The 71002-nt window shown below is 46.1% G+C and overlaps 2 protein-coding genes across 2 annotated transcripts in view; both read left to right on the forward strand.

The window, feature by feature from the left end:
* The first annotated feature begins 10723 nt into the window (after nucleotides 1–10723).
* Nucleotides 10724–39734, forward strand: MTMR9 (myotubularin related protein 9). Its single transcript, XM_069850668.1, has 10 exons — nucleotides 10724–10935; nucleotides 14922–15030; nucleotides 16503–16628; nucleotides 23867–24040; nucleotides 26479–26696; nucleotides 28696–28857; nucleotides 31851–31992; nucleotides 32612–32832; nucleotides 34938–35089; nucleotides 35800–39734. The coding sequence occupies exons 1-10, from the start codon at nucleotides 10751–10753 to the stop codon at nucleotides 35961–35963; spliced, it is 1653 nt and encodes a 550-aa protein (XP_069706769.1). The 5' UTR covers nucleotides 10724–10750; the 3' UTR covers nucleotides 35964–39734.
* A 26969-nt stretch (nucleotides 39735–66703) lies between these two features.
* The window catches only part of LOC138717257 (L-threonine 3-dehydrogenase, mitochondrial), a 13257-nt gene continuing 8958 nt past the window's right edge, over nucleotides 66704–71002 (forward strand). Inside the window, exons 1-2 of the mRNA XM_069850715.1 lie at nucleotides 66704–66821; nucleotides 70715–70916. Coding sequence (XP_069706816.1) covers nucleotides 70733–70916 — 184 coding nt within the window. The 5' untranslated portion in view covers nucleotides 66704–66821; nucleotides 70715–70732. The remainder of the gene's footprint in view (nucleotides 66822–70714; nucleotides 70917–71002) is intronic.

Below are 71002 nucleotides of genomic sequence, written 5' to 3' on the forward strand. Positions count from 1 at the left end.
CTCACAGGAAAACCTTTCTTTATAACATTCCATCTAAATCTCCCCTCTTTCAGCTTAAAACCATTATCCCTCATCCTATCACTCCATGCTCTGGCAAAGAGCCCCGCTTTAAGTCATGAGTTGAAAATCTCCTGGAAATAAAGACATCACAACTTCTATTATTAATTACTCTCATTCTGAAGAATTAAGCTTTCTTTCTAAGTTTAAATAAGAAGGTTATGCCTTCCTCTGTTCAGTCAAACAGCTTTTTTTTTTTTTTTTTTTTGGTATATTCTCCCTGTGAAGATACTTGTGCCCTGAACTGAGTCACTCCCCAGCACAAAGCTTTGATAAGCCACACTGCTTCAGCTCCTTATCTTCCCTCAAGGTGACATCTCCTCCATTGCAGTGTATAAGTCTACATCCGTTCCCCAAAACATTCAGTTCAATGTGTGTCAGCAGGGTGTCCTTGCAGCAGTGAAAACCAGAGTGTACTGGACTGTATCAGCAAAAGTACAGGCACTGGGTCAAGCAAAGTGATTATTTCCCTCTACTTGGCACTTATAGGACTGCATCTGGAGCTCTGTATCCAGTTTGGGGCTCCTCAGTACAAGAAAGATAGTAATAAATGCTCTGTTTCTATTTGCCTTCTCTGCAGCTACATCAAATTGTGGGCCCAGAGCTCTGTTGTGAGCAGATTAACACAGCTCTTCTTTTCACCTGCTCTGGTGATGAGGCATTTGCAAAAGCAGTGTTTTGTGTTTAATGTTCTGGTATACAAGCACCAAATGCACACCGTGAATGGTTTTTACACTATGAATCTCACAATTTTTACACAGTGAGTCTTGTCTTATTTCTATAACTCCAGTCCTTATAACCCAGTTCTTTCTGTGTGTTACCTTATTCTTTCTTTGTATTCACAGAATCATAGAATGGCTTGGGTTGGAGGGGGACCTTAAAGCTAAACTAGTTCCAATCCCCCTACTATGGGCAGAAACACTTTCCATTGGATCAAGTTACTCCTCATCCGACCTGGTCCTGAACACCTCCAAGGACAGGGCTTCCACGACTTCTCTGGGCAATCTGTCCCAGTGCCTCCCCACCCTCACTGGAAAACGTTTCTTCCTAATATCTAATCTATATCTCCCCTCTTTCAGCTTAAAACCATTCCACCTCCTCCTATCCCTGCACTCCCTGATGAAGAGCCCCTCCCTAGCTCACATTCTAGCTTTAGGTCCAGCATGTTCTTGAAATTTGAATTTTTCTTCTAAGAACGACCCTTGAGAAAATATCTCAGAAACCTTCCTCCTGCCTGACACTTTCCCCTTACAGGTTACAATTCAGCCAATTTACAGAGCCTTTAGTAATCCCCTCCACTTTATCTAAAGTAGTTTTTCATTTTTTACTAATGCTTTTCACTAAAGTGCATTTGATGAGATCTGATGCCTTCTCTTTATTAATAAACTGTATTTCATTAGGTTGGTATGTTGAAATCTGTTCAGCAGAGAATTCACAATTCATTTTCTTTTGTATTCTTACTCGCCTATTTGTTCTCAAAGCCTTGCAGGACACCTAGATCAGATCGTACTCCCCAGGATGACTTTTTTTTTTCCGTCTCGCTTTGAACTGTAGTTCTGTGTTTCCTGTTCTCAGATTTTACAGGGTCACAAACTGAAAAGACTCCTGAGAAGTTCTTGTTATTTAGCCCTGGTTTTATGTGCCATTTTTCTGAATTTGGGGAAGGACAGTATTAAATAATGCTCCCTCTTCTGTGGGACTGGCTTCCACTGAGGCCATTCCCAGTTATTCTTGATTTTCTGACTCTACTTATTCCCGGACTCCACAGCAAAATATTCGTCTGTGGGCTGTGCTGACACTCTTTGCAAAGCCAGCATACTGCAACAGCAGCTCCACTTTGTCTGTAATCTCGCAGCTAAAAAGACTTTTACTCTTCTACAGCACTGTTGGTGACTTACAGCACAGCTTGACTTTTATTCCAGTGCTCACTTTCTCTGTGTCCTTTTTGATTTCTGAAATGACAAGTCATTGCTCTAAATTTATCCTTGTAGGGAGTGGAACAAAAGGTATTTCAGCTTGTAGGAGCATGTCTGACACTACTGGGCTACCCTATCTCTAATCTCTTTGTCAAATATAAGCATGGGTACTCTGACTATTTGTTCTTTATTAACTGGAACCATTAACTGGATTCTGAAGGAAAAGGTTTTCACTTCCGATCATCCAACAGAGAGAACATTTACTCCCACACTGAGCATCCTTTTTTCCCCGACAAGTAATGCTTCAAACATAGCCTTAAATTACTCAAGACACTCAGCTTAGTGAACCCTAATTCAGGGTATTCATGTTTGATCTTAAATACTCAGCACAACCTAAGCAGTCACTGATGAACTGACAACACTGGTGTGCTGTTCCAGTTTCTGATGTTTAAAACCATTTTCCCTGGTTGTGAAGTTCATGAGACCTGTAGACACACAGTGAAATGTGCAGAGGTTCTTACTATAACCCAGTATGCGCCAATCTATGCCTATTTGTAGGAAAATGCAGCTGTGGGACGTACAGCTGATGCATAAGGATATTCCCTCAGGCTGACTTGGTGGCCAGGGAGGGTCCATAGAGGAAGAAGATGGTCAGCTGCTGCTGATCCCCTACTGTTCCCCTAAACAAATTGGTCTCTGCTCTTTCTGAATTGCACCTGAGCTGGCTTTGCTGTCTTTGTCCTCTCTTTTCAGGGAGGTCCACACTGTGTCTGTAAAACCTCTAGAACCTGAAGTCCCCTTGCATAATCAAGTAAAGAAAGTAAAACTTTCTATGCATTTGACTTAGATTTCCTTGCTGGTGGGTTTGAGCATCAAAAGGGCATCCTGGAGCTGGTGAAATGGTTCCTCAGGTCCTGTTGGTGCTACCTGTTTAACCCACTGTGAAATGTGGTCTTCAGAAAATACATCGGTTGGAGACTTTCCTCCCTGTCCATCAAGGTTGTGATGAAGGACCACAGCCATATCAGATGCATTTGTGGCATAAACACAGCATTTGGATACACAGAGAATACAAAGGGGTAATTCTTGAGTCCCTTAACACAACCATGACAAGTCTCTTCACTTTATAAGGAAGAACTAATAGTTATACAGGCTGCAATGTCTTGTAGGGCAATTTGTCAGGTTTCACCAGTTTTGATCTTCCTGAACAAAAGCCTTTGAGGTCTTTTTTTCAGCAGAAGCCCTCATAATGCCTGTAGGTATGGAATAATTAAGAATTACTCCAATGTATATGCACTTCCTAGGACACAGACAACCCAACACATACCCCATGGGAAAGCACCCAGAACTATGTTTTTCCCTCCTCCCAGTTGTCAAGAGGATGAACTCAGATTGTGGGAAATGGCAGTTTTTATGAAGTGTTGCCCTCATGAATCAGCTTCAGCCAACTCTCACGCTGTTATAGAGAATCATACAATCACAGAATGGTTTAGGTCAGAAGGAACCTTAAAGCCCATCCAGATCCAACCACCCTGCCATGGCCAGGAACACCTTCCACTGGATCAGGTTGCTCAAAGCTGCATCTATATCCAACCTGGCCTTGAACACTTCCAGGGATGGGGCAGCCACAACCTCTCTTGACAACGTGTGCCAGTGCATCAGCACCCTCACAGGAAACAATTTATTCCTAATATCTCATCTTAATCTCCCCTCTCAGCTTAAAACCCGTCCCCCTCATCCTATCCTTGTATTCCCTGATAAAGAGTCCCTCCTCAGCCTTCCTGTAGTCCCCCTTTAAGTACTGCAGGGCTGCTATAAGGACTCCCTAGAAATTTTGTATAAACAGAATAATCTATATGCTTCTTTACAGGAGGGTTTTGCTGTCTGCTTCTTTCTATTCCAGACCCGCTGGCTATTTCCACACCAGTAAATGAAGCAGTGCCACGCTAAGACATAAAATTTAGCACAGCCCCAGCACACTTTCTGTCTGGGCAAACTGGCTCCTAGGCAGAGCTCAAGAGTTAGCACAGGGACTAATACCCAGCAAGGTGCCCACTGTGGATCCCTTTTTGGAAAGCCAGGAGACCGTAATATCCTGTATACGGCTTGGCCATGCCAGATGGCTTCACGACTGCCTTGGTTTTGCCACTAGGGATGTGGTCACTGCAATCACAGATGATGTTCAGCCACAAATATCCTTTATCCTGTGTTTGCTGCTCTTTCACTTCCCTTTGTAGGAAAACATCAGCAGGTAAAGCAGCTGAGTGTTTGGATAATATATATTTCAGGAATCAAATCAAGCAAATAGAGATTCCTAAGAAAAACCTAGCACTCATCCAAGAGGCAAATGGTCATGGGATTGCAACATATGGAGGGTGATTCTCTGCTATTCTGCAGCCAATTACTTCTTGGATTTCACAGGCGAAACCCTGCTGGTGCAAGCACATGCAGTGGAGGAGAACTCGCTTGCTGGAAAGCCTAAAATCCTCATAATTGCCTCTGATACAGGAGATGTGGTCTTGCTGGTAAATCCAGATCAACTATGTGCAACCAGGGAAAGGAATCTGCACTCCCTGGGGTCTGCCCTAAGCCTTGGAGTCCTTCAAGGAGATGCAGGAAGAGCAGCCAGAGACCCAGATGGTTTCTGATCCTACTCTCCAAGGAGGACATGGAAAGAGCCCCTTCCCCTGCCAAGGCCAGACAAACCTCTTGGCAAAGCTCTTCAAGACATGTTACGAGGCAGAGGGAAGCAGACGACTGGGCATTTAGAGGTCTGGCAGGAGGAATCTCCAGGCATTTGGCAGAGTCTTGATTCAGCTGCATTTCCTTCTGCTCGGACACTTGCTGGATGTGCATGCTACTCCCGCTGGATGGGGATGCTGTTTCTTAGGAGACTTTAAGAGAAAGTAAGAACTTATGGTGCACAGCAGCTGGTGAGCCCTGACTAACCCATTTTCTGTTACTATGAAGAAATGCATCCCTATATACACCTGTAAAACTTCTCTCCCTCGCTCAGGGAAGTCTCTCCCCCCTTGTCATGAGATTACATTATAAATGTCAGTGTGCACAGCCCGGGTTGTAGGTTGAGTGATTTCTCCTTCTATGGGGAGCAGCATTTGTGGATTTGGGGATGCAGGACAGGATAATTTGTGCAGGAACAACAGAAAAAGTTGTCAAGCTGGTGGGGTTTTACTGCACAAGAGACATATTGTACTCCTCCCATACATCTTCCATTCTCCAGCAGACCGGAATAATGTTTACTGACTGATATCAGGGCTGTGTTGTGCCAGGCAGTGTTGAAATAAAGAAGGGAAGGAGTCTGCTACGACTGTTACTGATCTTTATTTTACAGGAGGAAAAACTGAGTCCAAAAAGGGCAGGATGACTCTTGCTGCAATATTCAGAGGTTCGCCTGGAAGGGCTGAGATTTGAGCCAAATTTTTTAGAGTATAGGTCTTCCAGTTTTGCCACATAGCAGCTCATTTTCCTTAAAGCACACTGAAAAATGTCAGGAAAAGGCAGACAGTGAAACCCACCTGTATGCCAGTCACTCCTCCTCTTAGGTGCATTTCTAGAGCACCTCTTGCTCCTTTTGTCAGGGTAATATCTGATATGCCCTCAATTTGGGAGCTATATTTAAAGCTTCTTTTTCCCTCTGTGCTGGGAGAGAGACAATCCACTTCCACACATCACTTGAGGTTTGCAGAGTCATCAGGACTAACATGGGGGAAGCACTGGGTTTATAATTAGCTCTGGGGTCTGCAGCCACTGCTAAGATTTTCCTTTTCCCTCCTTCACTGTGCTGTTTCCCTGCTGCCCAGGGGACTGAAGTCTTTGCTTTCCTTTGTGACCAGCCTTTAGCTGAGTATGTCCGGTCACTGGAAACATTCAAGGCCAAGTTGGATGGGGCTCTGAACAACCTGATCTGGTTGAAGTTGTCCCTGTCCATTGCAGGGGGGCTGGGCTGTATGGCCACTAAATGTCCCTTCCCACTCAAACCATCCTATGGTTCTAGGATTCTACTGAGGATGCTCTTAATGAAAAGACCCTTCAGTGAGGTGAAGGCCACCCCACTGAGAAATCAGCTGTCCCTTGGTCTGTGGGGTCCCATGGTGCTTCATGATGATGGGAGCTGTAAGGGACAGAGGGACATAAGAGATTAACACGTGAAAGTCCAGACAGTGCCTCCAAGGAGGTCCACGATGGTTAACTACTCATAAGTTGATCACAACAGAGCTGTATGGAGACCCTAGGCTCTTCTGCTGAAGCTGAGGTTATTCCCAAAGCACCAGCTCTCCCTATGCAACCACACAGGGATACGCAGTCCCACTGTGCATTGTGAGGGACAGTGAAGCAGCTTTTCAGCCAGGATAAATTGCATAGACGAGCAGCACTTTAACAGCCCAGCACATGCAGAAGCACACATCCCGTGTGGGAAAAGCTCTTTATCAGGGTTTGCAGGGACAGGATGAGGGGTAATGGTTTTAAGCTGAAAGAGGGGAGATTTAGATGAGATATTAGGAATAAATTGTTTCCTGTGAGGGTGCTGATGCACTGGCACATGTTGTCCAGAGAGGTTGTTGCTGCCCCATCCCTGGAGGTGTTCAAGGCCAGGTTGGATGGGTCTTTGAGCAATGTGATCCTGTAGAAGGTGTCCCTGGCCATAGCAGAGGGGATGGAACTGGTTGGGCTTTAAGGTTCCTTCCAACCCAAACCATTCTATCATTCTATGGTTCTATGCCCCAGAGGTGGGAGTTCGTGTTTAGCCCTGGATTCATACCAAAGGCTTCCCATTCTGTCCAGTAAAATGAAGAGAATTAGTCCTGTGCTGCCTCCAGGTCACCTCAGTGCTAGCCTGAACACAGCAGTGTAGACATGTTTAAGTTACACATTGGAATCCCATACCCTGGTAGCTCCAGACATAGAGAGACCCCTCTTCACTTTCAGAGGTATTGATGAAGTGGATCAGTGTGAACCACCGTAAGGTGAGAATTAATCTTCCTTAATAGCTTTGCATACATTTATGACAAGAAAATATATTGAAATCACCTATTAATAACAGTATTAATAGGATATGCAAGTAACAGCCTGGACAAACTCAGAATGAACTCACCACAACAACTGAGTATAAAAATTCAGGTCACTGTATCTAAACATCTATGGAATTCTTCTCATGTGCAATTGCCTAGAACAGGCTGTCATCAAAAGCTGCCTGTTTGCATCTGCACAGATAGTTCTAGGCTGTTTGCATGATGCAGGGACTGAACAACCTTGAACTTGCACCACAAAGTAATCATGTCCAGGGTGGTGGCAAACAGCTATTTATCTCCTCCAAAGAGAGCCCTAGAAATGTCTGATGACCTGATTTTCATGCTTGGTTCTTCTTCAGAGATAGAGCAGATGGAAACTAAAGAATCTGAATTTCTCCAGGTGACCGAGACCTGTGGTTCTGCATCACAGCTCACATCCACCTGCCCTCCTGGGAAGCTGCTGTGGCCAACGCAGCCAGCAGAGCCCCTCTTTGGGGATGTCTGTCAGTGTGAAGAGTCCTTCATCATCTTACCCCTACTAGAAGTTTGGTTTTGCTTGGAAGCACAGGGTTTGTAGTCAGCCCTTCTCAGTCTCACAAATACTCCTAGGGTAAATGCTGAATTTCAGCATTGCGCACCTCTAATTTGGGTTTGAATCTCGCTAACTTACTGGTTTGGGTGAAATCCAACTGCTAGTGAACCACCTCATGCCAAGACCTCTCCTCTGGAGCTCAGGTTTAGTCTGGCTGTGTTAAGACTTTCTTGGCCTCCAAACTGGAGTGGGAATACTTCTGGATTGCTCATCCTCTGAGCTGCTCCCTGACACTGTCTGGGACAACACTAGCTGCTGCAGATCACATCCCTGCCAACAAATTCAGGGTGGGCATTTGAGTTTCAACTGTGCCCATGCTCTCTGACTTTCCTAACAGAGAAAATCTTCACAGGAATAACCCAGGGAAAAGCACTTGAGCTTACGCAGACTTGACTCTGCATCCTCAGCACCAGCTGTAGGTTGTTGCCAGTGTCATGGGATGCACTGTGCTATAAAGGGGCAACTACAGTCCACAGCTGTCCCCTTTAACCAGAGAAAAGTTTGGGGATGATGCACAGGATGATGTAACTGGAGGGTTCTGCCCTGTCCAAAGAGTGTAAGCAGAAGGACGTGAGCTGGCAATGTGCACTCACAGCCTAGAAAGCAAACCGTACCCTGGGTTGCATCAAAAGCAGCGTGGCCAACAGGTCAAGAGAGGGGAGTCTGCCCCTGTGCTCCGCTCCTGCGAGACCCTACCTCGTGTCCTGCATCCAGCTTCAGGGACCGCAACATGAGAAGAACATAGACCTGTTGAGGTGAGTTCAGAGAACGTCCACAAAAATGATCAGAGAACTGGATCACCTCTGCTTTGAGGACAGGCTGGAACAGTTGGGCTTGTTCAGGCTGGAGAAGGTTCCATGGAGACCTTATTGTGGTCTTTATGTACTTAAAGGGGGCTGATGAGAAAGATCTGGACAGATTTTTTTAGTAGGACTTGGAGCAACAGGACATGGGGGAACGGTTTTAAACTAAAAGAGGGGAAATTCAGACTAGGTATAAGGCAGAAGTTGTTTACACTGAGGGTGTTGAGACAGTGGCATAGGTTGTCCAGAAAGGTGGTCAATGCCCCATCCTTGGAAGCATTCAAAGTCAGGTTGGACAAGGCTCTAAGCAACCTGATCTATTTGAAGATGTCCCTGCTCATTGCAGGGGGGTCGGACTAGATGGGCTTTAAAAGATCCCTTCCCACCCAAATCACTCTGTGATTCTATGGAACGCTCAGGTTGCAGCACAGGCTGGGACTCACATATGAAAGAAAAAGTGGTTGCAGACCAAAACAGGGGTTTGCATTGACACATTTGGTTCTGCCATGTGCTCCGAGCAGGCAACACAGCCTGAAACTCAAGAGCCCCGATCATCACAGAGGAGCAGCCAAAGCACTGGGGAACCTGCGAGGGGAAATAATAAAGCAGAAGAAAGGCGACAACTCAGCTGTGCTGGAGCTGATGGAGGGAGCTGGGAAAGCTCCTCTCAGGGCTTGGTAACAGGGATGTGCATGCTTGGAAACATCCAAAACTGACACATGATGCTGTGTAATGTAACATGACGCTGGTAGTGATGCATTCTGAGCATGTGGGAAGAAAGGGTAGAGGAGTTTGTGAGAGGAGCGTGGGGAAGATGCTGACCACAGGGCTACATCCTGCATGGACAGGGAGCTGCTCCAGTGGAAAGGGCAGTCGTGATTTGGATCATTGGTGCGGCGCGGAGCGTCCCTGGGAGCAGGGCTGCTCCTTCACCCTGCTTTCTCCAAACCCAAGGACACAGGGCGAGTGCACGGTGCATAGGGGGGTCTCCGGAGGTGGGGGGCTGACCGGAGAGGCTGCGCTTTGGGGTGCGGCACCGGCACAGTGGGAGATGACTCTTGTGGGATGCAGCCTCTAGTGTTGTCCTTTTCCTGGATAACTCCGCTCCCTGCCCAAAGTGGAAACCCCACGGGCTCCAAACTGGGGCTCCGCTCGCTGCCCAAAGTGGGGATCCCACTTGCTACAAACTGGGACACTCTCCCTGTCCAAAGTGGGGATCCCCCCACTCCAAACTGGGACCGTCTCCTTACTCAAAGTGGGGAACCCCCTGCTCCAAACTGGGACCCTTTCCCTGCCCAAAGCAAGGATCCCCCCTGCTCCAAACTGTGATCTGCTCCCTGCCCAAAGCTGCGATCCCCCCACTCCAAACTGGGACCCTCTCCCAGCCCAAAGTGGGGATCCCCCTGCTTCAAACTGGGACCCCCTCCTAGCCCAAAGTGGGGATCCCCCTGCTCCAAACTGGGACCCCCTGCCAGCCCAAAGTGGGGATCCCTCTGCTCCAAATTGGGATCCTCTCCCAGCCCAAAGTGGGGATCCCCCTGCTCCAAACTGGGACCCCCTCCCAGCCCAAAGCGGGGATCCCCCTGCTCCAAACTGGGAACCCCTTGCTCCAAACTGGGAACCCCTCCCTGCTCGGTCGCAGCCCGGAGCTCCGCCTCCCCGCCCCTAAGCCCCAAGCCCCGCCCCCTCCCCAAGCTCCGCCCCTTAACCCGAATCACCTTCTCTCATTGGCTCATTTCCGATAAGGCCCCGCCCCCTCCCTCTGGCCCCGCCCTCCCTTCTCAGCCCCCCGCTCTTGTTGAGGTCGCGTCGTTTCCGGTTGAGGGGGGTGGGGTGGGGAGCGCGGATTGGGCCTGGCGGATCACGTGAGCGCCCGACATCCGGCTCAGGGCCGAGCAGCTTCCGGTCGGCACCGCTGTGCCGGGTGCTTCCCGGGAGCGGCGGGGCCGGGGGCTGCGGGGCGGCTCGTTGCGGCCTCTCTGGGGATCCCCGCCCGCTCCGACGGGCCCTCGCTGCTCTGCAGGGCCCCCCCCGCGTCTCCGCAGGCCGCCGACCCCCCTGCGAGGGCTTCAGCCTTGCCTGAGCCGGGCTGCGGTGTCCCCCAGCTCTCCGTTCCCTCCTCCTTCGCCCGCCCAGCCCCGGGACCGAGCTAGCTTTCTCTGTCGCGCCGGGAAAGGAGGTTACCCCTCGGGTTATGCCCCTGCCAGCCCTCGGTAGCACCGGGCAGGGCTGCCCGCGGGTTGCAGGCCGTGCTGAGCTCCTCCAAGCTTCACCCTGTCCCTGTTGCTGTCGGTGAGGTCGGACCCCTGTAACGATTGGTGGAGGCAGAGACCCTCCCGAGCCCCAGCGAGGATGGAGTTTGCAGAGCTGATCAAAACCCCTCGCGCCGACAACGTTGTCCTTCACCGCCCGTTCTACCTGGCCGTGGAGGGGACGCTCTGCTTGACGGGCCATCACCTCATTTTTTCTTCACGGCGTCAAGATAATGCCGAGGAGCTGTGGCTGCTGCACTCCAACATCGATTCCATTGAGAAAAGGTACGCCTCCCAGTTTTCCTGCCTACCTGTACCTGATCGTTTGTGCCTCATTATGGGTTAGAAAGTGGTTCTCAAGGCCTGGGCCTTTTCAAATCCAGGTGTGGAGCAGAGAAAGGGCAGTCAGCAGCAGCACGGGGCGGAATATTGAAACAGGCAGGTTGATTGTTATTCTCTTTGGATGCTGGTATTGGACTGTTACACCTTAAGATTTTTTTTGTTATATATAGAGTATGAATTTTTCTGTTTAAGCACCTTTGTCAGCACCGTTCTCTGTTAATCGTTCTATGGATTTCATCAGTAGCTCCTCAAATGCCGCTGGTGAAGGGGCTGGAGAACAGGCCTTATGAGGAGCGGCTGAGAGAGCTGGGGGTGTTTAGCCTGGAGAAGAGGAGGCTGAGAGGAGACCTCATTGCTCTCTACAACTACCTGAAAGGAGGTTGTAGAGAGGAGGGTGCTGGGCTCTTCTCCCAAGTGACAGGGGACAGGACGAGAGGGAATGGCCTCAAGCTCTGCCAGGGGAGATTTAGGCTGGTCATTAGGAAAAAATATTTCACAGGAAGGGTCATTGGGCACTGGCAGAGGCTGCCCAGGGAGGGGGTTGAGTCACTTTCCCTGGAGGTGTTTAAGGGATGGGTGGACGAGGTGCTAAGGGGCATGGTTTAGTGTTTGATAGGAATGGTTGGATTGGATGATCCGGTGGGTCTCTTCCAACCTGGTGATTCTGTGATTCTATGATTTTATGATAAAAGCTGCATCTCTACCATCATTCAATAGAGAGGAAAGTCGAGGCACTGATGAAGCGATTTGTTTTGGTTCACCCAGCACAACTGATGGCAGAAGTGAACTCCAAACTCTCTCAGTCTTATCCAGTCTCCTACTGCTTGGCAGCATCACTCCCTGACTTCCCAAACTCCTCATGGCAATCAGATATCCTCTAGCAGAATATTGCTTATGGGAATGATGTGGTGAAGCTGAATTGTGGCTGCAGCAGTCCGATTTATTTTTGCCAACCCCTTTTTGTTGTAGGGAGTTTGGAGATGAATCTTTGCACCATCACTTCTTTCTGCTTTATGTATAATCATTACCCATCATGCTTCCCTTGCTGAGTGGCAGTCCCGTCTCATCTGGGCATTGTCTTCTGCTTCTTCACCTTGGTCCTTTTCCACTTGGCTTGTAATACTTTAATTTTTTTGTTAATTACAAAGTCAGCTCCATTTTTTTCCTCACCTTTTAAAGCAACACCGGAGGATACATTTCCTTTCAGCCAACAACACTAGGAAAATCAAACAGCAGCAGTTAAAAAAATAGGTTCTGTTAGAATCTGGGAATAGGTGAAGTATTGGATGCTGATTTTTGTTCCTGTGTTCCTGATTTCTCTGAGCATTTCTGAGATGCTGCGTCTTGGCCTGAGGGTGGAGAGGAACTGAGCAATGGGCACCTCAGGAAATCTGCTCCCGTCTTCTACTGCTCAGTCATCATGGCAGTTTGGCATCATTCTCCTTACTGCTTGTACTATACCAGCCGTATCTCTGTTCTGAAAATTATTATCTACAAGCTCTTCTTTCTTTATGAGCTTAGTTTCAGTCACAATGTAAATTAAAATGAAATGAGCAGGGGTCGTTATGGTGAGTGAGTGGTGTGTTGCTAGTTTAGTGCATGATTTATAGTGGAGATGGCCACGTCTGCAGATGCTCTCAGCCCATATTGTCAGCCCTGGCTTCTAGAAGGTTTCTAGAGTAGACATTTAGACATGAGGTGCTAAGGGGCATGGTTTAGTGTTTGATAGGAATGGTTGGACTCGATGATCCGGTGGGTCTCTTCCAACCTGGTTATTCTATGATTCTATGATTTCCCTCCCTGAGAGCAGCTTTCTGTGAATGTAACAGCAGTGAAACGTTGCTATAGGAAAGGATAAGAGTGTGCTCTTCTCAGGGCTGGAGAGAGTGGAATAACAAGGCTCCTAAACCACCAAAGGCTGTAAAACGGTCCAGTTTCACACTGCTTTGGGTTATTAGTGCACAACAACTGTGACATTGTGCCAGATTCATAAATTCATCCATGATATGTGTCTTTTTTTACAAAGCAGTGTTTTCCCTAATTATCAGATGGTCACCAAATTGCTGCTTAATTTCTTGTAGCTGTTGAAGCAACTTAACTCTGGCCTGTAGTTTTTGAGAAGTGGATCAGTTTCTAGTGATCTCTTGTGGTGTTTTTGCTTAAAGAAACGTGGAGAGGAAGTGTAGTGAGGCACTGTTACTACATTGGGATTGGTGAGATGACACTGCAACAAGGGCAAACGATGCACAGACTGTCTGCTGGAGCTGCAGAACTCTCCTGTCACAACGCCTATAGTTCTTCCTCCAGTGCTACGGAAATTAGAATTGGTTGGAATTGTAGAATGGTTTGGATCGGAAAGGACCTTAAAGAACATCCAGTTGCAACCCCTTCTGCCGCAGGCATGTTCATCTCCCACTAGATCAGGTTGCTCAAATTCAACCTGGCCTTGAACACGTCCAGTGATGGGGAATCTATAGCTTCTGTGGGCGAGCTGTGCCAGAGCCTCAAAGAATTTCTTCCCAATATCTAATCTAAATCTTCCCTTTTCCAATTTAAACCCATTCCGTCTTGTCCTATCACTACATGTCCTTGTAAAAAGCCCCTTCTCAGCTTTCCTGTAGGCCCCCTTCTGGTACTAGAAGGCAACTATAAGATCTCCCTGGAGCCTTCTCTTCTGTAGGTTGAACCCCAACTCTTGCAGCCTGTCCTCATTGCAGGGGTCCTCCAGGGCTCAGATCATCGTTGTGGCCCTCCTCTGGACCTGTTCCAACAGTTCCTTCTCCTTCTTGTGTTGCGAATTCCATAACTAGACACAGTACTCCAGGTGGGGTCTCATGAACGCATAGCAGGGAGAGGGAATCGCCTCCCTTGATGGGCTGACTCTGCTTCTTTTGATGCAACCCAGGATGTGGTTGGCCTTTTAGGTTCCAAGCACACATTACTGGCTCACGGTTCTGTGTGTTAACCTGTGCCTGCGCAGGAGGAATGGAAGATGACCTTTCAGCTGTAATAATAATTCTAAAAGGAATTAGCACAAGTGAAGCAAATCGGTTAGTGAAAGGTCTCCTGGAGCAGGTGCAGCTCTAGTCTAACTGCAAATTCAGCTGCGATGGGCTGAAGCTTGGTCCTCAGACCTTGCCTCCTGCTGTGTCTTGCATCCCCCTTTGTTGCTGCAAGTGCTGCCATGGTGTGTGTGGGGACGCAGTGGCTTTTCCTTAGTTCACTGATTTATGAATTAAAATCTGCAGCATTTCTGTGAATGCTGGAGGCGAGTTAACACAAAGGAAACGTTCAGCTTCTGTTTGGGCATCTTCCGTCTTTCAGATGCGTAAGGAAGACTGGAGAGGGCGTCTGTGTGCTGTGTTTGTGATGTTGAAAGTTTTTCTGAGTTGACCTGTGCTGTAGGAGCAGTGATGAGACCTTAACCTCTCTGAGGTCTGCAAAGCAAATGTCTATGTGGGATTGCAGGTATTGGAAAGCAATAAAATCCAAGGAGTATAATGTATCCAGACTGAAATGTCATTATGATAATTAAATCAACTCAAATGATTTTTGCAGTCCTCAAAGTTTCAACACGTTGCCCTAATGAAACTGGAAACTTGCAGCTGAAGCTTCCGGTACTGTCAGAATATACCTGAGCAAATACCTTTTCGTTCATGTTTTAAAGCAAAGTTGTGAGGAAAACTTTTCCTTTTCTATCTTGCAATACTTCCACTCACTGCTGTATCACAAGGATGGAATTAAAGAAGCGGAGCACAACTTACAAATATTAAATAGAGGGGAGCTTCTGTTATTTTGAAAGATACTGCAGACAAATCACTACTAAAGGAATTTTGTAGGCATATGTTGTGGGAAGAGCTGCCTTAGCAGCTCATCGTGCTGTAGCAGATCCTGTTCATAAGAGACTCTTTCTTCATGTCTTGCTGTAGGTTTGTGGGCTCGTTGGGCACCATCATTATAAAATGCAAAGATCTGCGAATTATCCAGCTGGACATACCTGGGATGGAGGAGTGTTTGAACATTGCTAGCTCTATTGAGGTAAGAATTCATAAAGATAAGTAACACATAAGTGCTCATGTGTTGATCAGACCTCAACCTCCACAGCTTTTTTCTAGTTATGCTTATGAAGGTTTTTGTTGTTGTTCAGGAAGGCAAATGAGGATTGACATATTTCCTTGCAATTGTTAAAATATTGATTGTAGGTGTCTATAAAATAAAAAAGGCCAATCACATCAGTTCTTGTTCCAATATCTTGTAATATAGCATTTAGGAAAATGAAGCTCAGCTTCATTATGCTGGAGCATGAGGAGGAAAAACTGAATCAGATTGCGTTTCCTGTGTATCACCCAGCATTAAATGACTGAGTTTAAGCTTTGTTGTTAGTAATTAAGTAAATGCTATGTGGGATGTGTCCCATTAATTAGACCTGTTTGCTGTGTGCCTTTCTCACCCCTAATGTGCTATTACATGGTGTAGCCTGCAGAAACGGTGCTGCGTGCAGGGGTTAGATGCAGTTTGTGCTACTGTATTTTATGTATGTTACCATACCCCCCAGCTAACTCAGTATTTCTAGCTTTGTAGCTGTATATTTTTGGGTGCCTTAAGTTGGCATCACCAATATAACAGCAAAACACTTTTTGCTGTATGTGAGAGGTGGGCCTGTGTGAACCTCATGAAGTTCAACAAGGCCAAGTGCAAGATCCTGCACCCTGCTCAGGGCAATCCCTAGTACAAATACAGGCTAGGTGGAGGATGGATTGAGAGAAGGACTTAGAGTGCTAGTGAATGAGGAGCTCGACAGGAGCCAGAAGTGTGCTCTTGCAGCCCAGAAAGCCAGCCATATCCTGGACTGCATCAACAGAAGTGTGAACAGCAGGACGAGCAAGGAGATTCTGCCCTTCTCTCTTCTTGTGAGACTCCACGTGGAGTCCTGCATTCACTTCTGGAGTCCTCAGCACACGAAAGACATGAAGCTGTTAGAGCAGTTCTGGAGGAGGCCATGAAGGTGATCTGAGGGCTGGTGCACCTCCCATACAAGGAAAGGCTGAGAGAGTTGGTGTTCTTCAGTCTAGAGAAGGGAAGGCTGCTGGGATACCTTATAGTAGTCTTCCAGTACTGAAAGGAGGCCTACAGAGAAGCTGAAGAGGGGCTTTTTATTGGGGAGTTCAGGGACAGGACAAGAGAGAATGGTTTTAAGGTGGAAGAGGGGAGATTTAGAATGAGATATGTGGAAGAAACTTTTTCCTGTTAGGGTGGTGAGGCACTGGCACAGGTTGCCCAGGGAAGCTGTGGATGCCTCATCCCTGCAGGTTTTCAAGGCCAGGTTCGATGAAGCTTTGAACAACCTGATTCAGTGGAAGATGTCCCCACCCATGGCAGGGTTTTTTTTGGAACTGGATTATCTTTGAAGCCCCTTCCACACCAAACCTTTTTATGTTTCTGTGATTGTTTTTTTTTTAATAAAACAGCAGTTTAAATTAAGTAGCTGTTTATTTCTCTCATCCACACAGGCGCTTTCCACCTTGGATTCTGTTACTCTCATGTATCCCTTCTTCTACCGGCCAATGTTTGAAATCATTGAAGATGGCTGGCGCTCTTTTCTGCCTGACCAAGAATTTGAGCTCCTTAGTTCGGTGGTAAGTTGCATCTTCAGGATTTGCAGACACTTGGATGTACTTGTGAGAGTATAATAGTTTGAAATATTTAATCCAGTAGCTTCTGGACTGGAAAGCCTGGATGGTAATAATAGTTGGGTGAAGAGTGCACAGTGTTCAAATATTCACTCCGTGAACGTCAGGCATTTCTGTTTATTTGCTGAAATATTTCCTGTGCAGCACTTGTGTTTTACCTTCTACAAATGGGGTTGTGAGGTCTGTTTAAAAGTTTTCTGGAAGCATGGGAATTTAGGAGATGCTTTTGTTCTTTCGATGGCCCTCCTCATTGTAAGAATGGATTTAAAATTGCTAAGGGTTTCTTAGCTCTCTAGGATGATGGCAGTAGATAAAGATGCCTGATTTAAAACCCTCTTCACCCTAGTCCATACTGGGGAGATATTGGGAATGTTCAGACAGCCGGGAATTTCTGGTCATGTTCTTCCAAGAGCAGTTAGCACACGTTGATGATATTTTGGTACCTGCAGGGTAGGAATCGTTCTTGTGGCATTGCCTGTTGTATCTGTTATCCTAACTTCATTTTAGGATGTTGAATGTGATGCAGTGGTAAGTGGCTTGGTTGCAGGAGCCTACCTAGTGCCTTGGGTTAGCGTCTTTGTGTTCCGTGTCTTTGTTTCACAGTGTAAATGTGCACTTGCTGCATCATCTTGGGGTTTTGAGACTACATCCATTAGTACAGAGTCAAGGAATATTGATTTTTTTTTCTTTGATCTGCAGCCCAGCTTCTTTGCAGCATCTGTTGCTTCCTGTTTATGACTAATAACTGGATGATACGATTAGCTTGACCAGATTAATATGATGAAATCACTAGGAGATTACAGGAATTCAGGGATCTTTCTATTTTTGTCTCTTAATTGGAGGACTCATACACGTCCAATCTTCATCTGCTGTCAAAAGACATACCAACTCACCTATACAATAACTAGCACCACAGTTTTGGTTTTAATTACAGCTGGAGAAGGCAAATGTGATCAAAGTGCTTTCCTGTTTGGAGGCAAAGCAGCAGATGCTTTCGTAGCTCAGCTGAGGAAACTTGCAGGCTTTTCAATGAGAATCAGAAGGGAAGAAGCTGAAGTGCTGTCTGGTAAGACGGGAGGAGTGTGGGAGCAGGATTGCAGGCAGCAGAAGGAAATTCCTCAGAGCTCAGTGAAAGATTGCAGGAGATGGTTGTGCTTCTGTTCATGTTTTGCTTTCTACGTGTAGCTGAAATTCTTTGTAGATGAAAGGAGTTGAATCATGGTGGTTGTACTATTTGCCACCACGCAGATGCAGGTGCTAACACAAATCCATTGATATGCTGTTTTTTTCTCTTTCAGAGGTTTAAAATTGCACTGATATCATATTTGGGGATCTCTTGGCTTTCTGAACATCTGCTCCTTGGAAGGTTTACATTTAAAAAACTTATTACGTTATAGCGCTACATTTCAAGGGCAATAATTAATCACTTTACAATAAGCTTCCCTGATAGCAGTTGATTTAATTGTTGGCTTTTAAACCAAAACTTCTGGTGTAACTCCTTTTTAATGAAATGGTAGCAAAAGCCACTTTCAAATGATTTGCATTTCCCAAAAAAAAAGATAAGTATCTCATTGACCAAATATTTCCTGTTCTGTAATTAACCTTCTTATCTGAAGGCTGACTTATATATTTTTTTTTTTTCCAAAAAGTCAGATGAGTGGAATTCAGAAGGTTACCTCCTTTTCCATTAAATTATCCACCTGGATCTGCTATGTTTTACCCTCCCCAGTATGGTGCCCAAAACCACACACAGTACTTATGTAAGAGTTAACCCTGCACTGAGTACTAAGAAAATACTTCTGACTAGTTTCTTTTTTCTTCAGAGTCCTCTCCTCCGTGTTCTGTTCATCCCCCAGTCCTTTGCTTTTTCCAGCCTTAACTGGAATTAGGTTTTTCTCTGATTCCCTATAGTACCGATCTCTTGCTGGGAGAAGTAAATGTTAACTTCTTGCTCTCTTGAGTGTCATGCAGCATATTTATCTGGTGATGCCTGAAGTTGAGGTCCACCTCTTCCCCTTCACTGCAGTCCTTGCTGCTTCCTCTGTCTATATCTGCTGCTGCACATGGGTGAATTGCTGCTACTTTGCTCTTCCAGTTACTAATGGCAATTTTTTCTTCCGAATTGAGGATGTATCCCAAGCAAAAGCCAAGGAGAGACTTGTGCTCTTGGGTTTTCTAATCATCTGATTCCTCTTGGAGTATCTTTTAGCAGTCCGAAGCTGGCATTGCAGAGGTTAACTGGATCTCTGCAGAAGTAGCTGTGCTACTGAAGACAAATGGTGCTAATTGCTCCTCCTCCTTCCCACATAGCAGTAAATTGTAACTGGATGACATAACAGTATCATCTGTCTCATGTTATAAACAGTGAGGAGAGGAGATTATGGGCAGAGTTAAATTACCAGAGCTGAGAGATAAATCAGGCCGATACTCTTCCATTCCTTTTCATGCCGGCAATATCAGAGACAGACGGTCTCTCAAAAAGCACAGCACAGTTCTGATTTTTGCCTTTTCTGCATTCTCTGTGGCCTTAAGGTATTTATCAGCTCCCTTCTTTATCCACGGGTCGTTGTTTCATTGTAAACAAATCACACGCAGTCATATGAAATCTGCTGTAATTTGACATAGACACCCCAAAAAGCTATAAAAAATCCCATTGTTAGTGCATTAAAAGCATGAGCTGTGACTAGCCAGCCTCCTTTATGTGATCCAGACCTGCTTTCATCCCTGCCTATGATGATATTGCTGGAGGCAAATTAACTTGGCATCTGGGAGAACCTCTGCTTTTTATAAAATGCAGATGTTCAGAGAGGCTGTTTTGAGGCTAATGAATAATGAAATAAGCTTACAACGGGGATGGTGCAAGACTCTGGATAGGCCACTGAACACAGGTAGCAGTTGCTGGTTTTGATGACTTCCCACAGCATCTTAGGGTGCCACCAAAAAGGACAATTTTGCTGTCTCTTATGCTTCACAGCCCATGCCTTGGATCTACTGATGAGGAAATAGTGTTCTGAATCAGATCGGCTTGTTCATCTGATGGAAAGACTTCAATTGCCAGAAAATCTTTCTAAATTGATTCTAGTTTTCCATTGGACCAATCTGATTATATAACCAGGTGCCAGTCAGAACGTGTAAGGCAAGAGGTACCAAGCCTCTGGAAGAAGGGAAAGAGTAAAAGAGATGTACTCCTAATCAGAGCTGGTTAATTAATACATGCTAAGCCAGCCTTCCTGAATTGATGTGAGTTCTGTGTATTCTGTTACTATATAATTTAATTGTGCTCTTCTCTTACTTCCTACGATTCCTACTTTATCCCTCTACGTTTTTGTCTAGGTGAAACTTCCCTTGAACACAAATGAGAAGAGTTTTTTATGGCATCTGTATAAGCTTCCTGCCTGCTGCAGTGGCATGTAAAGGCTTCCCAGTCTGTACCAAAAATGGTACTTAACAACTTTTTTGCCTCAGTCTTCACTGACGACTGCTCTCCTCACCCCTTCTGGGTCACAGGAAAACAGGATGGTGACCGGGGGGGTAAACCCCTTCCTGCTGTAGAGTAGTATCAGGTTTGTGACCACCTAAGGAATCTGAACATATATAAATCTATGGGACCTGATGAGATGCATCTCAGAGCCCTGAGGGAATTGGCAGATGTGGTTGCCAAACCACTCTCCATGATATTTGAAAAGTCATGGCAGTCAGAAGTCCCTGGTGACTGGAAGAAGGGTGGCATTGTGCCCATTTTTTAAAAAAGGGCAAAAAAGATGACCCTGCAAACTACCGACCTGTCAGCCTCACCTTTGTGCCTGGGAAGATCATGGAACAGATCCTCCTAGAAGCTATTGCTAAAGCGTGTGGAGGTGATTAATGGCAGCCAGTACGGCTTCACCAGGGGCAAACCCTGTATGACCAACTTAGTGGCTTTCTATGATGGGGTAACGGCAGCAGTGGACACAGGTAGACCAGCAGATGTGATCTATTTAGACTTCTTTAAAGCCTTTGACACAGTCGCCCATAACATCCTCCTCTCTAAACTGGAGAGATACGGATTTGATGGGTGGACGGTACAGTGGATGAGAAACTGGTTGGAGGGTCGTATTCAGAGAGTAGTGGTCAATGGCTCAAAGTCCAGATGGAGATCTGTGACAAGTGGTGTTTCCCAGTGGTCCGTACTGGGACCAGTGCTGTTTAATATCTTCATCAATGATATTGACAGTGAGATTGAGTGCACCCTCAGCAGGTTTGCAGATGACACCAAGCTGAGTGGTGTAGTTGCCGCACCGGAGGGACGGGATGTCATCCAGAGGAGCCTGGACAGGCTGGAGAAGTGGGGCTGTGAGAACCTCATGAGGTTCAACAGGGCCAAGTACAAGGTCCTACACCTGGATCGGGGCAATCCCCAATTTCAGTACAGGATGGGGATGACATGATTGAGAGCAGCCCTGCAGAGAAGGACTTAGGGGTGCTGGTTGATGAGAAGCTCGACATGAGTCAGTAATGTGCACTCACAGCCCAGCAGGCCAAGTGTGTCCTTGGCTGCTTCGAAGAAGCGTGACCAGCAGGTCAAGGGAGGTGATTCTTCCTCCCTGTTGCCTCTTGTGAGATGTCATCTGGAGTATTGTGTCCACTTCTGTAATCCTCAACATAAGAAGAATGTGGAACTGTTGGAACGGGTGCAGAAAGGCTACAAAGATGATCCGAGGGCTGGAATACCTTCCGTATGAGGACAGGCAGAGAGAGTTGGGGTTGTTCAGCCTGGACAGGAGAAGGCTCGGAGAAGATCTTATAGCAACCTTCCAGTACCTGAAGGGAACCTACAAGAAAGCTGGCGAGGGACAGTTTACAAAGGTTTGTAGTGATAGGACTAGGGTCAATGGGTATAAACTGGAGAGGGGCACATTTAGACTAGACATTAGGAAGAATTTCTTCACTATGAGAGTGGTGAGGCACTGGCACAGGTTGCCCAGGGAAGTCGTGGCTGCCACATCCCTGGAGGTGTTCAAGGCCAGGTTGAATGGGGCCTTGGGCAGCCTGGTCTAGTAGGATGTCCCTGCACGTGGCAAGGGTTTTGGAACTAGGTGATGTCTAAGGTCCCTTCAGACTTGAACTGTTCTATGATTCTATGGTTTAGTAGCCATGTTGGGTTGACGTTCAGACTTGATAATCTGAGAGGTCTTTTCCAATATTAATGATTCTATGATCAAGGTCTTTTTTGCTGTCTCACACCTGTGTCACATTAGCGCATAGGAACTAAAGGAAAAAAGATGCCGTGATTGCAACTGGCTGTTCCTCCTCAAAAGGTTTTTATATTTCATTTTAACTTCTTTTTGTCTTGCGGGAGGTCCTGCAGGCAAATTTGACTGCCATTCTGCTGCTGTTTTTTTTAAGAATGTAATGCTGCTTTTAAAATCAAAGCATGTTGTAGAGGCTTCTGGGGTTTTTTCCCTAACAAAGTTCTGTCAGCAGATTTTTTTGGCTATAAGAAATACAGGGTAAGGATGCACTGCTTGAAGATGCAGCCCAGCCAACCCACTATCCTGCTATTGAGGACCATGAGCTCAGTTCCCTGCCAAACTTTAGGGAAGATTCTGCTGTGTATTATGTGCCTCTGTGCAAAATATATTTCTGTCTGTCATTTGATGTATCTGGATGGTGTCCTTAACCAGGCAGTGGTGTGGTCCCATCCCAGAAGCAGCAAGCCCTCTGTGAAGTCTGGGCTTGTCCAAGGCTGCAGTTAGGATAACATCAGTTCTTCCAGCCTGGACTTCAGTAAGTGAGGACTCCTTGTCAGTGAGGCTTCTTGTTGACCTTTGGTTTTGCATGAGATAGAATCAATGTCCTGTGCCTGACCCTGGCTATCAGGTAGCCTGAGCTTTTGCGCCAAGGGCTTGTAAGGGATGCAGGGTGCCAATATCCAGTACTTCTTTCACAAGTGTTCGGCTGTTGGAAGCAAAAAAATTATATAACAGGAGTTCACTATGAGACTTCTATGCTTAGATTCTGTGCTGGTTCCAGGAGGTGCTTTTGGAGGAGCAGCTGTAGTAGTTTACGTAAAGCAGAGCCTCTAGAAAAGAACTGAGCTGGAATGTTACACTGCAATTTTATCCTTAAAGCAGCTTTGTCATCTGGAGTTGGTGGATGTTCTCACTGTTCTTGGCCACCTTTGTCTTGTGGGCAGTGTTACTAAGTCTGCTCTCAGCACAGATAGAGGTACCTGCGTTGAAAGAAGCATGACCAGCAGGTAGAGGGAGGTGATTCTGCTCCTTTGCTCTTGTAAGACCTCACCTGGAGTCCTGCATTCAGTTCTGGAGTCCTCAACCCAAGAAGGACATGGATCTGTCAGAGTGAGTCCAGGGCAGGCTACAAAGATGATCAGAGGGCTGGAGCACCTCCCATATAAGGGCAGACTGAGACAGTTGGGATTGTTCAGCCTGGAGAAGAGATGACACCAGGGAGACCTTCTAGCTGCCTTCCAGTACTTAAAAGGGGCCTACAGAAAAGCTGAGGAGGGGCTCTTTATCAGGGAGTGCAGGGATGGAATGAAGGGGGAATGGTTTTAAGGTGGGAGAGGGGAGATTTAGAATGAGATATTAGGAAGAAACTTTTTCCTGTGAGGGTGGTGAGGCACTGGCACAGGTTACCCAGGGAAGTTGTGGATGCCCCAACCCTGCAGATTTTCAAGGCCAGGTTGGATGAGACTGTGAGCAACCTGATCCAGTTGGAAGTTGTCCTTCTCTGCCCATGGTAGGGGGCTTGGAATTGGATGATCTCTAAGGTCAGTTCCCACCCAAATGATTCTATGATTCTATGTACCTTCAAATACCTGTAATGAGACATCTGAGAGGTAGGGGATGAGGAGTGCACCGCAAGGAGTGGCCAGGTTTGTTGTTCTTCAGTAGCATCTCTTTAGCCATGTTTTGTTAGAGATGAGATACAGTCCTGGATTTGATCTGACAGATTAGCGCGGTTATGCTGTTGCAGGGAGTTTAATGTTCCCGGATGCGCAAAATTATTTATGCCAGCAGAGACAACTGAACTCTTATCTGTGATGCAGATGGAATGGATCACCAATATTACTTGGTTCGCGTGTGCTTCATTCTGAATATGCAAGTTTTGTTTCCCTAGTATGTTAACCTGTAATAGTAATCTCTGTTTTTTGACCCAAACCTCTGTGTTCTCCTTTTCAGACAGATGAATGGCGTCTAAGCTGCATCAATAAGGAATTCTCTGTCTGTCCCTCCTACCCTCCAGTTGTCATGGTCCCCAAATCCATCGATGATGAAGCGCTTCGGAAAGTTGCCATGTTTCGCCACGGCAGTCGCTTTCCAGTCCTCAGCTATTATCATAAGAAGAATGGGATGGTAAGCTACGTTTTAGTAACAGTTGTACCTGAAGGAGAATCTGCTCATTTAATGAAAAAACAACTTGTGCTATAGACTCAAGACAGTTCATGAGATGTTTGCTCCTTTTATTTTTCTACTTCTGAAGACCATAGTGTGAAACTGGTTCTGGGTGGTGGAATGAGTAATCTCCATGCAAGGAATTGCTATTAATCTGCTTGTTTGGGTGTGTATGTGGGTTTCTTGCAGCAGTAAGAGCAAGATGAGACTTGTAAAGCCACTGCTGGCACCCTTACTTGCTTTGTCTGCCAGGAGGCTTCATGTTTAAAGGATGGCAGAAACCACATTGCCCTGTCTCTGGGTGTCTCCTTCATAATAGTCTTGATGACAGCAAGCGTCCCCAGAGCCAGCACTGCTTCTGCTGTGTAACTGTTGAACGAGCAGTCAGAACAATCTGTTCTCCAAGCCTGTCAGTATAACATATTTAAAGGACTTGCGATTCTTGGTATTGCACAGACTTTACCACCTTTCTACAAGCCAAAACCCAACTGAGTGACTGATACACTATAATTGAGAAATGCGCTTTATGAAATCATTGAGTCGATTCCTTGTACCTCTTGCTGATGTAACCAGTTCTGCGAATGTTGGGATGTCCAACCTGCAACTTGTAAACTTGATCCAGGCTTCTGAGTCAAATGATCTACTGTGTTCTCACCTCCCGTTGCCAAGATTTGTAAGTCCTAAATTAGAGGACGTCTACCCTGACATAGCGTTACCTTTTATAGAATCACAGAATGGTTTGGCTTGGAAGGGACCTTAAAGGCCATCAAGTTCCAACTCCCCTGCCGTAGGCAGGGACACGTCTCACTAGACCAGGGCTGCCCAAGGCCCCATCCAGTCTGGCCTTGAACGCTTCCAGGGACTGGGCATCCACAACCTCCCTGGGCAACCTGTTCCAGTGTCTCACCACCCTCATCGTGAAAAATTCTTTCTAATGTCTAATTGAAATCTTCCCCCTTCCAATTTAAAGCCATTCAATCACTGCACTCCCTGATAAAGAGACACCACCCCCCACCAGCTTTCATGAAGGCCTCTTTCCAAGTACTGGAAGGCCATTATAAGGCCTCCCTGGAGCCCTCTCTTCTCCAGACGAGCTTCATAACAGTCACGCTTTGTGCTTTTCCTTAGCTTGAAAGAAGACCCTTGGAGGAAGATTTGTTCAATTATCTTTCTGAATTGCGTGCATTTGAAGTGCGAGGAATATAATAGCGTTTGGCTCAGAGTGCTTGAACTTGTGACAGTAATACTATCTGTCGTGTTGCTCCTCTTCTGGTTTTGAGTTCTTGAGTGTAGTTGGGATTGCTGACTGGCTGCCCTCACATTTTACTTATCATTTGAGGTGCTTTCTGAATTGAAAGGCATTTACTAAAGAGAAGTCTCAGCTTATAAATCTGCAGACCTAAGGTTTATTAGTCTACCCACTGGGTTAAACTGCACCTAAAAATCATCTTTTAAAACACTCAAGTCATTCATGTGTTAAAACAGAGCTGGGAAGAGACCTTAAATATGACAGTACTGAAAACGTTGGCTTAAAAGGAGTCATCAGCAGCAAGTCAGGTTGATGGCTCACAAAGGTGGTACTACAGGAATAAGTAAAAGGATAAAGCCTCTAAGATGATGTCTGTGGCTTAGAAAGTAGCCTCAACTCAGGGATTTCTAGTTTGTTTTTTATTTTTTTAAATAAATTCAGTCACAGAATTACAATGTGGTCAGGGTTTGAAGGCACCTTTGGTGATCATACAGTCCATGCCCCCTGTTAAAGGATCACCTGGAGCAGGTTGCACAGGAATGCATCCAGGTGGAGTTTGAATATCTCCTGAGGAGACTCCACAACATCTTGGACTTAAAAGAACTGTGAGGAGTTCATGTCAAGAGAGTATAGCAGCTGAAAAGAGAACTAGAGAGATGTTTCTGTACAACAGGCAGTGCAGGTCAGGACGTTTGTGTCCACGTGTGTATGGAACTTGAAGCAGATGGAATTAGGAGGAGCAGTGGAGTACAGCTGTGCTTCTGGTGCAGCTCCACAGAGAGGAGCTGGACATCCAGGAGAACCCCACTGAACTGATAGAGGAAGCTTTTTAAGTTTGAGTTATCTCATTACTGTAAGCATTCTTAAAATGATCTGAGCTTTTACGGAAAATAAGTATCATGTGTGAATTTCAGCAGCACGGTTATCTAGAGAGCTGCTCTTAATGCATGTGTTTGAGACCCAGTGATCTAATGCAACAATTTGCAGTCAGCGTTTACAGACCCCTAAGAAATCCTTTAGTGGAGAGGTGTCCTTTGCATAGTGAGTTTAAACCTCCAATTCTCGTACTGGAGCTCAAGCAATCAGTGGCTTTCAATCTTAAGTCTCTCTCTGCTTTCAGTACCTAATTCATGGTTATTTGTCCTCACAGGTCATGATGCGAAGTAGCCAGCCTCTTACAGGTACGAATGGGAGACGGTGTAAAGAGGACGAGAAGCTTATTAATGCCACACTGCGTCCTGGCAAGCGTGGCTACATCATTGATACGAGGTCCTTGAATGTTGCCCAGCAGGCCAGGGCCAAAGGAGGGGGCTTTGAACAAGAAGCACACTATCCCCAGTGGAGGAGGATTCATAAATGTATTGAGAGGTGGGTGAAACCACACAGTCCTTCCTGTGTGCTCAGCTTTTAGGCTTGCATTGGAAGGGCCATGCTAGCTTCATGGAGCATTTGCTTCTGTGAGAAGTGGCTGTGTATCTTGGTTCCTGTCAACAGGGTCATGTTCCTTTTTTTGGCAAAATTGGGGTATGTGGATGATAGTTATTTTGCTTTGAAAAGCTGTGTTTGGTTCCTTGTTCTGAACAACCCACTGCAGGTTTCAGACATCAGGCAATCTCCCTGTGCCATCTCTTTCTCTGACAATCTATAGCTGCACACCTGCATTCCTGTTTCCCTTTGCAGTAGCACGCAGGAATAAGCAAGTCCCTTGCCAGAAAAACTTTCCAGCTGCTCTTAAGCCTTAGTTTTGGGGAATCCTACTACATGGACATCGCGGAATGTTGTTGGAGCTATTGGAAAGCAGTCACTCCCCTCATCACCGTATAGGCCAGCTCTTAAGGTGTTAGTACAAGGAATTTCCTGGCTGTTGGTTTGAAGTGTTTGGGTTTGCTTCTAAAAAATTTTGTGTGGACTTAAATTTGATGTTGTTTCATAAAATGGTTTGGGTTGGCAGGGACCTGAGAGATCATCCAGTTCCAAACCCTCCTGCTATGGGCAGGGACACCTTCTACTGGATCGGGTTGCTCAAATCCTCATTCATCCTGGTCTTGAACATCTCCAGGGATGGATTATTTTACAGGTGGATGAAAGCATCAGATAGAGAGGAATGAATAAGCTACAATATATGAAGACTAAATATCTCATGCTATTATTATTTGGCTTTCTCATCTTTTCTGAGATATAGTCTGCTAGCTGCATCCTCTGTCAGACCTGAGGATAACGCTGGGATAAACATCATGTGGTGTTTGGTGCCCCTGAAAGGCATAGCATGAAACAAGACCAGAGAAGCATTCGTTTTTATCAGCTGCACACTGAATACCAGTTTTCCAGGGCTTGAAGACTTATTGCACCAGCTGCAGAACCAATACAAAATGCGCTCCCCTCTCTTGTTTTTTCTTACATTCTTGGAAGTTAACCAAACTAATCTTAGCGTGGTTCTACATTGAGAAGTTGAGTAGTTTAAAATTCTCCATTACAGTGGGGTTGTGTGTGGGGTTGTGTGATGGATGGCTTTCAGATTGTTGCAGCTCTACAGGTTAAAACTCCCCCAAAACTGCTGGTGTACAGAGAAAGAAGGTGCAGTGCTTCAGTCTTGGCTGACACTTGGTAATGTTCATGCCAGGTTGCAGCCACTCTTGTATTTGATAGCGGGAGTGAGACTACTGAAACACAGTTTACGTGGGAAGGGTGAGATACTCTGATAAACACACAGAGTTCAGGTAAGATAAGGAAAATTCTGTGCTGTTTTAATGCCTTATTGAAGCAATGTGTTTTGAAAGGTAAGAATCATAGAATCGTTTGGGTTAGAAGGGACCTTAAAGATCATCAAGTTCCAACCCTTCTGCCATTGGGGTTGGAACCAGACTCCTCAAGGCCACATCCAACCTGGCCTTGAACACTTCCAGGGAGAGAAGCATCCACAACTGCAGTAGTAAGAGACTGCTTATGTCCGAAGAATCATAGAATAACCAGGTTGGAAGAGACCCACTGGATCATCGAGTCCAACCATTCCTATCAAACACTAAACCACGTCCCTTAGCACCTCGTCCACCTGTGCCTTAAACACCTCCAGGGAAGGTGACTCAACCACCTCCCTAGGCAGCCTCTGCCAGTGCCCAATGACCCTTTCTGTGAAAAAAATTTTCCTAACTCCAAAGGGTAGCTATTCTGTTGGCAGGTAGCCCTGGCTCTGCATTACCAGTGAAAGCAGTTTGCTGGGTAGACATGACTTCCATAGGGTCATGCTTTCTGAAATGACTACTTATAAATTGTAGTGCTTTGTTTTCAGATCAGTGTATTTCTGTAACCATGCTGTCATGATTGCTATGTTACTGCTTACATTTGCAATAATATTTTGTTTTTCCCAAAGGTTTAACATCCTACAGGAAAGCCTTATCAAACTTGTGGAAGCTTGTAATGACCAGTCTCACAATATGGACCGCTGGCTCAGTAAACTGGAAGCCTCCAACTGGCTGACTCATATCAAGGAGATACTAACTGCAGCTTGTCTAGCTGCTCAGTGTATTGACAGGTAAGACTTTTTTGGAAAACCTCGAGTTCCCCATTAATGAGCAATCTGTAATCAAGGAAATACCTGTATTTCCACTTTAAGTATTAGCAACTGCCCACCATGAGCTAGATTGCTTGTGCCCATGCAAGATAGTAATTCATCATGCTTAAGGAATTTTCCTCCAGTAAGTCATGCTTGCATTTTTAGAAGTACAAGCCTGAGAGAGGCAATATTGACTAAGAATAGGTATTAGATCATCTAGTTAAGGTCTATTCCTATATCTGATGCAACCAATCTAATTTGGATAGTTTTATTGAAGGTTTAGGTTAGAATGTGCTCATCTGAAATGCTGCTTGGTAGCCTAGTAAAGTGAGAACAGTCTTAAAAAAAAAGTCCTTTTGTTTCAGCTGAAAGTTTCCATTATACCACCTCACTTCTAGAGATTAAAGCAACGGCTTTACCTTATTTCCCCTAGGAATTGGTCCAGTGCTTTTTCCTGTTGAATTTTTATCCACGTAGCCCTATCTAAGCAATCCTGTTACATCCCTTACAACTGCTTGTGGCCTCTTAACGTGACATTTCTTTAATAAATACTGCTGACTTGTCTCACTTGTCCTCAGACCTCAGGCTGGAGAGCAAAATCTAGCTGTCAGGTGCCAGGGTTTGTAAGATCATATGCAGACGTCTAAGTGTGAGTTCTTTGTGGCTTTGAGAGGAGAAAGCCCTTCCCAAGACTCGGGGAAAGCCTACATTTTCACAACTGCTAAGGAATATGTTATACATTCACACAAGGAGGATGAAATGTATGTCTCTTAAATCCTTCCAGGGATGGTGACTCCACTACTGCCCTGGGCAGCCTGTTCCAATCCTTGACAACTGCTTTAGTAATGAAATTTTTCCTTATATCCAACCTGAACCTCCCCTAGTGCAACTTGAGACCATTTCCTTTCATCTTCTTGCTTGTTACTTGGGAGAAGAGACCAACACCCACCTCGTTACAACCTCCTTTCAGGCAGTTGTAGACAGTCATAAGGTCTCCCCTCAGCCTCCTCTTGTGCAGACTAAACAACCCCACTTCCACTGCAGCTGCTCCTTCTAAGACTTGTGCTCCAGACCCTTCCACCTGGGCATGCCTGGGCTCACGTTCAGCTACCGTCGAGCAGCACTCCCAGGTTCTTTTCACCCAGGCAGCTTTCCAGCCAATTTTCGCCAAGCCTGTAGCATTGCATGGGGTTGTTGTGGCCCAGGTGCAGGACGGGATGCTGAGCCTTGCTGAACCCCATACAGTTGGCCTCAGCCCATCAATCCAGCCTGTCCAGATGGCATTCATTTGATCATTCCATTTGAGCTGCTGTGCTTTTAAAAAGCACTGACAGTGCCTTTTTAGTTTTTGACTGTGCCAGGAAAGGATTGCTCTTGATCAATAGTTTTCTCTGTAATTCCTTCCCGCATGTGTATAATGAGAAAGGTCAGTGATGAAACTCTTCTGGCTTGCTGGGGCAATTTCATCATTTTTAACCTCAGCTTTGCTTGTTCTGTTTACCTGGAGCTGTGTCAGGCCAGCTCAGCACTGGTGCCTGACCTGCTTCCTTGAGAACTTGGAGTTCATAGCTGAGCTGACAGGGGTGGTTTGGTTATATTAGGCTTGGTAAGGGAATGGCTGAGATTTTCCAGCATCTCCATTCCATGCAGATCCATTCCAGGATCTTTAAGATCTGGGGCCTGAAAGATAAAAGGTGTTATCCTGGTGAGTCCCACTCCGGGAAGTGCATAGGCTTGCAGTTAGCCTTTGCAGTTGTGCTTGGCTGTTAAGCAGCCTCTTTCTCTGCACTGTCTAGGGGAGAAAGAGAAAGTATTGGAAGATGACCTACATCATAGAGGCACAGAGTTTGTTTTAAGCGTAGGACTGTAGACAAAGATGATGCAATGCTTAAGGTACAGCTTTTGATGCTTTTTCACTTCAAAAAGCAAGTAATATCTGCAGAGTTGCTTGCTTGCTAGAATGATCTTTCTTACCCACACTTTGCTGCTTGCTTGGGATCTCTGCATGGAAACAAATACAACCTGCAGTTAGCTCCCTTTCTGGGTGTAAGGATGTTGGCAGAAGTGAGATATTGCATCATTGTGTGGGAGGAGTTAGGGGACTAAATGCCAATTAATACCATCCAGTCCTTCCTTCAGGAGCATGTGGATGAGATTCTGATGTTGTGTTCATGCACAGCCTAGGATGGAGAAGAGAGCAGGGAATCAGCTGCCCTGGACAGTCCCCACTTGGACTGTGGGGAGTGACAGCACATGGGCACCAAGCAATGTACAAAACCTTTCTGCCCCAAACCCTCTGAGCTCCCTCAGCTCCTCAGGTTGTTTTGCTGATTCACTTGTGCTGGCTGGTGAGTGAGAACCCTTTGTGCTTGGCTCCTTGACAAGCTTCCTTGCTCAGCACACTAACTCTTCTGCCTTTGTGGAGGCCAAGCTCTGCCATTTCTTTCCTTATTGGCTTACTTCTGTTGCAGTAAATGCCAGCTGAGACCCAAATACAATTAAACCCAAGCTTGGGCAAGAAACTCATAGTATTGTTTTGAAGAGCATCTAGGGGGATGATCTCTCCATTGCAGTGTTATGGGAATAGTTCAGAGTACTTAGCAAAACAATAAATGATACAAGCAAATTTTGAGATGCATTTCTGTGCTATTACTCAAAGAAGCACCAATTCAGAAAAGAGTGAGAATGACAGAAGAGATCTCACTGCATCTTCCATCTGAATTTCCAGAATGCTTAGCAAGAAACTAAGGCTTAAGTGATGCAGAGTTCTGGTTAGTGCTGGTGAGGGTCTAGGTGGAGAAGGTGGTCTGCTTCCATGTGGGGTGGGGCAGGAAGAAGGAGAGAAGAGCCGGAAAAACCTCAGCACACTCAGGGCGGCAACGCTGGGATATAATGGCATCCACTGGGCTGCAGAAATCCTTAGGAGGTGTCCTGCTTATTCACACTCATATTCCTTTCCACCTTTCTCACAGGGAAGGTGCATCAGTGTTGGTCCATGGGACTGAAGGAACTGATTCAACACTCCAGGTAACTTCTCTGGCACAGATTATCTTGGATCCAAGGTGCAGGACCATACGTGGCTTTGAATCTCTTGTTGTGAGGGAGTGGTTACAGGTAAGAAATGTCTATGGACCAAACAGCAGTCTGTTCCAGTGACATTTGTATTGAGAAATAGCCTGAGAGGCAGCAAAGAGCTTGGGAACTGCCTGTTTTGTGTGCTCAGGGTGAACATCTCTTTAGAGAAAGCTGTTCAAACTAAACCACAAAACCTTAGAATCATGGAATGGTTTTGGTTGAAAGAGGCCTTAAAGATCATCTAGTTCCAACCTTTTTACCATGGGCAGGGACACCTTCCATTAGGCCAGGTTGCTCAAAGCCTCATCTAACCTGGCCTTCCAGGGACGGGGCATCCACAGCTTCTCTGAGCAACCCATTTGAGTGCCTCACCACCAGAGAGCTGTGCTCTTTATATGCTTTCAGCTAATGTCCTCAGCCTGATCCTTCAGTGCACCTATGCCAGTTTGTTCTTGGCTACTTACATAGCATGAAAAATGCAGCAAAGTTGCTCATGGTTGCTAGCAGTTTGTTACTGGATGCCTGACATAACTACAGTTGTAGAAAAAAGTAGTAACAGCATAGTTACACGGACAGAACTAGTGCTGAAGACTTTTTGCTATGTATGCTCACATCCCATTGCTTTGTTTGTGATGCTTTCTCTGTTTTTTATGTGTAGGCTGGTCACCCTTTTCAGCAGCGCTGTGCCCAGTCGGCCTATTCAAACAGCAAGCAGAAATGGGAAGCCCCAGTGTTTCTCCTCTTTTTGGACTGTGTGTGGCAAATCCTTCGTCAGTTCCCTTGCTCTTTTGAATTCAACGAACAGTTTCTCATCATGCTCTTTGAACATGCTTACGCTTCACAGTTTGGGACTTTCCTGGGAAACAATGAAAATGAAAGGTTGGTGAGGATGCTTCCTTTCAGCCTTTTAAGTATTGGGCTGCATCTGACAAAAAAAAAATCTCCTGGTTTGAAAAAGGGTGAGGGTGCTCTTGTGGTCTCCCCTAGCACGGGTGAGCTTCTCTTATTGCAGTTATGTTGTCTGCTGCAATGCTAGGAAGTGTGTCCCACTTACAGGTGGGGGTGGGGACAGTAACTAAAGAAATTTGTAGCTTGATTAGGGAGTTGAATTAGTCTTCTCCAAGTGCAAGCTAATACGTTAGACTGTTTTTTCTTTTTTCCTGTGTGTCCCTGAAAAACCTCCACACATCACCAGTTTATATAGTGTTTTAGAAAGAAACTCTTTCTTTAAGAGAACAAACAGCTAGAATTCAACAGTGATGTGTCATAAATGTGGGAAGCAAGCTTGTCCACGCAGGCCTGGAGAAGGAGGTCAGGGCAGGTAGAAGCCAAGCTGGAAAGTCTTGTTCTTGCTTTAGCTGTCAGGTAAGAACGTGACTTTGTAGCCTGTGGTCACAACACCCCCAGGAAAGGAAAGGTCTGCTTTTTGCATCGTCTGTTAACTGCTGGAAGTTGGAAACATGGAAGAGTTTATTTCAGAAGAGTCTGGCTCACAGCTACAACTTGGCAAAAGCTTTGATTGCCAATTCACGTTTCTTCAAGTCATGGGTTACAGCTGGAGGGGTTTTTAGTCCTTCTGTTAAAGTTGTACCACTGCATGGCCCAAAAGACATAACCCAACCAGGATGCTCCGTAGACAAGCAATCTGCACTGTCTGAGGTTCTCAGGAAATGCTGCAAGCTCTCAGGTGGATGCTTGTGCAACTTTGCAAGGGAGCAGCCAGGACTGTATTCTGCTGGAGTCTACCTTGTCAGGTAACAATAGGCCTGTGCTGAGCTTGCTTACAAGCTTGTTGGCATTTTAAGGTACCTGAGCAGACCAACACCAAGCTTCTGAATCCTTGCCTTGGTTATATGCTGTGCTGTACCAGTGGGGCAGCTCTGGGCATGCCCCGAATAGGGGAGTAGCAAGCAGGGTGGAGCTCTGGAAGATTAGAGCCTCCCATGGCACGTGATAGCTGCCGGAGAGGTTTAGTTTCTTGTTTTGAACTTGATAGCTCTGTTCTCAGTACTCCTGTCTCCAGTAAGACCATTGTCTGATGGTCTCCTGCTTAACTGAAGGCCACTGAATGAGTAGAAGGGAAAAATAGAACCAATATTACAGAAAAGGAAGGTAATTTAAGGCTTCCTGTAAACCTTTCTGCCCTTAAAGTAATCTTTGATTAGAAGGGACTCTTCTGCAGGACTGCCGAACTGGTCATCTGCAAAATCAAGTTAGACTTGAAGCCAGTAAGTTGAAATTTGAAAGAGTATTGAATTTTACGTGTAATAACCTGCCTGTCATATCTGAGTGTGTCAGCCTGCGAGCACAGAAAATGTTTGTCTGATATTAAGCTTGTGCTGCCTGAAGCACTCACAGGGATGGCAAATGTCCTGCCAGGGTGGCAGTTCAATTTGCTAGTGCAAGCAGAATGAGGTTTACCGAAGTCTAAGGAGTAGAGACCCTTATGTAACTCTTAGAGATGGGTTTGACCCAGGAAAACTGCAGTTTTCTCTGTGCCCTGATGCTTCCTGCCACCAGAGGGACCTCATTAGACATTCCTGTCGCACAATTCCAGCAATAACTCTCTGCTTTAATGTGCTCTGAGAATTGTACTGCGATCCTCCCTTCATGCAAACTGACCACACCTTCCAGCTCTATCTTAACACAGGAGTTCAGTCCCTTTTGAAACTTGGCAGTCAAACCATTTTTGGGATGAGACTTGACTCTTCATCTGGACAGAAGGCAACTTGCTTCCACCCAGCTTATAAATATTTCCCTATCTTTTCTTCTAAATTAATTGTAATCGGCTAGGTTGGGTAAATTGCTCTAAATTTATACCCTGTTCCATGTTGGTGAGAAATATTTAAAGGATTAGCCTGAATTGTCTGGGATAGTAGCACATGAGAAAGCTTGTGTCATTCTACTATGCAGAATCCTGGCAAAACCAAACAAGTCTTAACAGTATAAAAGCAAAAGCTAACTTGTCCCTATGGGTTTATTAGGTCTAAACTGAAGCTGCCACAAAAGACTATGTCCCTGTGGTCCTGGGTGAACAGGTCTGAAGAGCTGAGCAAATTCCAGAATCCTCTTTATGAGGCCAACAGCCTTGTCATCTGGCCCTCCGTTGCCCCGCAGAGCCTGCAGCTCTGGGAAGGTAAGCCAGGCTTGCTTTTCAGTTACAGACAATGTATATTTTGTGACTACTTCTTAAGCATTCGCTCCTGTCGTCTCTGCTCTCTGCTTAGTTTGTCTCAGCTGATGGTGATCTCACTCCCTTTGAAATCAGTTCCAAAATATTTTTGGCATGTACCATCCCCAGAGGCATATAATACTTTCTCCTTCTAAGGTCTGGTGACACGCTGCTTGCTGCCAGGGAGCCTTCCTAGTACCATTGAACTACTTAGTACAGTATTTCTGCAGTGATACAACATAATCTATGGATGTTGGGCAGGCCTTAGGCTTCTTTGCTGTATCAACCAAGATGTCTTTCACCATTACTGACCATGTTGGCCAGGATAATCTGTGCAGTAGGTTCTCTGCTGCAGAAACTTTCTCAGTCCCATGTACACTGGAGATTTAATTACAGTGAAGCAAGCAGGCTGTCATAGTAGGGTGGATGCTGAATGTGGTCTGATCAATATACAAGGGGAAAAAGAAATAAAAGCTCTTAATTTTTTTTCTTATTAGCCTTGTTTAAAAGAATGGTGAACTCTGAGAAGAGGGTCAGTATTTCTAAATGCTGTTTAGGGGGGACTGTAAGGAAAAAATGTGTAAACTGTATGCACATTACTTGAGAGCTGGTGAGCAACGTTTCCTTCTCATAACAAGAAACCCTTCTGACTTGTGCTGCCTCTGTGCTTTCAGGTGTCTTTCTTCGGTGGAACAGGCCTTCCAAGTTCCTAGATGAAGCCCATGAAGAAATGATCAACATTATAAAATACAACAAGGAACTTCAGGCAAAGGTTAATGCATTGAGGCGGCAGCTGGCGGAGATGGAAACAGATGATAGGATGCAGGAAAACCTGTGAGCTGGCAGGGCTTTGCCTCGGGTCTTTCCAGTCCTCTTTACGTTAAAGACTGAACATGGAAAGTGCATGTGTGGCAGAGCCCTCTGGGCACAGCTGACCCCCAGTCCTCCCACTGCTGAAACCTTCACACTATGTACCTCCCTGCTTTTTGGGAGGGTTTTTTGTTTTGTTTACAGAAGATGTACTCAACTGGGCGTAAGTGTCCTCTCTTGGCAGCTTTTCTGTCTCAAAATTCTCTAGTGTCAGCAGAAGCTGGAACTCTTACCTCCACTCAACTGTATGGATGACCAGGATGGGCCGAGAGATGTGATGTTTCAGACTTATTTTGGACTTTTGTCTGGTTTTGTTGAACTCTCTAAACACTTGGCAGGATCAAAACACAAAGTTATGTATAGACAGGTAAAGGCATTTTGTCTGAAGCACCTTTTCTCTCTTCAAGAGTAAGTAAGGCAGCTTAGGGCTTTAGTTTCCTAGAAAACCTAGAAAATGGTATAATCCAACGCCAGGTTCTACCAGTCTGTATGATCCTCTCCATACCCTTCACATCTGAAACTTGAGTTCTTGTGTAAAGCATTGGCTTGGGAGTAGTTAAGTTAAATACCAAACCAGAACAAAAAATATCAGTGCAATAGAGAACTGAAGTAGGGATTCTGCTGCTAATGTTTAAGCCATGGCCTTTAGGTGGAATTCTTCCTCATGGAGAAGTATCTCCTAAGGAAAAACAACCTTTCTTTTTATTTTTTTTTTTATTCTGCCTGGAAAACAAAAAGGTTAAGGAGTTGGTGGAGGTGTTCACTTGTGGAGCAGTGGCTCAGAGCTGTCCTTTTAACTAGAGCCAAGCTGCCCTCTTGAACCTTTGGCCTGCACTGGCTGCTTTTGTACATTTGATCAGCCTCGCAGCATTCCTAGAGAGCAAGAGCAGCACTTAACCTACAGCTCAACAAAATGCTTTTGCTCCACCTGGTGTGCTTTCTCTTCTCGCATTCTCACTATGTATTTTGTGAAACATTAAAGGCAGAAGTCGGAAGCTGAGGTGATCTAACATGTCAGGTAGCTGCTGCAGATTAAGAGGCCATCACACTACAGAAATGCTAATAGTTTAGATCGTTTGTAGCTGCTAAAACTGCTTAAAGACTTTAGGGATAAGCTTTTTCCCAAGAAGCCTTGTATTCTGTACCTGATCTTTGTGTTTCTATGGCTGCAATTTGCTCTTTTTTTTCTTTTTTTTTTTTTCCACAAAATCAGAGGTTTTGCTAGAATTTTGTTTTTAAACAGGCAGATAAGAGAGTGTGAAATATTAACTCACCTAGACACTTGTTCAGCTTGAATCCATTCATAGCTATACGTAACTGAGAAGACTTAAATTAACAACAGTGCATGTGGCTGGGATTATCTTAAAAGGTGCTTGCTGTTAGCCTGTTTCTACTGAAATAAATGGAGCTGTGTTAGGTCATTGTTGATCTTTGGAAACTGTTGAGCTTCCATGACACTTTATTCTGTTTTGGAATGAAGCTGCCTTTATTTAAAAGTCACTTCACGTAAAGAAAGATAGACAATGGAGAGTCTCCAGTTGTCATAGAAGTATCTGGAAAGTAATTTTCTGCAAAAGTCATATCATCGCTAAATATGTTCTGTAACCAAAGAAACATTATAACTTTATGCGATAGTGATTAAGTGTTATCTCAACACTTTTTACTTCAGTCCTTATTTTCTTCTTGACTAACCTAAACTTAGTTCTAAAGTCATGTGGCTTAAAAAAATAAAAAGATCTCCTTTAAACCATTATTCACATAAAGGAGAAGAATAATTCCTTCTTCTTGTAATACCCATTTCTTTTTGGGTTTGGAGAGCAACAGTCCTATTGACTACATCAAGTCTGACATAGAGAACACTTTTTAGGGTGTTTAGCGATCTTTACTGAGTAACAGGGGAGGCACAAGTTGACCATGCTTTCCACTCACCTCCCAGCCATGGCTTCTGGAGTTGCCTTCTGGGTAGATTGCAAATGCAAGCCCTTAAAATTATTGTTCACCCTTTAAAATTATGTCTATGGGATCTGCACCTGCCTGGAGGTTGTATCCCTATCCAATTCAGAATTCATTCTGCTCCTTTACATTTGAAATATGTAAGTGCCAGCCAGCTGGGAAGGACTCAGAAGGCACTATTTTCCCCATAATAGATGATACATAAAACACTCTTAAAGGTTATGCAATTTCCTAACATAGTAATTATATATTGAGCTAAATAATAGAGAAGCAAAGAGGGTTTTTTTGATCTAATTGCCTGGCTGCTGTTGTCTCATACAAACTGCAGGCATCTGAGGAAATTGGGTAACCAGCTGTGACAGCTAACAAAAGGCAGAAAATGCTCTCTGAGCTGGCATTTCATCCTCGGCTTATGTTTCAGGATTGAATCCTCACCCACGGGCTGTGTGCTTGCCTTGGCTTAGTGTGGATCACAGCTTTCATGTGGAAACATTAATGTTGTTCTGAGCAGCCACAGCACTTTCTTCCCTGATTCCTCTGCATCACCTTGTATTCACAGCAAACATCAGGAGCTGGAGACTCTAGTTAACCTGCAACTAATCACCTTCAGGAGATGCTGCCTGGAGCAGCCCTGCAAGGTATTGCATGTGATGGGGTTGAGACAAGGTGTGTGGACCCTCGCAGGTCCTCCTGGGAGAAGAGGGTTCACAGACTAGTGTCAGGCTGTTTGCACGTTGCTCTTTTCATTCCCCATGATTCACAGGCTCCAGTCTGGTGGCTACTGGTGTGATACACGGTGGAGCACTCCAGCTCTTCGCTTACCTGCATGTCCATTGTATTTATTCACATATTTAATGTTAGTGAGCAGCTTGCTTCCTCTTAGAGGGGGATGTCTGCAGGATTCTGCCCCGTGAAGTCACCGACACCCTGTCTTTAGATTACCTGCATCTCCCTGAGCTGTAAGCACCGTGGTAGTGCCCAGCTCCATCTCTTCAGTCTGACACTGCCTTACACTCTTGCCAACACCCCTGCTTCTGCTCTTTTGCACATTGCTATTTGTGTGATAAGCTGCACACTGAGGGCCCCCTCCCCCAAACTCTGGGGTCAATCAATGTGGACACTGCCATTTACCAAAAAAAAAAAAAAAGGAACCAACTTGCACAGTTTTCATAAGGGAATATGTACCTTCAACTTTTTGATTGTATTGATTTAATTCTTGAATGTGGTGACTGGTTTAAGTGCGCTATTGTCCATGTTGCATATAAGAAATTGCACTGTACAGCATATTGGCGCCTAACGTACGCTTCGCTAACGCCTTGGAAAGTTCTATCCCGTGTGGGCTCCTGTATGATGGAAAATGTCTATCCTAGCACTCCTTTTTCTGACTGTGCCACTGACCAGCACTGCGTGATGTGTGCTGTGTATCTGTTAACTAGTGCAAACGCGATGAGTGCACTTCTGTCTAAACATCTGGAATTGTTAATTGGACTTGGCTGCTGCATCGGTCTTAATTTTTTTAAAATGAAATAAGTAACAGAGCTGGGAGTTGTGTGTTATTGTTAGATGTATGCTGTATGTGTACAGAATCCCGGCTGCTGCGGGTTTCAATATATTGCAAAAGAAAGGAACAAATTGAGAAAAACGGTCATGGCTCAAATTGCTCAGCCATTTGGAGGGGGGAAAAAGCAGGTACAAAGTGGCTGTAAACTTTGCTGTAGATATGTTGAGAACACAGTAGAAATGTCTGTTCAAATTAAAACCTTGAAGACTCTGAAAAATTCCTTAATTACAGTGGTTAATTTTCTTTACTAGCCTTGCCTTCACTTGCCATTGGAAGGATGTGTGTGTGTGTGTGTGACTTGGGTGTGAGTTCTTGACTGAAACTTCTGTCCTTTCCAGCTCACGCGTGTTTTCTCCTACAGCTGAACACAGTCTGTGGTGGTGGAAGAGGATTTTGTGCTGCAGGACAGCATGAGACGGATAAGGTTGAGACCCTGTGTCTGTGCATCGTTTGCAGAGCTTTGCCCCTATTGATCGTTCTTTTAACACCAGCTCTGCATGTGATGGATAAACAATTCATAGAATCATAGAATGGTTTGGATCTGAAGGGATCTTAAAGATCATCCAGTTCCAATTCCCCTGCCATGGGCAGAGACATTTTTAACTGCTCAGAGCCCCATCCAACCTGACTTTGAACACCTCCAGGAATGGGACATCCACAACTTCTCTGGGGAACCTGTGCCAGGGCCTCACCACCCTCGCAGGAAAACATTTCTCTCTCTATCTAACCTAAATCTGTCCTCTTTCATATTAAAACTGTTACCCCTTGTCTTATCACTGAGCTCCCTGGTAAAGAGCCCCTCCCCAGCTTTGCTGTGGGCGGTTATGTTCCTACAAGCTTCATGAGAAGCAGCAGCCTGGCAGGGAAACCCCTTAACCCCTATAGACGTCCACAACTTCACCTCTTTGAATATTGGGTTCATCTGGCTGGTGGTGACTGCAGCATCCAAATCCCAGTGTCTTGCATATGCTCACGTGCTGTGGCACAAATAGATCTTAAAGAAGCTTAAACTCCACAGATCGAGACAGCTGGCGTTTCTTGTTTGAGAACCCAAGTGCTTTTGTTTAGTGTCATTTTTTGGCTCTCTTTCACGCTGCCAGTTTTTCCCTCAAGCAGTGAACGAAAACAATAAGGATCTACCATTGTGCCTTAAGTTTAAGTAACTCAAAATGCTGAACTGTTGAGTTGCTCACAGTTTTTCCTGCTGTGTAAATGTCAAGACAAGCCTGTGGCATTTGTCTTTCAGAGCTGGAGAGAATAATCCTTTGATATCCTGTTACAAGAGTGTTGCTTGTGGCTTTACATCACTTTATCTGATGCTGCAGGTCACGCTGATGCATGGTTTACTCTTAAAAGCTCTAAATCTGCTGACTCAAAACCTTAAAGTACTGGCAGACAAGCCGGCTGCTACACAGAACAGAAGAAAACTTGTTTCTCATGTAAATATTGGGGGTCTTGGATAATTTTTTGTTGCTTATCTAGTAAGCAAAACTTTTGCTTGGGATAAAATAACTGGGGGGAGGCGGGCACAAAGTTGCTTTTGAGTTCCTGTGGGAATTCACCAGGCTGGTCGCATGAATTAAGTGTTTGCTCCTGCTGCTTTTTAGGGAAAAAGTGCTTCTGTACTTGTTTACAAAAAATGAGTTGAAGCTTTTTCTTCTTTATATTGCAATTTACCTTTTTGCCAGTCTTTAGCTCCATGGATTGTGGCTGCACAGGTAAGGCATCCTGCCCCAAACGCTGAAGGCTTTGTTGTTGCTGTGCAGTGTTGGGAGGGCTGTAGCATAAAATCATAGAATGGTTTGTGTTGGAAAAGACCTTAAAGATCACTCAGTTCCAACACTGCTGACACGGGCAGGAACACCTCCCACTGGATCAGGTTGCTCAAAGCCTCATCCAATCTCTCCTTTAACACCTCCAGGTACAGGACGTCCACAACTCTGGGCAACCTGTTCCAGTGCCTCACCACCCTCACAGGAAATCTTTTCTTCCTACTCTCTAAACTGAATCTCCCCTCTTTCAGCTTAAAACCATTCTGCCTTGTCCTATCCCTGATAAAGAGTCCCTTCTCAGCTTTGCTGTAGGCTCTTTAGGTACTCGAAGGCTTCTAAGGTCTCCCCAGAGTCTTCTTTAGGCTGAACAACCCCAACTCCCTCAGCCTGTCCTTGGTACGAGAGGTGCTCCAGCCCTCACATTACCTCCATGACCTCCTCTAGACTCGCTTTAACAGCTCCATGTCCTTCCTGTGCTGAGGACTCCAGACCTGAATGCAGGGCTGCAGGGGAGGTCTCACAAAAGCAGAGCAGAGGGGCAGAATCCCCTCCCTCACCCTGCTGGTCCCGCTGCTTTTGATGCAGCCCAGGATAAGGTTGGATTTCTGGGCTGCAAGCACACATTACCAGCTCATGTTGAGCTTCTCATCCACCACCACACCTCTTTTCCCTGAAGACTTGATGACATTGCTGCCAGAGTGAAAACGATTGTTTCTTATTTAATCAGGTGTTTCAAGGAGAAAATAGCAATTTTGAGTACAGTGGGCTAAGTACAGGACTCAGGTTTCTACAGTCCCATAGGTGTGGGAAGTTGGCAGGGAGAAAGTGTGCCTTGCTGGGAAAAAGGTCTTTCTTTTCACCTATCTTATATAGGACACTTGCGCAACATCAAATACACAAAATTATTCTGGCTGAATTGCCAGCAGTTGGCAGGGCTGTCATTTCACAATGGGGAAGACTTTGGCAGTGCTGAATTAGAATGATCCTGTTCTGCTCCGCCTCTTTTTTTCCCTCCTCATTTGTGCTGGTCCAGCCATTCGTGATTCTGCATGGGACACCGGATTGAAAAAACTGGTAAGGAAAAGTAACCCAACCAAAAGTGAAAAGCTCTGATGCCTGAGTCAGCATTTGTGTTAATTAGTAAAGGTGAAAACCCATGTGGCTCAATAAGCTGTCATCTAAGGCTCTGTTGCTGCAACTGCATCCTCCTGTAGACTGGAAAGATGATTCATTTATTTCTTTTATTTAGGTACAGGAGTGGAGTTTGGGAGACTGAAGTTGTGGTCCTGCCACTGCCACAGGTTGCTGGTATCATCTCGAGCGTGTTATTGCATCTGCACCTTGGCCAAAGAAGTGCGCTTTCTGGGTGAGTTCAGGTAAGATTCCCTGTGCTCATGTGCCTCGTGTGTGTTTACTGCTTGAGACAGAGACTACTTGGATATTTTACAGCTTTGCAGATTCTAGGCACCAAGCAGGGTCTAATGTATCTAGAAAGCTGCCTGGAGGAGAGGGACCTGGGGGTGTTGGTTGACAGCCGACTGAATATGAGCCAGCAGTGTGCCCAGGTGGCCAAGAAGGCCAATGGCATCTTGGCTTGGATCAGAAACGGCGTGACCAGCAGGTCCAGGGAGGTTATCCTCCCTCCGTACTCGGCACTGGTGAGACCGTTCCTCGAATCCTGTGTTCAGTTCTGGGCCCCTCACCACAAGAAGGATGTTGAGGCTCTGGAGAGAGTCCAGAGAAGAGCAACAAAGCTGGTGAGGGGGCTGGAGAACAGGCCTTATGAGAAGTGGCTGAGAGAGCTGGGGGTGTTTAGCCTGGAGAAGAGGCGGCTGAAGGGAGACCTCATTGCTCTCTACAACTACCTGAAAGGAGGTTGTAGAGAGGAGGGTGCTGGCCTCTTCTCCCAAGTGACAGGGGACAGGACAAGAGGGAATGGCCTCAAGCTCCACCAGGGGAGGTTTAGGCTAGACGTTAGGAAAAAATTCTTTACAGAAAGGGTCATTGGGCACTGGCAGAGGCTGCCCAGGGAGGGGGTTGGGTCACCTTCCCTGGAGGTGTTTAAGGCACGGGTGGACGAGGTGCTGAGGGATATGGTTTAGTGTTTGGTAGGAACGGTTGGACTCGGTGATCCGGTGGGTCTCTTCCAACCTGGTTATTCTGTGATTCTGTGATTCTGTATCGAGCATGTTGTGGAGCCGAGGTGGAACTAAAAGGGGGGAAGAGAGGAAATGCCTCAATCCTTGCCCACTGCTAACATTACATAAAGCCATGCACTTAAAGTCTGCACGACTGTCAATTGGACTAAAAATAACTGTCTATGGAAACACAAGACTCGTGCCCACGGAGCGTGGTACCGTGCAGAGCAGCCAACACCTGAGCAACATGATCCAATGGAAGGTGTTCCTGCCCATGGTGCAAGGGATTGGAACTGAATGATCTTTAAAGTCCTTTACTACCCAAACCATTCTATGATTTTATCGTCTCCATGGCAAGAGCTGTGTTGTGTCTCCAAGTGTACTGAAAGGCCAGGGAGAGCTCCTTTCACTCAGCTGTCTCAGCACAGTGAGTTGTGAGAACGGTCTGGAGATTCAGCAAGACGGCAGGAAGGAAGCAGGAATGAGTTCATGAAAACCCTGTGAATAGGAGAGAGTGGGAGGGAGATTAAGCCTGAGGCACTGGGAGAAGCTGTTGTGGGAGGCTTTGAACAAGATGAGCTGCTTCTGGATGCCACACGGAAAAGGGGAGGGTGGCTGCATGTAGCAGAGTGGTGAGCACTCTTGGAGCCATCATCTCCATAGCTTCATGCTGCTTGCAAGAGGATGATGAATAGTTCTTGTCTGCTGCTGGAGACCCTCGACAGCAGAAGTAATTCCCAGCAGTGCTGGTGCCCACCCTGGCCCTCCTGGCAGTGCTACACACAATTCCCAGCCTTAACACACTCTGTGTGCAAGATGCTCTAGATTTTGCCTGGGACTTTGTTTTAGTGATCTGCTGTTCCTAGTAGAAGGGAATGGTCTGTATGGTGTCATTGCCTGGGCTTGTGTTGTACCTGAGTGAGAGTGTGTTAAAATTGTTGTTGGTTTGGAACCATTTTAGGGGGGAAGAGAAGAAATAGGATTAACTAATGAAGAATCAGATCCTTTAGGGGTTGGCTGCGTATACTGAATCATAGAATCATAGAATAACCAGGTTGGAAGAGACCCACCGGATCATCGAGTCCAACCATTCCTATCAAACACTAAACCATGTCCCTTAGGACCTCGTCCACCCGTCCCTTAAACACCTCCAGGGAAGGTGACTCAACCCCCTCCCTGGGCAGCCTGTTCCAGTGCCCAATGACCCTTTCTGTGAAGAACTTTTTCCTAATGTCCAGCCTAAATCTCCCCTGGCGGAGCTTGAGGCCATACTGCTCTCCATATCAGGAGCATCTTTAATTCTGTAACAGGATGGCACCTCCTGTATGAGCGAGGAAGACAGAGAGCTATGCAATGAGGATCAAGCTGTCTCCTTTCTTGAGTTAAAATAAACCTTTTGCCTCTCCCTCTCTCCAGCTCCCTGGATTTCTTTCTGATGCAGCTGTTGCCTTAACAGCTGGCCCTTTCCTATCATCATGGCCTTGAGAGGCTGAGCAGCTTGTTGGAACATGTCCTGCTCTCTTCTCCTTGGCTCTTTTAATTTGCATTTCCAATATTCCTCCATTAGCGTGTTTCTAAACTTAAAACTGGTTTTTCTTGTTTGCAGTCTCAGACATGGATTTATTTCTTTTTACAAAACCCACAAATCCTTAGAGTCTTGATACCATGAAAAATATGAACTATACAAACTTCTCGGTAGATTATAAATCACCCTCTGTCCCTGGAGCACTTCTTGGGCACCTTTTGTCCTGCACAAATACTCTGTGAGCAGGATACACCCAAGTGGCCGTGAAGATGATCAGGGGACTGGAGCTGCTCCCATACAAGGACAGGCTGAGAGAGAGTTGGGGTTGTTCAGCCTAGAGAAGAGAAGACTCTGGGGAGACCACAGAGCAGCCTTCCAATACTTACAGCAGCCCTACAGGAAAGCTGAAGAGGCACTGTTTTTCAGGGAGTGCAAGGATAGGATGAGGGGGAACGGTTTTAAGCTGAAAGAGGGGAGATTTAGATTAGATATTAGGAAGTATTTTTTTCCTGTGAAGTTGGGGAGGCCCTGACCAAGGCTGTCCAGAGAAGTCGTGTATGTCCCATCCCTGGACATATTCAAGGTCAGGTTGGATGAGGCTTTGGGCAACCTGATCCGGTGGAAGGTGTCCTTGTACATGGCAGGAGGCATGGGACTGGATGGATTTTAAGGCTTCTTCCAATCAAAACCATTCTAGGAATCTGTGAAGTGAGGACTGCTGACCTAGAAGGCCATGCTGACCATCGAGAAAGACTCTCAAAGTGTCTTTGCTGCCGCAGCTGCTTGCTGGAATAAATCATCCACACTGCTGAGATGCTACCATTCATCTGGGGCTGAGTTTTCTCCCCTTTAAGATTTTCTGCCTTCCTGTGCTGGAGGTTTTTCCTCTTGTACTTTTGAGCTGCTACCTACTGCATCTCAACAACCCTACCTCTGTCCTTGGTCTTACCTTTCTTTTCTGGCCGGGCTCTGTGCTCTTTCTCACACTTCAGCAGCCTCTTGGCTCTCAGAGGCAGGATTATCCAGCTGGGCTGCATCAGGGAGGCCTTGAATCACAGCTGAACCTGGAGAATGGGGTGGTTTCAGGGCCAGCTTGCTGTAAGCTCTGTCTACCTTGTGTTCATGCTTGTTTAACACTCTAGATAGTTGTGTTGGTGCCAGAGCATGCAACTGCATTATTAAATTACTCCTGCTTCATTGTCAGTCTGGGTGATCTGCCATCCTGGCATGATACTGGTCTAGAAGAGAATTTTACATTGAGTCAGGTTAGCAGGTATGGTAAAACCCATTTCAGATGCCCCACATATCATCCTTCCAGAGCAGAAAAGGCCCTTTAGCTCAACTGCATGCGTGTATCAGGGCCTTGGAGACAACAGGATCTTTTTTTTTGGCTCTGCAGCATGCCAGGTGAGGTCTCCTTGCCCTCACTGCAAGGCTGGATCCATGGTGCCCTTCCTGAGAGCGGCCATGGAGTCATGCTAGAGTCTCTGCTCATCCCTCTTCTTTCATTTGGTAGCAGATCTTTCAGCCTGGAAACCTGATTTAATGTGAGGTGATGGTATGATGGGAGTCTATGAAATATTGGCACGGAGAAGGTAAGGAAAAACTATTTGCTTTGTCTCAAACAAGAATTAAGGTGTGCCAGAGGAAATTATCAGGTGACATTGAAATAAATACTTAAGAGTTTGATACTTAACAGTTCTTCCAAACTCAATTAGGCTGTCTGGGCCAGAAGTTGTGAACACTCAGCTTCCTCAGTAGCACAGAATTTTTCTCCCTACAGCTTAGAATCATAGAATGGTTTGGATTGGAACGGACCTTAAAGACCATCCAGTTCCAGCTCCCACCTCCCACTGGATCAGGTTGCTCAAAGCCTCATACAACCACCTCATAGAATCATAGAATAACCGGGTTGGAAGAGACCCACCGGATCATCGAGTCCAACCATTCCTATCAAACACTAAACCATGTCCCTTAGCACCTCGTCCACCCATGCCTTAAACACCTCCAGGGAAGGTGACTCAACCCCCTCCCTGGGCAGCCTCTGCCAGTGCCCAATGACCCTTTCTGGGAAAAATTTTTTCCTAATGTCCAGCCTAAACCTCCCCTGGTGGAGCTTGAGGCCATTCCCTCTCGTCCTGTCCCCCATCACTTGGGAGAAGAGGCCAGATCCCTCCTTTCTACAACCTCCTTTCAGGTAGTTGTAGAGAGCAATGAGGTCTCCCCTCAGCCTCCTCTTCTCCAGCTCTCTCAGCCGTTCCTCATAAGGCCTGTTCTCCAGCCCCTTCAGCAGCTTCATTGCTCTTCTCTGGACTCGCTCCAGAGCCTCAACATCCTTCTTGTGGTGAGGGGCCCAGAACTGAACACAGGATTCGAGGAGCGGTCTCACCAGTGCCGAATACAGAGGGAGGATAACCTCCCTGGACCTGCTGGTCACGCCGTTTCTGATCCAAGCCAAGATGCCATTGGCCTTCTTGGCCACCTGGGCCACTGCTGGCTCATGTTCAGTTGCTGTCAACCAACACCCCCAGGTCCCTCTCCTCCAGGCAGCTTTCCAGCCAGGCTTCTCCTAGTCTGTAGCTGCACAGGGTTGTTGTGCCCCAAGTGCAGGACCTGGCATTTGGCCTTGTTAAACCTCATCCTATTGGTCTCTGCCCAGCGGTCCAGCCTGTTCAGATCCCTTTGGAGCCTCCCGACCCTCCAGCAGATCGACACTTCCACCCAGCTTAGTGTCGTCCGCAAACTTGCTAAGGGTGCACTCGATGCCTTCATCCAGGTCATTGATAAAGACTTTGAACAGGGCTGGACCCAGCACTGAGCCCTGGGGAACCCCACTTGTCACTGGCCTCCAGCTGGAGTTAACTCCATTTCCCACCACTCTCTGGGCCCTCCAGCCAACCAGTTTTCCACCCAGGAGAGTGTGCGCCTGGCCAGGCCAGAGGTGACAGTTTCCCAAGCAGAACACTGTGAGAAACTGTGTCAAAGGCTTTACTGAAGTCCAGGAAGATACATCCACAGCCTTTCCCTCATCCAGCAGCCGAGTCACTTTGTCATAGAAGGTGATCAGGGACAGGCATCCACGACTTCCCTGGGCAACCTGTGCCAGTACCTCAGCACCGTCACAGGAAAGCATTTCCTCCTAAGATCTCATCTACATCTCCCCTCTTTCAGCTTATATTATACCATGATTTTCCAAGATGTCTATACTCTGTGAGCTGAGGTTCTAAAAGGTGGCCATTTGTTATTGTGTGATAGCCTTGAAAATAATGAGCTGTCTAGCTTTGTTTGCTCTCCTATCATAGAAAAGCTCTAAAACCAACTGCATTCATTGCTTTCCTGTTAAGAAGGAAAAAAAAGAAAAGAGAAAAGAGAGTCAGGTTCTGCCCCAACCCTCTGCTGGCTCCAATCTTGTATCTACAACAAATGTTAGGGATTTTTGGGCCAGACTTGATGACAAACCATTCTTCCATTTGAAATGTCTGGGCAGTGAATCCTCAGTGCTTTTTCCTTTTGTTATAAATGCGTCTGTGGGTGCAGTGTTTTGTGTAGGGCCCTCTGCTCATGTCCTGGACCCACGTCCTGCTCAGCCAGGCATTAAGGGATGCGATTAGTAGCTGCCACATATGGTTGACTCTGCTTCTGATCTCTAGGCTAGGGAGATCTGTGTGTGCAGTGGAGAGGTTTATTTTGCTAGCAGAACTCTGTGAAAGGTTTGCCTTTGGTCTTTGTCCTGACTGAAATTTAAGACCTAAAAAAAAAAAAAGATTATACACATTTTTCTTTATTTAGTTAAGCTTCATACAGTATTTCCTTTCAGCGCCTTTAAAAAAGCGTCTTACTATTTCTGGATTCCTCTTTGAGCTGCTGTGCACCCAGAGGGGCCTGGGATACTTTATATGTCCTATTTTCATGCTCTGGACTCCTGCCCAGGAAGTGTCTCCCCTGAGCAGGACACTGCTGCAAGAAAGAGAGCTGAGCTGGCTTAATGCAAGCACATAAGAATGACCATGCTGGTCAGAGAGAAAGTTCAAGCAGCTCCACACTTGATCTCCAGCAGCCATCATCAATGGATTTTTAGGGAAAGAATATAAAATGGGATATATAGATCATAGAATCATAGAATCACCAGGTTGGAAGAGACCCACCGGATCATCGAGTCCAACCATTCCTATCAATCACTAAACCATGTCCCTGAGCACCTCGTCCACCCGTGCCTTAAACACCTCCAGGGAAGGTGACCCAACTACCTCCCTGGGCAGCCTCTGCCAGTGCCCAATGACCCTTTCCATGAAAAATTTTTTTCCTAATGTCCAGCCTAAACCTCCCCTGGTGGAGCTTGAGGCCATTCCCTCTCGTCCTGTCCCCTGTCACTTGGGAGAAGAGGCCAGAACCCTCCTGTCCACAACCTCCTTTCAGGTAGTTGTAGAGAGCAATGAGGTCTCCCCTCAGCTTCCTCTTCTCCAGGTTAAACAACTCCAGCTCTCTCAGCCGCTCCTCATAGATTCATAGAAACATTAAGTCTGGAAAAGACCTCTAGGATTATCCAGTCCAATTGTCAACATAACACCACTGTGCCTACTAAACCATGTCATTTTTTGAAATACGTTCAGGGAAGAAGACTCCACCACTGCCCTGGGCAGCCTGTTCCAATGCTTCACCACTCTTTCGGTACAGATTTTTTTCCTGATACCCAGTCTAAACCTCCCCTGCACCATTTGAGGCCATTTCCTTTTATCCTGTCACTTTTCACTTGGGAGAAGAGACCAGCGTCCACCTCACTCCAACATCCTTTCAAGTAGTTGTAGAAAGCAATAAGGCCTCCTCTCAGCCTTCTTTTCTCCAGGATAAACAACCCCAGTTCCCTCAGCCGCTCCTCAGAAGACTTGTTCCCCAGACCCTTCTCCAGCTCCGTTGCCCACTCCAGATGTGAGCCAGCCCTTCAAGGTCTCTCTCGTAGTGAGGGGCCCAAAACTGAACCCAGGATTCGAGGTGCAGCCTCACCAGTGCCAAGTGCAGGGGAACAACCCCTCCCTACTCCTGCTGGCCACCCCATTTCTGATCCAAGCCAGGCGCTGTTGGCCTTCTTGGCCACCTGGGCCACTGCTGGCTCGTGTTCAGCCAGCTGTTAACCAACACCCTCAGGTGCTGGTCAGCTTTCCAGCCACATTTCCTCACATTTCCCAGACTCCAGTCATAAGCAGCTCAATGACTTCTTGAGGCAGAAATTACACCTGGATTGTCACGTTTAACGTTCACTATGGAGCTATCCTCTGCCAGTTACCTCTTGAATCCACATTCCCTTTGGAATTTGGTGATCGAGCACTTGGTTTTCCTGTTTATTTTGGAAAGCCTATGAACATGTGGCACCCAAAGCTGCAGTCCTTGCAGGCAAACAGTGGCCTGAAGCCATGCAACTTCATACTGACGTGACTTGAATGGTTGGACACGATGATCCAGTGGGTCTCTTCCAACCTGGTTATTCTATGATTCTATGATTCTATGACTTGAAAGACTTTGGATTCAGTTCAAGAAAATGCTGACTTTTGATTTAAGGGGAATGAAAAGAAAATTGGATGATTTAAGCAAAATCCCCTTTTTGCCCCTCTGGACTTTTCTTTTGGTGAGATTGCTCTTTTTGTGCGTGGAAAATTCCCAACCTGCTTGACTTGGCAAGCTCATGTTTTCAGCTAAAGCCTGTGCTGATATGGTGGTGTATGTTTGCATCTTGCTCCAATAAAAAGCTGTGGATAAATAAAGAGTTGAAGGCAGCATGCAGTTCCCTTCCTATTCCAACAGCCCTCACATTGCCAGTGGGAGGGATGGAAGAATTTTGATTACAGTTTGGTCTATATGAATGACAATAAAATTATACTATAATTCCAACTCTGTCACTTGTCCAGCAGGGGACTTCAATGTAAATGCAGAAAGATCATGAAAAACTGATCTACAGCACCCGTTGCCTGAGAGACATCAAGTGAGAAGAAGGAATAAACTACCTTTATTTCAATAAGAGGACTATTAAACTTCAAGAGCAAAAGACATGGATGTGTTAGAATGAGTTCACAGGAAGCCACGAAGATGATGCGAGGGCTGCAGCATCTCCCATGCAAGAACAGGCTGAGAGAGTTGGTCTTGTTCAGCCTGGAGAAGCAAAGGCTCTGGGGAAACCTTAGAGCAGCTTCCCAGTACTTAAAGGGGCTCCAGGAAAGCTGGGGAGGGCCTCTTTATCAGAGAGTGCAGTGATAAGATGAGGGGGAATGGTTTTAAGTTGAAAAAGGGGAGATTTGGATTAGATATTAGGAAGAGATGTTTTACTGTGAGGATGGTGAGGCACTGGCACAGTTGTACAGAGAAGCTACGGATGGTCCATCCCTAGAGGTGTTCAAGACCAGGTTTGGATAAGGCTTGGAGCAACCTGATCCAGTGGGAGGTGTCCCTGCCCATGGCAGGATGGTTGGAACTGGGTGCTCTTCAAGGTCTTTTCCAACCCAAACCATACCATGATTCTATGTTTTTAGCCTCATTGTGCTAGATTATAAAGATTGCCTAATAGTTCTGTATGAAAAATGGGATTCTTAAATGCTTTTGTATCTCACTAGCTTGTAACATGATGCTTTATTACCCTCAACCAAAGGCAAGAAGCTCTCAAGTTGATTTTTCTCTAAATGCTGCTGCTGGCTGCTCTGCTCAACCTTAACAGCTGTGAAAGGCTGGTGAGTCCCTGGGAAAGGCGACTGCCTGTTGTTGGATACATCAAGCATACTCCTAGCACATGATAAATGATTGTGCAGTTGCAGCAACAGCTCCGTTTTGCAGAGGTGGCCATTCTGGATTTCATTTTAAATGCATTTTAACTTTTCTGTCCTGTAGTTTCCCTCCAAGGTCGTCTGGCAAAAGTCAGCTTTATTTTAGAGTGGAATTTTTGAGGTTAATTGAACAGGGGACTTTGGACATGAGGGATTTAAATCCATAAGACCTTGCAGATTTCATGAAATGCAGTGATAGGTTTTAGCAGGCTTTTTTTTCAGGTCACTTTATGGGGGTTGCAACTCTTTAAGACCAATGAAACCCAGCAGCTCCCTTGACAAGCTCCATTGAGCAGTTAGGCACCTACTCCCACATCCGGAAAGTCACAGGTTTTACAGGTTTTGAGCCCCTGAAAGGGAAGCTTTATGTAACATTATCAGATAAAACCTGAGTCTTTTACATAACCGACTATTTATACCTGAAAATCTATTTAACAAATATGCTCAATAAACAGAGTTGGGAAAGTCATTTTATCCTGATTATGGGGTTTTCCTCCTCTGCTTTGTTCCCTTGTAGAAAATGAACCTGATGAATGGCATGTCCTCAGCCCACAGGTACATACTGCCCAGCCCAGCTGTTTGGTGGAATATCTGGAAGACCAGATCCAGACGAACCTTAATAGAGGAGGACAATTCTATTCATTGCATTAACGACCTTGGCATAAGGCTTCGTCTGATTTTTTAAGATAGTCTGGTTTAGACTTCTCACAGGGTGAGAACCTTTATTGTATTGCAATACAAATATTGTATTACAACCTTTATTGTATTGCAACACCTGCTTGCCTCAAAGACCTGTGTGAGCTTGTTTCATACCAGCTTGTCTGCTGTTTATAAAGATGCAGACCTTTAGGAAAGCAGGCCATGATTTACTAGACAGAGAAAGCTTATTGTGAACAAACTCTCTTCTACTGGCCTTAAAGCTATCACGCTGCTCCTACTTAGACTGGCAAATTGTCATTAGCTGCATTAATTATGCCTCTCATTCCCACAGCCTGCTGCAAATGATTCCCTGTGTGGAAATGTGCGCTGTCACGGTCAGTAAGGAAGGAAGAAAAATGGATGCTGTGTGCATTCCAGGCACTATTAGTGGATCTAGTTCTGCAAAAACAACTGCTGTGGGCTCCCTCCTGCCTTTGTTTTAAGTTGTGGTTACTCATAGTTGTTGCAGGATGAATGTATTTGGCTTTCACAGAAGCTGTGAAGAACAGGGAGACTGGTTGGGACTTACAATTTCTGTTCTAAGCCTTCCATGTGATGTTCTCCATGTGCTACAGGAGCTCTGCCAGAAAACCAGGAAAGGGAAGCAAGAGGCTTTGAATTAGAGCATCTGCTCGCTGTAAGTTATGTTCATCCACATCCATTGGAACAAACTGCTCAGGGAAGTGGCGGAGTCTCCATCCCTGGAGGTGTTCAAAAACCACGTAGCCATGGCAGTTTGGGACATGGTTTTGTAGGCACGATGGTGTTGGACTGGATGATCTTAGAGGTCTTTCCCAACCTTAATGATTCAATGAAGCAGTTTCCTTCCCCAAAACAGCAAATGCATCTCTGGATAAGACCTAGGAATTCCTACTAGCTGGTTGCAGCATAGGCCAGGGCTTCTTGAGGACTATGTGTCCTTCAAAACTTGAATCAGCACCATGTTTGGTACATTCCTAGAATAAACAACTATTTCATTGTTATTTTGTATGCGTTCTTTTGGTGTGAAATCACAAACAATTCTATGGATGACACAACAACTGGAAGATATATTTATATGCAAACAGAGCTATACTGCAAAGGCTTCAAAATGATGAGCATGGAGAGAGAGGGGAGGTCATTAAGGCTCTCTCTTTGCCCTGAGACAGGATCCACTGAATGTACATCTTTGATGATGGAGGCCTGCCCTTAAATCTCTTAGCAACAGAAACTGTTTCCTCTCCAAGTTATCTTTTCCAGGACTTAGCTTACAGCTAAAAGTTTGTTCTTACGAAGGATCTTGCTGCTATTTGACTATGTGGTTTCAAAACCAATATATTCTTGTTTTTCTGATATTGCAGGGTGGTGCTTTCTCCTATAAGCCTGGTCCCTCATCTCCTTGTCATGGTTTAACCCCAGCCAGCAACGGAGCCCCATGCAGCTCCTCATTCACTTACTCCCAGGGATATTGGGGAGAGAATCAGAAAGGTAAAAGTGCAAAAACTCATGGGCTGAGATAAATATAGTTAAATAGATAAAACAAAAGCCACGCACACAAGCAAAACCAAATGAGGAATTCATTCACCACTTCCCATCAGCAGGCAGGTGTTCAGCCATCTCTCCAGGAAAACAGGGCTCCACCACACCTAACAGTTACTTGGGAAGACAAACACCATCACTCCAAACATCCCCACTTTCCTCCTTCTTCCCCAGCTTTATACGCTGGGCTTGACAGCCTATGGCACGGAATATTCCTTTGGTCAGTTGGAGTCAGCTGTCCCGGCTGTGTCCCCTCGCAGCTTCTTGTGCACCCCCAGCCTCCTCGTGGACCCCCAGCCTCCTCGATGGCCTTGACACTCTACAAGCACTGCTCACCAACAACTAAAATATCCTTGTGTTATCAGCACTGTTTTCATCACAAATCCAAACCATAGCACCATACAAGCTACTACGAAGAAAATTAACTCTATCGGAGCCAATACTAGCACATGCCTCCAGCTACTTCTGCTTTTCACAGAACCATCTCTGCTCCATTCACGTGTTCCCAATGTTTTGATAATTCTTGCAGCTCTGGACTGTCATTAATTGTGTCTAATCTTTCTTGTAAAACCCTTCACCATGAAGCTGGAAAATAGCATCATGGCCATGAAAGAAACCAGATAAAATATCTGCCATCCATTTAATGTCTCTTAGGGCAGCTGCCCTTGCAGGATTGCTATATCATGTTCACAAAAAGATGCTGATTATAAGAAGGCAGCAAAACAAAAGCATCTGGGGAACTCTGAAGGCTTCATCCTGATAGGTTACCATGCAGGATGCTGCATGAAACGAAATGTGACCGCAGCCACTGGAGTCCTCACACTGTGTGCACCCTGTGCTGGAGTAAAACCTGGTACAGAAACTTCTGCCTTTTCTGGCCAGTCTGCCTGGAGAAAATTTACCTTTCAGGCAGTGATATTACACAGAATGTTGAACAGCCAGGCTGAATGATGCTAACAGCAGAAGCATTCCTCCTTCTCAACCTACCCGAAGGGCTAACACCAGTGTTTTCACTTCGCAGGAGCTGCCAAGAGCTGGAGTGATGCCAGGTGAATGATCTTGAACACGAGGCATCCGTGGATTGTACAGAGCTTCACCTCTCTTTTCTTTTAAGGAAAAACTAAGTGAACCAAACAGCATCAAGCTAATTATTTTAATTTAAAAGAATGACTTCTAAATAAAGTCTCCCCCATCTTTTCTCCACCAAGGAAATGGCAGTCCAGTGTGATTCACATGTTTGGGTGAAAAAGCAATGCCGGTCACTCACAGAGGGAAGATTACAAGTAATTTTGAGCGGTATAAGGTTCTCCCTTTCCTGCCAACACAATGTGACACCCTCTTGTGCACAGCCACAGCCCGTGTGAGACCTGTTGGTGATGATGAACATCAGGGTTAAATCAGTTCTACATCACGTTTCTTCTTTTCACATTCTTTATGGCTGAGCTGTCACCAAAGTGAAGTTCAGTCTCCCTCCTTGGTGACTCTTTGTGGATACCATGGCACATTTGGACATAACAGGAACTTGCAGTGTCTAGAACTGACAATTTACTCATTACTGCTGGCTGCTGTGGTCTTAGGGACATAAAATCATATAAAGTAACAGGAAAAGTACACTTCCTTATTAAGCTGTCTCTTAACATTAGGTAGTGGCAAAAGCTTGTAGAAAGAAAATGTAAGACTACAACTTGGCATATAATGATCATAGATTCATAGAATGGCTTGGGAAGACACCTTAAAGATCATCCAGTTCCAACTCCACCACCAGGGGCAGGGACACTTTGCACTGGATCAGGTTGCTCAGCACCCCATCCAAGCTGGCACTGAACATCTCCAGGGATGGGGCATCTACCGCTTCTCTGGGCAACCTGTGCTAGTGGCTCACCACTCTTACAGGAAAAAAAATATTTCTAATATATAATCTAAATCTCCCCACTTTCAGCTCAAAACCATTCCCCCTCGTCCTACTCCTGCACTCCCTGATAAAAAGCCCCTTCCCAGCTTTCCTATAGGTCCCCCTTAAGTACTGGAAAGTTGCTGCAAGTCCTTCCCAGAGTCTTCTCTTCTGTGGGCTAAACAACCCCAGCTCTCTTAGCCTGTCCTCCTATGGGAGGTGCTCCAGCTGTCAGGTCATCTTCCGGGCCTCCGCTGGACTCACTCTGACAGATCCACGTCCTTCCTGTGCTGGGGACTCCAGAACTGAACACAGAACTCCAGGTGAGTTCTTAAAAGACCGGTAGAGGGGGAGAATCCCCTTCCTCGATTACACTTAGTTGGATGCAGCTCAGGGTACAGTTGGCTTTCTAAGCAGCAAGCACACGTTGCCAGCTTCTGCTGAGCTTCTCATCCACCACCACCTCCAAGATCTTCTCTTCAGGGCTGCCCTCAATCTATTCTCTGCCCAGCCTGTAATTGTGCTTGGGATTGCCCCGACCGAGGTGCAGGACCTTGCACTTGGCCTTGTTGAACTACCTGAGGTTTGCACAGGCCCACTAAAGCTTGTTAAGGTCATGATCTTATGATCTTACAGTACTATCTGCCTCTGTCCTCTGGTGATTGCGTCATGTCTTGTTATGTTCTCCACTTTGCATCAGTCTTCTGAGCCAACTTCCCAGCACTACTTTCAGATCAATGTGATCCCATGCAGTGATAACCTCGGCCACACACCTTCTATGAAAATTTTCAGGACAACTGAAATGAATCAGGCAGTACAACTTTTTCCTTAAGTGGTGACTTGGTAGCTTCCTTCCCCTGACATCTGAGCTGGGTTTTTTTTTTTTGGTTTTTTTTTTTCCGTCCTGCAGATAGATGGTATGGTCCTAAACTGCTGCATACACTGCCTCTTAGGGGAATGACATATACTTCTCTGAGGGCAGAAATGGGGTCCAAATTGGTATTCATGAATTAATATAGTGGAGCACCTGCTGTTCTCAGTGAGCATAGATCAGTGTGGCTCTAGAGGTTTACCCAAGGTAGTGATCTTGCCATGGAATAATCTGCTCTCAACCTAACTGTGTGACCTTGATCCAGTTTCTTGCTGAAAACCTATAGCTTGTTCTCTGTATCCTATGAGCCTTGCTTGGTTTAGCCCATGTGCTCAAGGGCTGTTCTGCGCCATCTGCAAGCCTGGTCAGGATTGCAGCTCATTACAGAGATGACTGGCTCTTCCAGGCTATATCACCAGGTCCTTGATGGCCCAGACATCAGAAGACTGTAATACCTAACTGATCTTTCAGTAGGTCACCACCTTCACATTTCAAAGTTCCTCCACTGCATTTCCCATCTTTGCATCCTTTTGGTGGCTCTTCTGTATGAAGAGCTGCTAGGAGTTATTCTCCCTCTGTTGGACTGTGGTTTCTAGTGTACTGAAGTCACAAGCCCAGTGGCAGGGTACGACCCTTGGTCTCTTCTTCCCAGTAACAAGTGACAGGATGAGAGGAGGAAATGGCCTCAAGCTGTGCCAAGGGTGGTTTAGACTGGATATGAAGAAAAACTTCCTTACTGAAAGAGTGGTAAAGCATTGGAACAGGCTGCCCAGGGAAGTGGTGGAGTCACTATCCCTGGAGGTGTTCAAAAACATGTAGACATGGCACTCTGGGACATGGTTTAGTAGGCATGGTGGTGTCAGGCTGATTGTTGGACTGCATGATCTTGGAGGTCTTTTCCAACCCTAATGATTCTATGAGCCATTAGGCTCCACTGTGTTTCTGAGCAAGGTTGTGCTTCCTAAAAGAACAACATAGAGATGTGGCTACCCCTTTCCCACCAAGGCCAGTGTCTTATGTAAATTCAAAGTCCTAACTGGCTTTGCCAACTGAAGCCTCAGCCCAGCAGAATGAGTCAACTGGTTGATCTTTGGTGTAGAAACCAATGTAGGAAAGACTTTGTCCAGCCAAGAGGATCTTCGCTGGAACAGGACATCTAGGACTCGTGTTTGTGCTATCTGGACAGCCTGACAGTTATGACATCATGCTTCAAAACCAGAGATACACCTTATCAGTACACACACTCGTGTTTACAGCCCCAGCTGACAGCTGTCCAGCAAACTCATGTGCACCTTCTAGCTTATCACAAAAGACAGTCTGCTGGCTGATTTGTGCAGGAGATGGGCGCAGCTATTTCAAGAAGAAATTCATCCTATCAACATACTTGCTTCTCTAAGTAGGAGACCATGTAGAGAATAAAGGTAGCGGAGCTGCATGTTCATAGCAATGATCCCACTGAGTGCTGGACTCTGGGGAAACAGAAATGCGTCCTGTGAGCTGACAAGCCTTCTGAAGAAAATGTGGTCAAATGCAGTCCAGGCTCCCTTTCTCATGACTTCCAAAGCTCTTGTGCTGAGGTTTCGGAGCCCCTTGCTTACAAATTCTGCCTCTTCATTTTCCTTTCTGGGGAAAGGGCATTCACCTGAAGCACCACTGCAGGTATATCATATCAACAACAGAGAAAGCAACTTCTACAAATCCTTTTCTTACCCCCAAATGCACCACTGTAAAGTGGTCTCTGGGATATCAGATGCCTTCCAAGCCGATCCTGCGTAGATAGCCATCTGTGTGCAAGGCATCACTGTAAAGTGGGCTGTCGGGTGTCAGATGCCTTCCAAGTCACATCCTACGTAGACAGCCATCTGTGTGCAAAGCCTCTCAACTGCCTCCCTTGTCTCAGGTTACATTTTGAATCATGCAGTGCTGATCTCCTTGGTGTTTCTTCTTTCCCTGGGACTGGGTGGTGCACAAATAGCTGGAGCAAAGAACCCCCTTTGGGGTAAAATGAGGGCTCAGAAGGCCCCCCCTTTGAGTGTCCACTGGCCTGGGATTGGACAAAGTAGTTCTGCTAAACCTGCTGCTGCCTATCCGACTTGTAGCCCAACAGGAAAGCAGTGGAGTCCACGATAAACTATCCTGGAGGGGTTGTTAAGTCCCCACTGAGAAGTGACCACACACAGCAGCCAGCTCATACGGTCCTCTGGTACTCCTGTACGCGAATTCTGCCTGGTTTATCCAAAGCTCCCCTTCGTTCAGTCTCTTTATAGCTTCTCTGTGTTCCTTTGCCCCTTTCAGTGCTAAGTCTCCTCTTCTCTTTTGCAGGAAAGATTGCCAACAGGAAAGATGATAAGGGGCTCTTTATCAGGGAGCAGAGTGATGGTGGTTTTTAAGCTGAAAGAGGGAAGATTCAGATTAGATAGTAGGAAGAAATTTTTTACTCTGAGGGTGGTGAGGCAGTGGTACAGGTTGCCTAGAGAGGTTGCAGAAACCCAGTTCCTGGAGGTGTCCAAGGTGTTGGATGGGGATTTGTGCAAGCTGATCCAATGGAAACTGTCCCTGCCCATGGCAGGGGGATGGAACTGGACGATCCTTAAGGCCCCTTCCAACCCAAACCATTCTATTATTCAGCCCATGGCATGCAATTTGCTGCCCCATCTGTTGTACCTTCTCCTCCCCATCCTGCCTCTGCCTGGTTTCCTTAGCGTGAATGTCCTGAATTGTCTGTTCTTGTTTGCAAACAGCCTGCTGAAGGGCAAACTCATCTGTTGGGGCTGATACACAGACACTTCCCAAACAGGTTTCACTGATAATACCGTAACACTGTAAGGAGTCAGTGAGGACAAAGTTGTGTGGTTCTTGGTGGATACTGGTAGAACATCCTTCTAGAGAGGGGCCTTAAGCGGCCAAAACTGCAGAAGTTCAGTAACGTGACATGGTTCAACGCAGTCCAGATGCTCCTTATTTCCTAGAAAACTGGTAATTCTGTATGTAGCAAGAAGCGCTTAATGAGCAGCCAGGAGGGATTAGCCTGGGGCAGTGTGTGCAAAGGATTTGGATTTAAATCTGATCCTGTGTCACACTTTTATCCAAAAAGTCTTAGCGGCATTATGGTGTGCTAGGTTTTTGTGGTCTGTGAAGCAGGGCTCGATATGGGAATCCCACTCCTCCATCAAGGTTCTCCTGCCTCTTGTGGTTGAGGGCGTAGGTAACTTCTAACAGCACAAGGTGCTGCTGGCAGAAGCAGCTTGTGTATTGTTCCCCTTCTTAGTGGAACATTGTGACTACGTGGATCAGTATGACGTCCTCTGAAGGACAAGGAGGACAAGTTGCTGGCAAGCAGGACACTGTGTTTGGTGGATCATTGATTTGATGGACCACAGCAAGTCGTAACATGGGATGTAGTCAACAATCCCTGCTTTCAGACAGAAGATGATTGAATCCTCCTTTCCCTGAGCCAGTCCTCACAAGTCAGCTCATTTCCAGCAGCAGCTGTATAAAGAGCTTCCACAGCTCCAGATCCTTCTCCTCCCTTCTTCTGGTGAGCTGTACTTCTAGCAAACAACGTTACTACTTTTTTTCGCCCTCTATTCCAAACACTTTTATCTTTCACAACCATAAAAAAAACATCAGCTCCCCAAGCAATCTTGAAGAACAAAGGATTTGAGATAAGATTAGCTTGCCACAGGGACGCTTATAAGACTTTATTTTCACTCTCCCTCCTACTTATGAATTTTGGCCCTTGGCAGGCAGGTTGGGAATTGTTATGTAAGAGCTTAGCTACACATAATTAGAGGGCACAAAGTTATGTTTGAAGCAGGCATATTATCCAGTGTGGAAACTACAAGCTTGAAAAGCATATGGGTGAGTTTGTGGAGGAGAAAAACATTACAATGGGTGCACATGAAGACAGCATGTCTGGTTCAGAAAGTCTTTCAGCTGTAGATCACAGAGGTCTGTGAGAGTGTTGTGGGGAAACAGATGCTGTTAAGAGAGAAGAAAACTGGACTTAGATGAGCTTTGCTTGATTTGCTGTGGTTGCGTTTACATTTTTAGTTCAGTTCACTGAGTGATGAGGTGGTCAAGGCCAGGTTGAACAAGGATTTGAGCAATCTGATCTAGTAGGTGTCCCTGCCCTGTTGGAGTTGGAACTGGATGGGCTTTAAGGTCCCTTCAAACCCAAACCACTCTATGATTCTGTGAGCAATACCTGCCTAAACATAGCAAGGAGTAGATAAGAACCTCACACAGCTTAGCAGAATAACCACTCTTCAAAAAAATACTGGGTTTCGAGGCCATTTGTTCTAAGAAGAATATGGAGGCACCTGGAAGCTCAGTGCAGTAACTATATTTGTTAATTGTGGATCCTTTCTGCTGGCTGGACCCACTTGATTGTTTTTCTTACAATGGAGTCATTTTTGTGTGGTGTTGAGCTTATCAGTTTCTATTTTATAAATGAGTACAGCTTGACTCATGTTTGCCCTCTCAGCAGTACTTTCTGTGTTTGAAGGTGCTCCTGGAGGTAAATGCTCTTCCTTTGTCCTGGATTTCACATTTAAACATATCTTTTTGAAATGCTACCTATAATTCCTCAAGTCTGTTGCATTTCACATTGATTTGCAGATTATAGTTTTTCCATCTTGCCTAATTTCTGCTCATAAAGAGGCCTTAGAGTGTTCATTGTGGGGAAAAGAGGAGATAAAAGACCTTCTGTCTTTCCCTTTTAAGTTTTCCACCATGTAGGATAGCAAACATCTAATACTTTATTCCTAAAGTGCTGCCATCACCATTCTGCCATTAATTACCACAGAAGACAGCAAAGGCATCTCTTCAATCTCCCAGTTTGTGCCTTCGCCTTCTGTGACATGTGCAGTATGGCTTGATCCCTTGCCCGGGAAGACAAGAGGCAAAAATGTCACTGAGTACCTCAGCCTTCTCCATATCCTGGGTAAGCAGGTCTCTCATTTCTTTCTGGAAAGTGCCCACATTCTTCCTAGTCTGCCCTATATCACTGACATATCAAAGCAAGGAGCACATGAGGATCTCATGTGGAATGAAGAACTGCCCACTGTAGGAGAGGATCAGGTGTCAGACCATCTAAAGAACCTGAAGGTGCACAAGTCCATGGGGCCTGATGAAGTGCACCACCAAATCCTGAGGGAACTGACGGATGATGTTGCTAAGCCACTATCCATCATATCTGAGAAGTTGTGGCACTCTGGTGAAGTTTCCACTTATTGGAAAAGGGGAAACATAACTCCCATTTTGCCATTGTTTAATCTATGCAGGTTGGTGGTCCTTCCTCTCACCCACAGGGATCAGAGCAGCACTCATCTTCCTAAAGGAGCTGAGCAACAGGCCATCAATCCCCCCGACAATTTTCTTCACTATATCTTGACTTAGCCCTATCCTTTTCACAGCCAGACAGGTTTCGTGACATTCTTACCTTGCAGCCTGACATGAAGGAGCCTTTGTGGTCAGAAACATTATTTTAGGTCGTGTTTGGAAAGGGGACATGATGATTCATCTTGCCTCAGACAGAAACATAGGTTGGAAAAGACCTCTAAGATCATTTGAATCCAACCATAAATGTAACACTGTCAACTCCACCACTAAACCATGTCCCTAAGCACCACATCTACATGTCTTTTATTTTTAAATCCCTATAGGGAGGTTTAGATTGGTGATACAAGAAGTAGTTACTATTGCAAAAAGTGGAATGTTTTTATTTAAGTTAAAGTAGAGTCGTTTCATCTAGGCAATGGTATTTTATTAAAGTTAGACAGTTAGTACTTCTGATAGCACGTTTTCTTTCTCTGATAACATGTTTTCTTTTAGACAGTGTTTTCCCAGACACTGTTCATTCTTTGGAGATGATAATGTCTTGTGTGAAGTATGATCTGTGCTGAACAGATGTGTCATCTTCTGTAATGATCTCTGGCTTGAGTTTTCTATCTCAAATGTAAGGTCAATCAGAGAGCTGGAGCCAGCTCCAAATTAGCAAGAGTTTGACTGTTGCAAAGTTCATAATGACATTATGAACTTTTCTGCCTGGAGGAGAAAGACCTGGGGGTGTTGGTTGACAGCGACTGAACATGAGCCAGCAGTGGCCCAGGTGGCCAAGAAGGCCAATGGCATCTTGGCTTGGATCAGAAACGGCATGGCCAGCAGGTCCAGGGAGGTTATTCTCCCTCTGAACTCGGCACTGGTGAGACCGCTCCTCGAATCCTGTGTTCAGTTCTGGGCCCCTCACCACAAGAAGGATGTTGAGGCTCTGGAGCGAGTCCAGAGAAGAGCAACAAAGCTGGTGAGGGGGCTGGAGAACAGGCCTTATGAGGAGCGGCTGAGAGAGCTGGGGGTGTTTAGCCTGGAGAAGAGGAGGCTGAGGGGAGACCTCATTGCTCTCTACAACTACCTGAAAGGAGGTTGTAGAGAGGAGGGAGCTGGGCTCTTCTCCCAGGTGAGAGGGGACAGGACGAGAGGGAATGGCCTCAAGCTCCACCAGGGGAGGTTCAGGCTGAACATTAGGAAAAAAATTTTCACGGAAAGGGTCATTGGGCACTGGCAGAGGCTGCCCAGGGAGGGGGTTGGGTCACCTTCCCTGGAGGTGTTTAAGGGATGGGTGGACGAGGTGCTGAGAGACATGGGTTAGTGATTGATGGGAATGGTTGGACTCAATGATCCAGTGGGTCTTTTCCAACCTGGTGATTCTATGATTTTATGATTAAGATTAGTCCTTGGAGAATGACAAAATATGCATAAGACTTCTGGGAGAATTCATACATATAAGTGTGAAATACATTCTGTAACCAGCTCTTGTCCGACAGAGCTCACTCCCTCGCAGTGCCCAGGACTCGTTAGAGGGTCCTTGCTTTCTAAACCTCCAAAACGAGTCTTGGGGAGCTCAGCATCATTGGATATTATGAAGAATTTCTTTACTGAAAGAGCGGTGAAGCACTCGAGGGGGCTGGCAGCGGGGTCCCCGCCCCGGGAGGGCTCCAGAGCAGGCGTGGGCTGCGGCTGGTGGCGCTGGGTGAGCTTAGAGACCTTCCCCAGCCCTGACGATCCGGTGACATCACCGCTGCGTGTGTCGCTTCGGAGCCACCTCCCGTCCCAGCCTGCTCCCCGGCGGCCGCCCCGCCTCCCCGGGCTGCGAGCGGCGGGTGAGCGGGGAGGGGGGCCGGGAGAGGGAGAGGGGTCTGTCCCACCACCCACTGCCCCTTAGCCCTGCGGGGATGCAGCAGCGCTTCCATCTACAAGCCCTTTCTCGGCTCCTCACCAGGATCTGCCGTGGGGTGACAGGGTTTCTTCTCCCACCAGCCTCTCTCCTTCATCCCTGGAGGGATGCAGCAGCATCTCCAAGCGGCGCTTCCATCTCCGAACCCTTTCTCGGCTCCTCACCAGCATCTGCCATGGGATGACAGGGTTTCTTCTGCCACCAGCCTCTCTTTTTCATCCCCGGAGGGATGCAGCAGCATCTCCAAGCGGCGCTTCCATCTGCAAACTCTTTCGCAGCTCCTCACCAGGATCTGACATGGGGTCACGGGGTTTCTCTTCCATCAGTCCTGTCTCCTTCATCCATGGGAGGATGCAGCAGCGCATCCATCTCCAAGCCTTTTCTCATCAGGATCTGCCATGGGATTACAGGGTTTCTCTCCCACCAGCCTAGTCTTCTTCATCCCTGGAGGGATGCAGCAGCGCTTCCATCTCCGAGCTTTTCCTCATCTTCTCACCAGGATCTGCCATGGGATCACGGGGTTTCTCTCCCACCAGCCTCTCTCCTTCATCCCTGGAGGGATGCAGCAGCACTTCCATTTTCAAGCAGCGCTTCCATCTGCAAACCCTTCCTCGGCTCCTCACCAGGATCTGCCATGGGATCACGGGGTTTCTCTCCCATCAACCTTGTCTTCTTCATCCCTGGAGGAATGCAGCAGCGCTTCATCTCAGAGCTGTCTCAGCCCTTTGGCTCCTCAACAGGATCTGCCGTGGGGTCATAGGGTTTCTCTCTCACCAGCCTCTCTCCGTCATCCCTGGAGGGATGCAGAAGCAATTCCATCTCCAAGCGGTGCTTCCATCTCCAAGCGGTGCTTCCATCTCCAAGCAGCACTTCTGTCTCCAAGCCCTTTCTCAGCTCCTCATCATGATCTGCCATGGGGCCACAGGATTTCTCTCCCACCAGCCTCCCTCCTTTATTCCTGGGAGGATGCAGCAGCACTTCCATCTCCAAGCAGCGCTTCTTTTCCAAGCTTTCTCATCCCTTTGGCTCCTCACCAGGATTTGCCACAGGGTCACAGGGTTTCTTTACCACCAGCCTCTCTCCTTTATCCCTGGAGGGATAGAGCAGCGCTTCCATCTCCAAACCCCTTCTTGGCTCCTTACCAGGACCTGCCATGGGGTCACAGGGTTTCTCTCCCATCAGCCTCTCTCCTTCATCCCTAGAGGCCTAGTGCAAAGCAGATCCTCCCTTATCCATTCCCAGAGCATCGCACTGTTCTGTGGCTGCTGTCATCTGACTTTTTTTATTTATTGATTGATTGCTGGGGTCAGATTTCCATCCAATGTCTTGGTGACGTTGTTTCTTGGCAGGCTGTGTGAGGGGAACAGAGTCATCCCGCTGTCATGCGTCACATTTGGAAAATGAGCCACAGAGGCTGTGTCTGTGTGTGTCAAGGTTATTTTAACAGAGGTTATCCAACAGCTGCCTCCCAGAAGGAAGAGCACAGCCTGGCCACCCCTCTGCCATGCCAGGGGATGCCTGGGGGGAACACTGGGTCCCCCACTTTGGAGCTCTCCGAACCAGAAGAAATGCCAACACGGGAGATGTGATGGCTTTGGTCCTTCCAGCCATCCAGGCTTCATCACCTATTGGTTGAGCTGGAAGTATCCCCTATTTGTTGCAGCTTGAGTGCTCCCAGGTATGATGATCCAATGGACTTGCCAGTTGGCTACCCGTGGGTACAAGGGAATAAGGCTTTCCCATGGGACAGGCACGGTGGCATGTGCCTCATCTTCTGGATGCCCAAGGTGGGCAGTATCTTTCCTCCTGAGCTCTTCTTGATACACTTGGAGAAAGCAGATGAGTTTTCCAATGCCTTGCTCAGGTCTGAAGCAGTAACTGTGTGTTTTGGAGGCCAGCGGGAGTGGAGAGCAAGAACTTGGAACTTAGTGAATCGGCATGGACCATGTGTCCAAGGCTGTTGGCTGTTTGAGAAGCACTGGTGATTAGAAATCTTTGAGAACCTGCACCCTAGAGAGAGCCTTCACTTTCTTGGAAGGAAGCACGTTCTGGATTTCTTTGGTTGGCTTTGTGGAGGAGCATCCCGTGGTGTCTCAGCAGCTGAGCAGCCCCCAGAAATCCTGTGGGAGCTTTTGGGCTCGATTCTGACCTCTCTCTCCTCCCTCTTTCCTATTTTCTTTGAAGCTTGCTGTTCTGGTATTTTCCAGACCAAACCCATGACTTTCTTATCTTTCTTATCACCATGACGTGCTATTAATAACTAATACCTAAGTAACTACTCGCCTCCATGAGCATATTTTTGTTTTTTTATAGGAGCAACAGGTGCTTGCTGCTTATATAACACTTTGGAAATCCAGCAACTCACAGTCAGCTTCCTAAATATCATTTTATGAACCCGTTTTCCCCCCTTTTCCCTCTCCCCACGCTTTAATCTTCTTACAAAACTCAGAAATTTCTTCCTTTCCAAGAGAGATTATTTGCTTTACATTTCAACATGTGTTTCCTTTGTATTAATCCTTCGCGGCACAACTGGTGAGTTTAAAACCTGCCCTTCAGCGGGTCACCCTAGGTTGCATGGTTCTGGTCGTTGGAAGAGGTGGTTGCGTAGCTTCAGAGCCCTCTGCCTATCACAAAGTTACATTTCAAAACCAAGCAAATGGGAACAGAGTGATATCCGTGGCTGCCGCTGCTCTCACGTGCTTCCTTTTTTTTTCTTCCCCCTCCTTTTTTTTTTTTTTTTTTTAAGGTGTGGGACAACTCCTACTTTCCGTCAGGTTTTGATTGGCTTTCCAAAGAGGCCGTGTCCTATAAATTTCCATCTTCCCTCTGCTCCTCCTCTATCACCGGCAGCGAGACAGGTGAGTACAGAAGAGGAAAAATGCCAGCGTGCGTTGCTTAATCCTTGAAATGAGCATTGGTTGTTATTTTAAATTAATGGGGCAGGGGAAATAACTCATGTTTCACTGTAAAACTTCCTCATTTTACTTGAAAGCAAAAGAGCTAGTTGCTAATTTTAGTGTGGGTTGATGAGTAAAAGCAATGACTGAGAAAACGGCTGGAAGATAATATGGGGGATGGTGGTGAAAATATCTATCTATTTCTTTTCTCTCCAGTTCTAATGGTAGAGAGTGTTTCTCTGTGTGACAGTAAGAAAGAAACACATCAGAAAATTTAAGTATTTTTCATCTGTTAAATGAAAACTTTTTTTGTGTTCAGAGCTGTTTAATAACTCCTGGAAGTTATTTAAAATAGGAAACTCTAGTCTAGTGGATCTGCCCAGGGTTTTCTGTCCGGGTTGCTTTTGCCGGTTAAACACTGTGGTGGATCTACCTTTATCTCCTGGTTGGTTTGGGGAGGTGCTTTTAAGGGGTACTGTTAATGTCTTTATATAGATATGCACTTGCTGGCAACTTTAGAATTTAATGGCTAGTTACATCATCCCCCCGCCCCCGCTCTCATATTTGAAGTAGAATTAAGTGCATGTTGGAGGTGGGATTTTTGCACACGGCTGTGCTGCTTGGTGAGCCAGGTTTTTTTTCGGTTTCTGGTATGAAATGAGTTTACTGTTCTTTTGAGTCAGCCTAGACTTTTAAGTAAATTCTCAGCTTGAGCCTGTGTGGTTTCACTCCAGGTGTGTCTGGAGAAACCAGCCCAGTTGGTAGGAAACTGGTTTGATCCTAGCAGGGCATTTTTAGTAACAACTAACTTTAGCTTGTACTTTGTTTATGGAGCTCAAAATGCCTTCCCAGGTACTCTAAAGGGAAATTTTCTGCAATAGAGACCAGAGTTTCTCGCTACAAGAATTTTTTATTATACTATTCTGAAACAAGAAGGGGTTATTGTTGCTATTTAAAGCAGGCTGCCCAGGGAGGGGTTTGAGTCACCTTCCCTGGAGGGGTTTAAGGGATGGGTTGACGAGGTGCTGAGGGACATGGTTTAGTATTTGATAGGAATGGTTGGACTCGACGATCCGGTGGGTCTCTTCCAACCTGGTGATTCTATGATTCTATGATTCTATCAGTCTTCCTACGTTGGTTTCCAAGGGAAAAATGTGTCTTGTGAGATCATGTTGTCTGGATAGGTCTACCTGCTGCCTTCCTCCTCTTCACCCCTTACTAATTCATGCCTGATGGCTGATCTTGACTAAGCTTGACAGGGACTGAGTCTCAAAAATAGCAAGAACATGTCTGTTTAGTGAAGGTGGGCTTGCAAGGGAGGGAAATCTCATTAGTCCCTTGCCTGAACATTAGAGAATCCTTGAGGTGGGAAGGAACTTCTAGAGGTCATGTGGGCCAACTCCTTGGTGAAGCAGGGCCACCTAGAGCCTGTTGCCCAGAACCATGCCCAGATGGCTTTTAAATATCTCCAACGGTGTAGATTCCATCACCCCTCTGGGCAACCTGTGCCAGTGCTCAGTTGCCCTCACAGTAAAAAAGTGTTTCTTGATGCTCAGAGGACACCCCTGTGCTTCAGTTTGTGCCCACGGCCTCTGGTCCTGGCACTGGGCACCGCTGAGAAGAGCCTGATTCTGTCCTCTTTGCACTCTCCTTTCAGGTATTTGTACATGTTGATAAGATACTCCCCTTTGCCATCCAGGCTGAACACTCTCAGCTCTCTCAGACTTTTCTCGTAGGAGAGATGTTCCATTCCCTTCATCATTGGCAACATAAGCTGGTGAAGGGGCTGGAGAACAGGCCTTATGAGGAACGGCTGAGAGAGCTGGGGGTGTTTAGCCTGGAGAAGAGGAGGCTGAGGGGAGACCTCATTGCTCTCTACAACTACCTGAAAGGAGGTTGTGGAGAGGAGGGAGCTGGGTTCTTCTCCCAAGTGACAGGGGACAGGACGAGAGGGAATGGCCTCAAGCTCCGCCAGGGGAGGTTTAGGCTGAACATTGGGAAAAAAATTTTCACGGAAAGGGTCATTGGGCACTGGCAGAGGCTGCCCAGGGAGGTGGTTGAGTCACCTTCCCTGGAGGTGTTTAAGGCACGGGTGGATGAGGTGCTGAGGGACATGGTTTAGTGATTGATGGGAACGGTTGGACTCGATGATCCGGTGGGTCTCTTCCAACCTGGTTATTCTATGATTCTATGATAAGCTGAGTTGTACTAATCAGCACTAGAGAATCAAGATAGGAGAAAGCTGTCACAACCTTAGATGGAGTCCTCAGGAACCGGCGGTTCTTCACTCCCAGTGCACAGGGAATAGCTTGCTTTCTCCAGTTGTGTAGGTGGCGTTAGATGTGGGGATATAGGGTTGGTGTATAACAGGGGATTGCAAGAGGCTTGTGCAAAGCCTGGAGATACGGAGTCACGGGTTTAGTAGCGCCGTGAGAGGAGAGATATGGCTTTAATGAATCAAGCCTGTAATCAGGGAGACTGATCCTCTAATAGGTTTGTGGCTGCGAGTTGCAGCAGAGGCTTGGCTAATTCATCAGGATACTAATTGACCACACTTCTCAAGGCAATAAACAAGTGAACAAACAAGTCTAAGGGGTGGTGTGGGGGGTGTGTGTGACATGCATCTCAAAAGAAGTCTCTTTTATCAGTTTAAATATGCAAATGTGCTTTTTAATACTGCACTTTCTGTGGAGGGGATATCTTACTAAACGTGTGATAAATGGTTTAGCAAATCTGCTGTATTTAAATAGCAGGTCTCCCTAAAGTATTGGAAAATTCTCAGCCTTGAGTGTTCCTGTAGGTGAAAGGAACACCCACGTTAATTACTTGTTTGCTTTTCTCTGTGTACTAGAATTGAGAGTGCTGGAATTCCTCTGCAGCAATTAGCTGCTGTAACTTCTTGCTGTGGCCTTCCTCTTCCCTGACCATCCTTTTTATAATACATGCCATAAGAACACTCAGGTGAAAGGGAAATCTCAAGCAAGCTGGTTTGAAATTTCTTTTCATCTAATTTACTTATTCCAACATTTTGGGAAAGAGAATTACAAGTTGTTGAAAGGGGGTAAGGAAGGATTTAAGTGATTGTGCCTTAAGAATTGCATTTTAAAGAAGTAAGCTGGAACCTTGGAAAAGACCAGTTGTGGATGCAGGTATGATTTATTTCGGGTACACTTTTCATCATTTCCTTCCCCAATATCAAAGACTGGGAGAGGAAAAAAACCCATGAACTTGCATGTAGCTCAGGGTAACTTAGGGATATTTTTGCCATGTGTTATTATGAGCGAATCGTATCTTTGTTTTGTGTGAAATGATTAGGACATTTTCATTAACCCAGGACTTGTAGTGCTGCTCCTTTGTTCACTTCTCGGCTGCTGTCCATCATGCATATTAAGTCTGAGCAAAGCTCTCTTTAAAGAGATTTACTGCCGCTCCGTTGGCTTAGCTGATGCAATACTAAAGAAGGTTTGCTTGCTGGGACAGTCTGAAACTTTCCCTCTGAAGTACCCACAGTGGAGCTGTGTAATCGTAGCAGCTGTACTTGTTGAATTCTGTATTTGCTGTCTTTTGTGCTTGAAATCATGGTTCTAGTGACTTGATAAAGGCTTAACTTGAACTGCATTCTCAGTGTTCATTACACTGGGCTCTGTGCTGGGGCTGTGGGGATTTTCTTGAGATCATTCTGCTGAATACATGATTCATGTTATTTCACAGGCTGCTTCTGGCAGCTGACACGTCAGTTAGGACTTGGATTGCATCACGCTTCCTCTAAACCCTTCCGAGTTTTCTAAGGGAGTGGTTAAAATATTTAATGTGGCTGAGTCATTTGTGACTAATCTTTTCTCTTCTTCCCACAGTGTGCTTGAAGGAGGAAGATGCCAATTGTCAGAACTGTGAGCAGAGCTGTCAGCCAGCTGCTGCAGGGCTCTGGTTGTGGATGTGGGATTTCCATCGTGCCGGTTCGATGCATTGGAGTCTCGCCCCGCCAGGTTGCCTCTGATGCCAGCTTTCACTCGGTTTCTTTTGCCGAGTCTGATCATCCTCGGGTGCTAATTACGGGTCAGTATTCCTGTTATAACTGTTTTCCTGCTCCAGCTTCTCAGTCGAGCCCCTCACTCCCCTCCTCTCTCCCTGGTGAGCAGAAT

The sequence above is a fragment of the Phaenicophaeus curvirostris genome, chromosome 2 (genome assembly GCF_032191515.1).
Source record: "Phaenicophaeus curvirostris isolate KB17595 chromosome 2, BPBGC_Pcur_1.0, whole genome shotgun sequence".
Classification (NCBI taxonomy): domain Eukaryota; kingdom Metazoa; phylum Chordata; class Aves; order Cuculiformes; family Cuculidae; genus Phaenicophaeus; species Phaenicophaeus curvirostris.

Excerpts from the sequence above, each read along its gene's own strand:
- MTMR9 (XM_069850668.1), top strand. The coding sequence starts at position 10,751 with ATGGAGTTTGCAGAGCTGATCAAAACCCCTCGCGCCGACAACGTTGTC. Across the intron at positions 31,993-32,611 it reads TTGTGAGGGAGTGGTTACAG|GCTGGTCACCCTTTTCAGCA; the intron begins GTAAGAAATGTC and ends TTTTATGTGTAG. Across the intron at positions 35,090-35,799 it reads GAGCCTGCAGCTCTGGGAAG|GTGTCTTTCTTCGGTGGAAC; the intron begins GTAAGCCAGGCT and ends CTGTGCTTTCAG.